Raw genomic sequence first — 72089 nt, 5'->3', positions numbered from 1 at the left:
TGGCTTCGACAATCGCAGGTATCCTGCCGGACCAGCAGCGCCTCATCTTCGCCGGGAAGCAGCTTGGCGACGGCCGCACCCTGGCCGACTACAACGTCCAGAAGGAGTCCACGCTTCACCTCGTGCTGGGCCTCGCCGGCGGGGACAAGGGCTCGTGCTACCCGCCCAAGATGGAGCCTAACCTGCTCGAGCTCGCGCTCAAGTACAGGCAGCACAGGCTTGTGTGCCGCAAGTATGTGCTATTCCCTGGGCTATTTCTTTCACTATACATCGATTTGCCTTTGTCTGGGATGCCTATGAATGATTGAAGCTTGTGAATTGAGATGTTTCTATTGTGGTCTGGATGCTGCCTATGAACGATAGAAGCTTGTGAATTGCAATGTTTCTATTGTTGTCTGTTCATTGGGGATCGATGCATATGTAGATCATATCTCTGTGGTTTGGAACTAGCTAGGCTAGCTTATTGGCATGCTTTTTATCAAGGGATACTACAATAGGTGTAGAGTACATAGACTATTTCTTACACGATTCATCGATATATGCTGCTGTTAGAGGTATCTTTGTATCTGGGTGTCTTATGCATGACAGAAGCTTGTGAATTTAAATGTTTCTTTTGTGGTCTGTCCGATGGGGGATCGATGCATATGTAGATCATATCCCTGTGTGGTTTGCATCCAAGAACTAGCTTATTAGCATACTTTTTATCAAGTACTAGTTGAGGTGTATAGATGGACTATTTCTTTCATGATTCATCAATACATGCAGATATTCTGCTGTTACATGCATGCTTGTATATGGATGTCTATGTGTGATACAAGTTTGGGAATTGTGATGCTTCTGTTGTCTGTCCGATGGGGAACAATGCATATGCAGATCATATCTCTGTGTGGTTAATTTGGAACGAGGGAACTACACTAGCTTATTAGCATACTTTTCATCAAGTACTAGTTGAGGTGTAGATCGTATCTAGATTTACTATTTCTTTTAAGATTCATCAATATGCAGTTGTTTACATGTTTCTATCTTGATGTCTATGCATGACAAAAGTTTGTGAAATGCAATGTTTCTTTTGTGATCTGTTTGATGGGTATCGATGCATATTTATATTGTATCTCTGTGTGGTTGGAACTAGCTTATTAGCACACTTTTGATCAAGTACTAGTTGAGGTGTAGATGGACTGTTTCTTTCATGATTCATCCGTTTATGGTGCTTTCACATGCATGTTTGTTTATATATGGATCAATGGAATGGATGCATGTGTACATCATGTCTTTGTGTTAATTTGGATCCAGGGAATTAGCTTATTAGCATCCTTTTCATCAAGTACTAGTTGAGGTGTAGATGGACTAGTTCTTTCATGATTCATCAATATGCAGTGCTTTACATATGTTTGTATCTAGATGTCTACGCATGGCACAAGCTTGTGAATTTAAATATTTCTTTGTGGTCCGTCTGTTTGATGGAGATTGATGCCTATGTAGATCATATCTCTGTGCTTTTGATCCACAGAAAACTAGGTAGTTTTTATCAAGTAGTAGAAGAGTATATCCTAACTTGCCCGTGATTTTGCGTTTCAGGTGCTATGCACGCCTGCCCCTCAGGTCTGCCAACTGCCGCAAGAAGAAGTGCGGCCACAGCAATGAGATCAGGCCCAAGGAGAAGCTGCGCTACCACTGAAGCATTGGAAACTTGACCCTGGGAGACATGCCATAGCTGGATTAACTGGGAGTTGAAAGTTTGGTTCGAGTAATCTTAGTTTCTTGGATATGAAGTTTCATCCTAGTTAAATGTTGCTTCTGGAATCTAGAACGCCATAAAGATGCTACCTAGTAGTTGCTCTTGTATTCTTCCTGTCGTAGTAATGTGCAATTTGTCTTGCGTGAATGGTGAAATCAAGTATTAATTTGAGGTCTACTAGCTTGAATGGATGATGAAGTCAAGTAGTGCTCTTGCTTCCTTTATTTCTGTCATGTAGTACTATGGTTGAATCAAGTTTCTCGGGGCATCATTTGCTGCTCCATTTGCTTGGAAACACAAGCTTTTGTCGTTCAAATCAAAATATCTGGCTCTGCATTTGCTGCTCCATCTGAAAACAGTAGAATCATAGATGAAATTTTCTTAGGAAACCGAATGCCATCTGCAGAATCTGAAATCACATTGCCTTTGTCACCTTCACTGAATCCATGCTTGTTGCCCCATGCTGCCAACCTGTGTTGATCATACAGGAGTTTCATGTTCATGGCTGAAATTCCCACGTTTCATCCCACCAAGGAACATATTCCCAGAGCTGTCCATGGTTGCAGCCGACCGACAGTAGGGGAGTTCGCTCTAGTTAGAGTGTGTGGCTTGAGTTGTACTAGTTCCTAAGACCTGATGGTTTCAGTAATTAAAATCCAAGTGGATGGCCTCTCTTTCGCTCATAAAATAAACTACTTAGCATATTTTTAAATGAGGAATTTGTTATTAAATCTGATAAATTGTGACAAAAATACTTAAATCTTACGTAGTGTTTCAAACACATTTTCATATGATAAATAGCACCATTAACATACTTATATTGTGTCGGAGGTTCAGATTGACACTTCCCAAGGTTTGGCTGTTCATATTAATTACCAATTTATTTATTTTTGAGTTGGAGTTACCGGATATTAATCGGCCAAGAAATGCTCAAACGAATACTGTGAATGTAGGAGCCGTGTTTGGAATGCATAAATGCTAAATAATTTCCACAAGAGCTGGACGTTTTTTGCTTTTAGGACATTGTGAGATCATTCTTTTTTTGTTTCAGATTTTTTTAGCAATTTTTTTTATTTTTTGAGAAGGCTCAGATCATTGAGCGCGTCTAGCGGGCGGCCGGCCGCCCTGGGATCGCTAGCCAGCGCCCACCCAAAAAGGCAACCGCCTGGTCCCCCCGAAGCAAAAAAGGAAACCCACCCGCCCGCCCGCACGAAAACCGCCTTAGACCCAAACCGCGCGCACGAAAACCGCCAGGACCCGCCGCACGAACAGGTAAGCTCGAGAAAAACACCCCCCGCGAGGACAGCTGGCCGCAGGATCACGTGCACCTGCCTCCGAACCCCACCCTCCTCACAAAACCGCGCGAGACTAACTGCCCCCATGCCATCTTCTTCTTCCCCACGAAAGAAGGATCTGCCCAAGGAGCAAAATCCTCCTTCATCGCCAAGAGAGAAGAACGACCATGGCGGCTCCCAGGGACAAATAAGAGAAAAGAAAGAGAAGATGGCTTAGAAATCAGAAAAGAAGATCAAGAGAAAAGCATATCAAAAGGAGGAGGGCGAAAAAAGAACCTACCTGGAGATCCACAGGTGAGAAAACTTGCCCATCTTCTTCCTGATTCTCTCTTGTCTACTTGCCCTTGTAATGATTTCCTTGCACGCATCTTTTACTTGTGTATTGCGGAAAAACTGTGCACTCAGTAGTTTCTTTTTCGTGCAACCAAGTCAAGTGAAGTAGCCAACAGAAGGAGTAATGTGTGCCAACCCAGCAGATTATGCAGCTCTAAACATTATTTTGTGCAACTAGCCCAGTTGTGGCATCCAACTATAAGCACAAACTGTGCAACTGGAAAATTGTGCAAAAAAATAGGTCTTAGGAAAAAACTGTGCAACCAGTAGGTCACTTTCCTACAACTAAGCCAAATAAAGTAGGCAACTGAAGGAGTGATGTGTGCCAACTCAGTAGCCAACTGAAATAGGCAACTATAAAACTATTTTGTGCAACTAACCCAGTTATAGCATCCAACTATGCTCCACAAAGTGTGCAACTGAGAAAATATAAAAAAGGCACAAAACTGTCCAACCTTGGCAGGAACTTGAAAATATATGGAAGAAAACAACCAATATGCGATGACGAGCAAATATACGATATGTTCTGATAAAAAAACAGTCTGCAAATATAGGTCTTAGGAAATAGCTTTCACACGCTGCCATCACAAAATCTAAAAAACAAACCCATCAAACCGTTGTTCCATCTGTGCGAATCTAACTAAAATAGCTATAGACAAATATAGTTCAAATCTGATTTTGCTTTTATCTTTGAAGTTCTTGTAGCAGACCTTGCTTGATATGTTCAATTGCATTGATCTGCAGTAAATCATGCCCCCCCCCCTTTCATGTCAGACCTGCATGTTGTAGATACAAAAAAAATGGTCAATAAAAATGTAGCTACTACCTGAAACATGTTCTTATATTGTCCAACTACTATGATGCTTGTTCCACCTTTGATACTTGTGTGCAACTGGTATGCTACATTTTTATCCAGTTTGTATCATTAAAAAATGTCAAAAAAATGTGTTTGTGTGACTGGAACTGCACATCAATTTGACCAACTGGTATGAAAAAATTGTGCAATTCTATGATACTTTTGTGCAAATGTTGTGCTGCCTTTGTGCAACTACTATAAAAAAACTGTATCTGGAGAAAAACTTACTAAGTTCTTTTACTAAATCACTTGCATTCATCTGAAGAAAATCATGCCCTCCCTTTCTTCTTAGAACTGCACATTGTAGATACAAAAAAAAAACAGAAAAAGATGGTCAATAAATATGTAACTACTGCCTGAATATTCTTATATTGTCCAACTAGAAATGATGATTTTTCCAACTTTTAAAGTACTTGTGTGCAACTGGTATGCTACATTTTTATCCAGCTTGTATCATAAAACAATGTCAAAAAAATTGTGTTTGTGTGGCTGGAAAATGCTCACAGTTTGTGCCAACTAGTATGAAAAAATTGTGCAATTCTATGACACCTTTGTGCAACTACTATGAAAAAAGTTGTATCTGGATAAAAAAAAGCTATGTAAAAACTGACTACTTGCAGTTTTTGAAACAATGAAAATGATTGTAACGATGTTAAATTCATGCTTTCAAATTGCTAGCGACTATGCCCCAATACAGCTTGTTAATGACTATTTTGTTGAAACAAAATGCAGGTTGCAGTAGCTTTCAAGGATGATAGACCTCAATGTGTTGCCTCCCGATCTCAATGAGTTGCTAAATGATGATGTCGAGTTTGTACATTCAGGGGTTTTCGCGCAGCCTCATCAAGATCATGGCTTCATGAATGATGTTGATGTCAACATGCAATCAGAAAGCCATACACTCGAGGAAACAAACACCATAGTTACATGACCTACTGTAACAGAACTAAGGGCAGGGCCAGCTGGTGTTGATCGAAATGATATGGATGAAGATGAGGCTGGTTCTCAGCCAATGGAGCCATTTGTTGGGATGAGATTTGACACTCTTCAGGGTGCTAAGGATCACTACAATGATTATGCCCTAAAAATTGGTTTCTCTATTAAGATGAACACTTCAAAGAGGAATTCTTATACCAACATATTGGAGAAACAGCAATTTGCATGTAACAAGTTTAGGAAGCCAAAAGAGGATGATGCAGGAGCTGAATTGCCACCTGTGCTAGATCCTATACCAGACCCCAAACCTTTGGATGAAGAAGAAGAAATGAAAGAAGTGCCAATATTCGATGGAGAGGATAGTGGAAAAAAGAAGAATAAGAAGAAGCACAAGAGAGAAAGGATAAAGCAAACACAATGTAAGGCAAAAATGATGGTTAAATTGAAGGATGGGCGGTGGAAAGTAACCCACTTTGTCTGTGATCATAATCATCCTTTGGTCCCCAAGCCTTCGCTCTCCAAATACTTGTGATCTCACATGGGTATACCGCCGGAGGAAAAGAAGTTCCTAGAGATACTCCACAACTGCAACCTGACTTCAAGTGTGTTCTCATTCACCTCCCAAAAAACTCCAAACTTCACACTACATTGTTGTTTAATTCTGATATGTAAAGGGTGCAACTAGCAGCAGGGGGTTGTGCAATTACATACATTGTGTTGTGCAACCAGGATTGAGTATTTATGAAAAAAGCACTACCACAAAGAAAACAAACAAGTTGGAACTACTTGCTGATTGAATAATGGATAGATTTACAAAATGGTCATAGTTTTGATGGCAATTCCATATGTATTTGTTCTGCAAACTAGTGTTCCTTATCGATGCAATTGAACCTTGTTTCCTGCGACTAGTGTTCATATCTCTGGAACTGATGCTAGGCAAAAATTTCTAAATTGTTTTGCATCATGCAAATAAAAAAGGGGAGAAACAATGAAAAAATAAGTTCTATGGCAACCACATGTCAACAGTTGTGCAACTATTGTTCTTTAGTATGCAACTGTTGTTTGTAAAGTGTGCAACTATCTAACATCAACTTTCTTCTCCTGCAGGCTGTATGATGACTATCATGTTAGAGTTTTATGGCTCGGAGCTAAATGTACCATATGGACCTATAACAATAACAAACTTATGTGTTGGCTTCTCCAAAGACTCAACGAAAGAGGGGGACATTATTGAGACAATTGAACATTTTAACCATTTGCAAAAAGATGATCCAGACTTTTTCTATAAGATAAAATATGATCTCGAAGGAAGGGCAGAATATATTTTCTGGGTGGATGGCTTGGCACGGAAAGCTTATACAGAGGCATATCATGATTGTGTCTCCTTTGACACAACCTACATGACCAATATGTACAACATGCCTTTTGTTTCGTTCATTGGAATCAACCGTCATGGGCAATCTTTCATGTTGGGATGCGCGTTTGTAAGGCAAGAAATGGAGACTAGCTTTGATTGAGTTTTTGGAGCTTTCCTAGAGGCTATGAATGGAAGGGCACCAGATAACATCATTACCGACCAGGATGTGGAAATGAAAGAGTCCATAAAGAACATATTCCCTACAAGTGTGCTCTGATGTTGTCGGTGGCACATCATGAAAAAAGTTCAAGAGAAAGTTGGATGGTTGCTAGGCTGGAACCCGGGATTGTCTGAAGATTTCAACCTTTGCGTTGATTTCAGTTCCACACCAAATGAGTTTGAACATAATTGGGTTGTGTTGATGATGAAATATGAGGCAATTACACACAGCCATTTTGAGAAGCTATATGAATATAGGAACACTCGGGTGCCATGTTACTTCAAGCATAGATTTTTCCCGTTCTTGCAGTCTACACAACGAAGTGAGGGGTTCAATGCAGTCTTGAAGCGGTATGTCAACCCTCACAAATCAATTCTGAACTTTGTCAAACAGTACCACAAAATACAGACGCACATCCTCGTCAAGGAAGGGTGCAATGACTACAAGACAGAACATCTGGATCTTGACATGTGGTCACAATTCCCAATAGAGAAGCAGGCATACAAGACATATACTATAGATCTTTACTGCAAGTTCCATGATGAGTTTTCGATGATTGGACGGTACAATGCATTCCAAATTGGTGTGGAAACATTTGAGCTGAGACAAAATACAGAATGGGTTGTGAAGTATGGTTCCAGAAACTACTTGGTGATGGCAAAAATACCCGAGGGAAAATTTTCGTGTGAGTGTACCAAAACGGAGAGGGATGGCATCCTTTGTTGTCACATACTAAAACTGTTCACACATATTGGGCTTGATGTCATCCCGGAGCAGTACATGTTGACGCGTTGGACGCCAATTGCTGTGCCAAGTGTGCCAAGTGCCACTAGCCAGCAACATGATGTAATGCCTCCTACCTCTCTAAAGGAAATTAGGCATGCTAACATGACCTCAGACTTCCAAAAACTAGCAAAGTTTGCTTGTGGTTCTGATGCAGCAAAAGGAATTGTTGATAAACACATGCGTGCAGCACGGACAGAGATTGTGCAGCTGAACAAGTCTTGTCATGGTGGGCGCACGGCAGATGCCATGGGATGGCTAAAGAGAGGAGGAGGCTCGAGGGAACTGGTGGGCTCCAGAGGCGGGGTTGACATGAGCGAGCGCGGGACCCAAGGCATACCCAGGTTCGGGGCTCTTCAGAGAGATAACACCCCTAGTCTTGCCGAGTGTAGTTTGATGTGCGACAGTACAAGGTTGCTCCTAGAGCTGCATGGAGAGGAAGGAAGGCTGGCCAAGGCTTAGGCTGCTCCTTCTCCCCGGGCGGACGCTACTATTTGGTGGCTAGTTCCTCTATGCTTTCCTGCTTGCTTGCTTCTCTCCCTCCTTTTTGTATGCGTGGGCTCCTGGGGGGTTTTATAGGCCAAACCCCCATGGATACAATAGTAATGTTACAAGTTGGTGGGTCCGGGTCGTCGGCGTCTGGGGACCCGGGCTGGGGCCCGCTGGGGGCCTGTGGTTCGCCGGGTTCCCCTAGGTGCGGGCCTCGCGTGCCTAGTGGACTGTGCGCCGTCTTGTCGATCATCAGGGCGTGGCCGACTCGAGTCGTGTACAGTGGCGCTCCGTTAGGTCGCCGCTTGCTGTCGTTAGCGGTGATGACGGGGGCACTATAGCCACACCGGCCCTAGTTAGCGGGTAGGTGAGGGGCACTATTGCCACGCTCTGGCTGACCAGAGGCATGGGCAGGGCACTGTTGCCTTGGTCGTCAGCGGCTAAAGAGTCGTCCCATCGTACGGCCTGGATGGGACGGGAGCTGACCCGTGCCTGGGTTGCGGAACACGCCACGGGTGGAGCTGGCTTGTTGAGGAAGCCTTGGTTGCGCCGGGTTCGGCTGTCTTGTACTAGTCGTTGAGGCCGAGTCGATGTGCCTGGCCGGGTCGAAGAGTTTGGCTGGGTTGCGGGGTTTGGCCGGGTCGAGCGACCCGGCCAAGTGCGTGCCAGCTTGAGGGGCGACGCCGGCCCCGTTGTTTTTGAAAAGGATCCGGGTTCCTTTGCCTGCCCGGGGTTCATCCCCTCGATAGTAGTCCCCGAAGCTGTGAAGGTCCGCCGTCTTCGGATGAGTGGGCCTTCGTAGTTTCCCCCTTAAGCAAGGCGGATTCTGCGAGCGCCGGGTCCGGCGACACCCATTGTGTGCCGGTTTTTTCGGAAACTGAATCACGGCATCCCGGTGGTGGCGGGAACCGAGGAGTCCATTGAATCTTGGAGCAATCCCTCGGGCTTCGCGCGGGCACCACGTGGTGCCCGGAAGTCGGAGGGGCCTGACGGGCCACAGGCGTGACAGGACTGGGCGACGGGCTGGGGCCCGCTGCCGCACGCCCTTGGGCCATGCGCACGGATTTATTGCGGCGTCCGAGGGCCGGTTGCTCTTCCCCGGGCTGTTATTGCGTGCGTACGTGCGCACTTATTGTGGGGTAGTGGGAAAGGCGAGCGCAGACGATCCCACTCCCCCACGTTCAAACCAAGGGCTATAAATTCGGGGCAAGGGGGAGGGGGGCAACGGACATTATTCTTGCTCGCGCCCTCCTGCCCCTTCACTCTTGCTCTGCTTCTTGCAACCGCCACACTGCGACGTCCGTTGCTTCAAGCAGAACCTTGCCGTCATCCATCTTCTTTCTTCCTCTCTTGCCCTTCATCGATGGCTCTGCCGTCGGGCTCTTGGATGGGCTCGACCATCACCGTCGAGGACATCGCCCATCTTCGCGCGTCCCGGCGCTTGCCGCGGGAGACGGATGTCGCTGTCCATCTGCCGCACAGCGAGCAGAGGCCGCAGCCCCAGGGCACGGAGCGCGTGGTCTTCCTCATGCCCTTCGAGCGCGGATTTGGGCTGCCGGCGAGTTCTTCGGGCTCCAGCCTCACCATCTCGGCGCCGGTGCCGTTGTCCAGCTTTCGGGCTTCGTCACCCTATGCGAGGGGTATCTAGGGGCGAGCCTACGATCGACCTCTGGGCACGCTTCTTCTCCCTGAAGCAGCAGGGACCGACGGCCGGAGAGTTCACCGACTGCGGCGTCGCCGTCATCTTGAAGCGGTCGGGGGCGGACTGCCCCAAGATTCCGCTGGAGGATTCTGCCAAGAAATGGCAGAACTCCTTCTTCTACGTCCGCACTTGGGTGCAGACCGCATCAATCTTCCAGCCTTCGCCATCGCGCCGCCGCGGGCGAAGATGAACTGGGGCTACTCCCCCAGGCGCCCGTCGCAGGAGATTCTCAATCTATGCGAGCGGGTTGCAGTGATGAGGACATGGGAGGGGCTCATCGGCAATGACCTCATCGCCGCGTTCATTATGTGCCGGGTTCTCCTGCTGCAGAGGCGCTCCTGCCTCATCGGCGAGATGGCCGGTCTTCAAGACCCCAATCACATGGGGACGGCACGCCTGACGGTGGAGCAGATCGCGTGTCGAGTGAACGATATCTCCAAGGCCAGCCTTGTGGAGGACTGGCGGTTCAGCAAGGTGCCATACAGCAAGTCGAATCCGGCACCACTTGTGAGTGTTTGGTCTCCTTACTTTGATGTTGCGCATCTCCTTGTTTGCCCTGACGCGACGCGGGAGGTGCTTCTAAACACCATCCGACATCCTTACGCCCGGGCTCCATCACAGGTGGTGCGGGCGGCGTCGGAGGAGGCCGAGGTTGATGCCGGCATTGGGTGTCGCGCGGGTAAGTCTTGTCTCTTCCTTTGTGTTTCTCGAGTTGTCGATCGTGACACGGCACGGGCGACGCTGACGCCAGTTGTTGGTGTGCGCTGGGCGGGGGAGGCAGCGACGCGGGCGGAGCCAGGTCGTCACGTGGGGTGGTGCCGAGCCGCCCGCATGGGAAGGACAGCGTCGCGCCGCGGCCCCAAGCCCCAAAGCGCGCGACGGACCCGGCCGGGAGCGGAAGACCGGCCAAGAGGAAGCGTGGTGCCAGGCATGGGAGACCGGCCCCCGTCCCGGTCTTGACAGGGTAAGTTTCTTCTCCTGTGCTCGTCTGAATGGTCGAGCCGTCTTTGCTTTTGCTCATTCTGTCTTCTTCTTCAGGTCGCCGATCGTGCTGGCGAGGGCGGCGGTTAATGCCACAGCCACCGAGGAAGCCGCATTCCGCAGGAGCCGGTCCGACCCCGTCGACTAGGTCGAGGCGGAGGAGCAGGCCGACCCGGACCTCGGCCTGGACCTAACCGACGCTGAGGGCCTGGCCTGGCGGGATAGGAACAGGGTCGAGGCAGAGTTGGAGGCGGGGTCGGTCTATGCTTGGACCGATGCTGCGGCAGCATGGGCGCGAGCCGGCGAGGAGCCGACATGGCGCGAGATGTCGTAGGGCTCGGTGGTGGCGGCGACGTCTTCGAGCCATCATCGGTGGGGGAGCGCAGCCGTGGAGGCCAGGTTGAGGTGGTGATCCTCGACCAGGAGGTCGTGGAGGTGGAGGATGACACCCCGCCGCGGGTCGACGTTGTCGAGCGGGCGGGGCCGACGGAGGCGGCAATGGCGCCATCTTGGAGGAGGCGCCGTGGGCGGCGGCACAAGGGACGCCACCGGTGTTGGAGGAGGCGCCATGGGTGGAGGTGCCGCAGGCCACCCTGGCTGCAGGGCTGGTGGTGGTGCAGTAGGCTGTCCCGGTGTCCGGGACGTCGACGGTGCTGGAGAGTGCGTCGGAGGAGGTGTTGGACGCGTCGGGAGCGGCCACTTGGGGAGCACGCTCTGGTGCCCCGGCAGGAAGGGCATCGGGCCGGCGCGCCGCAGCCGGCACGGAGCGAGAGCGCCATGGCCTTCGAAACTCAGACCCAGGAGGAGGAGGCGATGGACATCGTTAGCCACCGTGTGCGTGGCCGGAAGGACCGGCTCGAGGTCTTCACCCAGGCCGAGGTGGAGTGGACGCGGCACCTGGAGCGCACCATGCTGGTAAGCTTCTTCTGCAACTTCTTCTTTGTGGGGGCGCGCCAGCGCACCCACTAGGTGTAGCCCCCGAGGTTCGGGCCAACTATGTAGTAGTTGGGTCAAATCTTTAGAATGTCGTCCTTGTTCTGATTGCTTCCTTCTTCAGCAACTCGACGCCTACCGGGTCGGCGCCTTCAACCGCCTCCTGGGCAAATACCGGGAGCTCAAGGAGCAGCTCGCTGCCAAGGAGGAGGAGCTCCGCGTTTCCGCAGGTATCTTCATGCTTTTTTCTAGTAGGGGCGCGCTAGCACACCCACTGGGTGTAAACCCCGAGATTCAGGCCAACTGTGTAACAGTTGGGCCAAATCTGAAGTCTTGCTTTTTCCTTTCCTAAATCTTCCTTTTTGTAGCCGAGGTGTTGTCCCGGTAGACTCGGCTGCTCCGGGCTGGTCATCACTATGACCGGCTTGTTGACAACACCGGCCGCCTTGGTGACGAGGTGGCGCGGGCGAGGGCGGAGGCGGCAGTGGCCCGGCGGTCGCTTGACGAGGCCCACCAGCTGCGGGAGCAGATGGCGTGCCATAAGAGCCGCCTCGAGACCGAGGTGGAGCTTCTTAAGGCGGAGGCCGCCAAGGTGGTGGAGGCGCAGCAGGCCCTGGTCGAGACGGACCAGTAGCGCGGCAGGCTGGCGGACGACAAGGGCCGGCTCTAGGCCGAGGTGGAGCGCCTGAGGGAGCAGGCCGCCACGGCGGAGGGGTCCGTCAGGATGAGGCCCGTCGCTGCAAGGCGGCCGAGAAGGCGACCGATGACAAGGACGCCGAGTTGAAGGCGGCCCTTGCCAAGGCGGCCGACTTGGAGAAGGCGCTCAAGGAGCGCAACCGCACCATTGATCGGGAGCGGCGTGGTACGTTGCTCGAAGCGCAGCACCTGGAAGAGTCCTTCTCCAGTAAGTGCTTTTCTTGTGTTTCGCCGGGTCGGGACCCGCTTTTTGTCCTTGTTGTTCTTTTTCCTGACATGCTTCGTTTTCTGGCAGGGGCCTTCCTGGAGACACAACGGCTGGCGGAGGAGGCTGTCCGCTTCCAGCGCGACCCGACGGGAGTCGTCGGATCCGGGATGAACCCGCAGGTGGCGTGGACCTTCTCGGAAATCATGGCGGCCACTGAGGCCTGCCTGCGGGTTCAGGGGGAGCAGATGGGGCGGCTGTTCTAGGCCGGCACAGCAATGACAACGGCCCTTTGGCCAGGCCCCGTCGAGCCGAACAGCTTCACGCGGCTGGCGCGTTGGCTGAAGATGGGACCGGACTGGCTTCATGAGTGGCGCGTCTCCGCCGCTCGTGTCGGTGCTGAGATGGCGCTCCGGTTCGCGCTATCTTGTCATCCGGACTAGCAGCTGGACGCGTTGATGGGCCAGCGGGCCAGCTCGGAGCAGCTGTTGCAGGAGCAAGCCGGCCGGATTGCCTCCCGGGATAGCTATATCGCCGAGTTTGCCTTCCATGATGAGTTTAGGGTTTAGGGTTAGGGTTCCGCGTTCCACAGTCGGGTCGTTTCTTCACCGGCGGTGTCTCTCTTGCGCTTGTTTGACTTACACACGTCGATGAGGTAGTAGGCATTGCGATCGCGCAAGGCCCAACTCCGATGAATGTGCCCTCCCATGTTGGGGATAACTCGTGCTGGCCGGCTTGCTCTTGGACGAGTCGGAGGGCGAGGTCGCCCTCACAGAACGCGAGGGGCTTGATCTTCTTGCTGTGGTAGTGCCTCAGGCCTTGCTGGTAGATGGCCGAATGGCTGAGCGCCGGGAGGCGGGCTTCTTCGAGTAGGTCAACTCCGTTTTCGTGGGCTTCTTTGGCTTCGGCTTCGGTGTACATCCCGACACGCGGCGAGTCGAACCGACGTCGGTCGGGGTGATGGATTCGGCTCCATAGACGAGGAAGAACGGGGTGAACCCGGTCGACCGATTCGGCGTGGTTTGGAGACTCCAGAGAACGGCTGGTAACTCGTCGAGCCAGCTGCCGGGTGAGCGAATGACTGGCTCGACGAGTCGCGGCTTGATGCCGGATAGGATGAGGCCGTTGGCCCGCTCGGCCTGCCCGTTGGACTGCGGGTGTGCAATGGAGGCCAGATCAAGGCGGATGCCGGAGACGGCGCAGTATTGCTCGATCGCGCCCTTGGCAAAGTTGGTGCCGTTGTCCGTGATCATGCTGTTCGGCATGCTGTAGCGAACCGCGATGTCTTTGATGAGCCGGACGGCTGTTGGCCCGTCCAGTTTCTTGATTGGCCATGCTTCGATCCACTTGGTGAACTTGTCCACCACCACTAGTAGATGTGTCATGCCGCCTCTAGCAGTTTTGAAGGGTCCCACCATGTTGAGTCCCCAGACCACGAAGGGCCAGGCGATCAGAATGGTGCGGAGTGCTGACGCTGGCTGGTGGCTGCATTTGCTGAAGCGCTGGCACCCCTCACACTTGAGAACGAGGGACTCGGCATCTTGGAGGGCCGTGGGCCAGTAGAAACCATGGCGGAAAGCCTTGGCCACCAGGGATCGCGCCGCGGCGTGATGCCCGCATTCGCCCTGGTATATGTCGAGGAGGATGTCGACGCCCTACTCCTGCTCGACGCAGCGTTGGAAGACACCGATGGAGCTTCGCTTGATGAGCTCATTGTTGATGATGTTGTAGGCGGACGCCCGACACTGCACTTGCCGGGCTTCAGTCTCATCCATGGGGAGAACCCCGTTCTCCAAGAATTCTGATATTGGCAGGGCCCAAGATGGAGCCGTTACCACGGCGAAGACGGCCACCGGGGCGGTTTCCGAGTTGGTGGCCCCCAAGCCGGGTTGAGTAGCCCCCGGGGAGGATGGCGACGGCCGGGTCTGGTGCGACGATGGACAGGTTGGGCTGAGCAGCCCCCGGGCCGGGTTCAGCAGCCCTCGGACCGGGTTCGGTAGTCCCCGGGCCGGGCTTTGCAGCCCTCAGGCTGGGTTGAGATGCGGCCTAGTCGTTTGGAACATGGATGGACTTGGAGTCCGGCGACGGCTTGACGGATGGCTTGTGCAAGTGCTCGAGGGAGGCGCCGAACGGGATGGAATACCGAGACGAGGCGATTTTGGCGAGCGTGTCGGCCGCTTCGTTCTCCGCACGCAGAATGTGGAGGAACTTGCAGCCCTCGATGGACCCGGACAGATTTTGGACGAGGAAGCGGTAGCTTGCCATGTTGGAGTCGCGGGCGTGCCACTCGCCAGAGCACTGCTGCACCACCAGGTCCGAGTTCCTTGGCTAGTTCCTTGGCAAGCCGGAGGCCATGCACAAGGGCTTCGTACTCGGCGACGTTGTTGGAGGTGGCGAAGTGGATCTAGAGTGCATAGCGGAGTTGGTCGCCCTTTGGGGACGATAGCATAATGTCGGCCCCTAGGCCGAGTCGCATCTTGGACCCGTCGAAGTGCATGCACCAATGCGTCGAGTCGGGGGCGGAAGTACGTACTGGGTCTCGGTCCAGTCGACGAGGAAGTCGGCCAGGGCCTGAGACTTGATCGTGGTGCGTGGCTCGTAGAGGATGGTGTGGCGGCAAGCTGGAGCGCCCACTTGGCGACCCGGCTAGAGGCATCCCGGCACCCGATGATTCCTCCGATGGGAGCCGTGCTAACCACGGTGATGACATGCTCTTGGAAGTACTACTTTAGCTTCTTGGCGGTAAAGTACACGCCATAACACATCTTCTCGTTGTGCGGGTAGTTCTGCTTGGAGTTGCAGAGCACCTCGCTCAGATAGTAGACCGGGCGCTGGACGGCTTGGATCTTGCTCTTCTCTGGCCGCTCGACCACTAGCACCGTGCTAACCGCCCGTGAGGTCGTGGCTATGTAGAGCAACAACGACTCCTTGTCGGTCAGCACGACCAAGACTGGTGCGGTGGAGAGCATGCGTTTGAGGTCTCGGAAGGCCTCGTCCGCCTGGTCGTTCCATTCGAATGACTTCGTCTTCTTCATCAGCTGGTACAGGGGTAGCGCCCTCTCGCCCAGCCGGCTTAGAAACCGGCTAACCGAGGGCAAGCAGCCGGTGAACTTCTGGACATTGCGCAGCCGAGCCGGCTTGCGCATGCGCTCGATGGCCTTGATCTTCTACGGGTTCGCCTGAATGCCGCGTTCCGAGACGAGGAAGCCGAGTAGCTTTCCGGCTAGGACGCCGAAAACGCATTTTTCCAGGTTAAGCTTGACCTTGTATTCGCGGAGGTTGGCGAATGTTTTCTTCAAGTCGTCGAGGAGCGTGAGGTGCTGCTTGGTCTTCACCATGATGTCGTCCACATAAACGTGGATATTGCAGCTGAGTTGCCGCAGCAGGCATTTCTGCATGCAGCGCTGGAAGGTGGCGCCGACATTCTTCAAGCCGAACGACATGGTGATGTAGCAATACGCCCCAAAGGGCGTGATGAAGGACGTCTTCAGGGTGTCGGCCAGGTCCAGCTTGATCTAGTGGTAGCCGGAGTAAGCGTCCAGGAAGGACAGGAGTTCGCACCCGGCGGTCGAGTCGATTACTTGGTCGATCCACGGGAGGGCGAATGGATCCTTGGGACAGGCCTTGTTGAGGCTGGTGTAGTCGATACACATGTGCCAGGTCTTGTTCTTCTTCAGGACGAGGACTGGGTTGGCCAGCCATACGGGGTGAAACACTTCCATGATGAAGCCGGCCGCCAAAACCTTGGTGACCTCTTCACCGATGGTTCTTCTCTTCTCTTCGGAAAAATGTCGCAGGGGTTGACGGACAAGCTTGGCGTCCTTGCAGACGTGGAGTTTGTGCTCGGCATACTTCCTCGAGATACCCGGCATGTCCTTGGGGGTCTATGCGAAGATATCCCGATTCTCTTGGAGGAAGTTGACGAGCTCGCCTTCCTATTTGCTGTCGAGGCGGGCCCCTACGGCAACGTACTTGCTGCAGCTGGGATCTTTCGGGTTCAGCTTCACTTTCTTGGTCTCCTTGGAGGGCTTGAAGGCGGCCTAGTCGGCCGGGTCCTTGGTTGGGATCGACGCGGCCGAGGCTTCGCCCGCCATGGCGACGATCCGGTCGAGCTGGCGCCGCTCCTCGGCAATGACCAGTGACTCGGCCAGCTTGGCGCCATCTCGGGCACACTCCAGGAACTTGCGGTAGTCGCCAGTAATGGTGATGAGGCCCGTCGGACCCGGCATCTTCATCTTCAGATACACGTAGTGGGGGACCGCCATGAATTTGGCGAGCGCGGGTCGGCCCAGCAACACGTGGTATGCCCTGGACAAGTCCACCACCTCGAACCATATTGGTTCACGCTGAAAATGCTTGTTGTCGCCGAACAGGATGTCGAACCGGACCCGACCAATGGGAGAGCAGGAGAGGCCGGGTACGATACCGTGGAAGATCGTCCGGGTCGGTTCCAGGTCCTCGGCCTTGAGGCCGAGTTTGGTCATCGTGTCGCGGTAGAGGATGTTGATGCTGCTACCGCCGCCGATGAGGACTCGGGAAAACTTGCACGTGCGTCGTGCGATGATGGTGGGGTTGAGGACGAGGGCATAGCCACATGGATTCGGCATGATTGCTGGGTGGTCCTTCTGGGTCCCAGTAACCGGGCGGTCCGACCAGTGCATGAACTCTGGTTTGGCCGGGATGACGGTGCTCACCTCCTGCCGAAGGAGGTGCTCGCTGCGCTTGTCGTCGCCGAGGCTGGTGAAGATGACGTAGGCCGCGTTCTGGTCTGGGTAGGCGTCATCACGCATTGCGCCGCCGGCTGGAGGTGGGTGCCCTAGAGCCGGAGCCGGAGGAGGCGGGACGTCGCCCCTCATGATGCGCTTGATGATGCTGCACTGCCGAAGCATGTCGTGGACGGCCTTGCACCCCTGTGATGCTTGCAGGGGCGTCGAGCATCTCTTCGAAGCTCATTGCGGGCTACCACGCCGTCTTGCCGGTCTGCCGGCGCTTGGCTGCCGGGTCCGTCGCGGGCTCGGTGGCCGCGACGAGCCGGTTGTTGTAGCGCTGCGCCGGCTGGTCGGCTTGCGCTTGTTGTTCTGGTGATGCTGCTGCCGGCCACTTTCGCTGGCCGGCTTTGGAGGGGGAACCGGCTTTGCCTTGCCGACTTCATCCAGTGCCACTTGGATCTTCATGGCGGAGTCGGCGTTGGCGTATTTGTCCGTCGTCACCATGAGCGCGGCCATGGTGGACGGCTCGGAGTGTAAGAGCTTGTGCTTGAGGAGGGTGCCGTCTCGGCATCCGTTGACGAAGTACTGGATTGCTCGGACTTCATGGACGCCCTCGCAGCTATTCCGGAGCTCGGTCCAGCGTGCGAGGTACTCGCAACCGGTCTCCGTAGGCCCTTGTACACACATGGAGAGCTGGCTAGGGTGGCCGGGTCACTTGTAGGTCCCCGTGAAGTTGCGGATGATGGCTTGCTCAAAATCGACTGATACGTCTTCGTCGTATCTATAATTTTTTATTGTTCCATGCCAATATTATTCAACTTTCATATACTTTTGGCAACTTTTTATATTATTTTTGGGACTAACATATTGATCCAGTGCCCAGTGTTAGTTCCTGTTTGTTGCATGTTTTATGTTTCGCAGAAACCCCATATCAAACGGAGTCCAAACGGGGTAAAAATGGACAGAGCTTATTACTTATGATTTTTGGGAAGTAAAATCAACACGAGACGGTGCCCGAGGGGGCCACGAGGCAGGGGGCGCGCCCCAGGGTGGTAGGCGCACCCTGGACCCTCGTGGGCACCCTGTAAGGCAGTTGATGCTCTTCTTTTGCCGCAAGAAAGCTAATTTTATGAGAAAAATCTGGGCGAAAGATTCACCCCAATCGGAGTTACAGATCTCGGGATATAAAAGAAACGGTGGAAGGGCAGAATCTGGGAGCGCAGAAATAGAGAGAGACAGAGAGATAGATCCAATATCGGAAGGGGCTCTCGCCCCTCCCACGCCATGGGAGCCAAGGACCGGAGGGGAAACCCTTCTCCCATCTAGGGAGGAGGTCAAGGAAGAAGAAGAAGAAGGGGGCTCTCTCCCCCTTGCTTCTGGTGGCGCCGGAACGCCGCCGGGGGCCATCATCATCACCGTGATCTACACCAACACCTCCATCATCTTCACCAACATCTCCATCACCACTACAAAAAAATACACTTCCATGAAGATACGTGTTTGTCACAGTAGGTCACGTTTTCTGTCATACCTGTGCTGTCGTAGAAGTGTTCCATGACGTTACCAAAATTATCATCATGGAAGTGTCCACTTCCATGATGATAAATCGCGCGTCATAGAAGTGCTTTCGTCAAGGGTGACTGACACGTGGCATCCACCGTAACGGAACACCGTTAAGCTATCGGGTCAGGTTCTGGATCCGATAACCCGTTAACAGCCCGGACCAATGGGGATTTTCCACGTGTAAAATCATCATTGGCTGGAGGAAACACGTGTCGGCTCATCGTTGGGACAGATGTCATCCACTCATTGGACAGAAGGTGCCTATGATACGTCAACACATGGCACGGCCCAACAGAGGCCCATTCCTGTGAAAAGGCCGACCCGTTTGACTTGGTCAAAAGGTGGTGGGCCGGCCCATGGAAAGCCTGTTAACGGTCTGTTCGCATATAGCCCATTTACAGCCTGCTAACCCAAGGCCCATTACGCCCTATCCGAATTAGGCCCAGTAGCATCATCTGGGCCATCCAATATGATTCCAGCTCGTTTTCACTTCTAGCCCATGTATGGCCTATGACGTCTTTTGACCCATATTAGGACCTTTGTAACTGTTGGCCCATTAATGGCCCGTGGTGAAACTGGCCCGCAATGTATAGTGTATCACTTTATACCCATTAATGTTCCGTGGTGAAACTGGCCCGTAATGAACAGTGTATCACTTTATACCCATTAACGGCCCATTATTCCATTGGGCCATTTCCAGCCCATGTTATCTTTTGGCCTTCTCAAGGCCCATTTATTCTTGGACTCATTTCTAGCATTCGGTTACTTACGGCCCGTTGCTGTCATTTTCTGCTTGTGGGCCATATTCAGCCCGTTGTTATAGTCGACCCGTTTGTGGCCCGTTAATACCTTGGGCCATCTTCATAGCGTCATCAAATACGGCCTATTAACAACGGCCCATTACGGTCAGCCCATGAACGGACGATTCCAACTCTAGCCCGTTTACGGCCATAATGCGGTCTGTTATTGGCCCTTGTTTGGTCGATTGATCGTCCGGCCCATATAAGGCCCATTGATGATACGGCCCGTAGAAGGCCCATTGTGTCTACGGCCCGTAGAAGGCCCATTGTTTCTACGGCCCGTAGAAGGCCCATTGTTTCTACAGCTGGTAGGAGGCCCAGTGCCACTATAGTAAATATGTAGCCCATGGTTATTGTGGCCTTGTTTTAAAAAATAAATTATTGCGGCCACTAGCAAACCGCGAAAAAAGAACTGCACTGACTACAAGCAAACAAATAAACACGACAACAAGGAAAGAAATAAGCAAGCAACTTATGCTAGGCTATCACGGCTATTACACATATCACATCCACTAGGCATGAAAGTTCACCACTAGTGCAAATATAGGGAACAAAGCAGCATATAAACGCCGCAGCAAAACAAGTCCAGAATTGAAACCACTTCAGAAGAGCTCAAGATACAATATCCTGGGTACCCATAATGCTGGCAAGATGCTTGGCAAGCTTATTAACTTTATCTTGTTTGGCGTTTAAATCCTCCAGCGCTTGCTGTTGCACATGAAAGTGCGCATCTGAATTCTGCACGGACTTCCTCAATCCTTCGGCTTCTTGCCGCAGCACAGCTTACTGATGCCTTTCAGCTTGTAGTTGAGACTGAAGAAGCCGAAGTGATTCAGACAGCGAGTTCGAAGAGCTTGTGCCAGCGGTACTGGCCAGTAACTCGAACATTACATCAACGCAGGACTGTGGGGTTTTCTCACTGTCTAGAAGATCGTTTTTATCACCTTTCTTGGAGACCAACAGGGTTGTCTCACTATCTCGAACCTTATCTGCAGTACTTTCTCTACCATTGCATAGTGGGGTGCTCTTCTCCAATACTCTGTTTGCATACTACAAGAGAAACAAGCAAACACATCATAGGTTTAGCTTGTAGTATACGAAACTCATTTTGGTAAACCGGTTCAGTAGTAAGGTGGACAGGATAACAACATGAAAGAAATATATATCTATGTACTATGGTCAGTGTATTGTCCATATCATTCTAGTTTATGTTACCTAATCAAGATAGAGACACAGTTCAACTCATATATTTTTAAAACATAGCATCATAGATAGAATATAAGTGTGAGAAACTACACATCATTGGCAGCACTTGTAATGTGCATCACATGAGAACATAACTGTTTATACAACTTAAACTGAAATCAACATAGAGCAAGAAGTTAGAACAGCAATCGAGTTAAAGAAATAGGTTTAAAACATGCCTGTTGCGCCATTGGAGTTTTAATTGGATCCTTCAAATTCAAAAGTAGTTGGTATGAGTAAATACAGTGATGCAATAGCAAAGGAGTATGGACCATAGCTACGGAATCAGACCTAAGAACAGTTGCTCTTCTGCTTTAAACGTGGAGTTTGGGTTAGCTGTGGTGGTCTTCGTGCTTTGGGCACTGCAGTAGCTTTACAAACTGCTCGTGTGGGGGTACTCTGTGGTGGACATGGTGCTTTGTCAACTAGAAGTGGGTTACTATCCCCTGGGGTTGCGGTTAGATGGGTTGTAGCTGGTTCTCTGCCCAACGGTGTAAATGTGCAATCTGGAAGAGTCTCGATTGTGTGTGGTGGGGCTAGTTTGTGGGCCAGTACAACCATGGTTCTATCTGCATCAACAGGTAGCATTGTCTTTTGTGAAGAACTGGTTTTTGCTCCCTCTGATACTGCCATCACCCCCTCCAATTCAAATGGCTGATAAACAAGAAAAGAAATTGAACGTACAGACATTGTATGATAGACAGATGTGGTGATTCACAAATATATTGTCTAACCAAACAGGACAACATGACACAATTTCACATATATGATGCCTAACTAAACATGATAGCATGACACAGTTTCAGATATATGATGGATAACTTAACAGGATATAATGGCATAATTCAACATATGATGTGTACCTAAACAGGATGACATGACAACACAATATGATGTCTTTCTAAAATAGGTTGGGATGAAATAATTCACATACATGTTGTCTAAGTATACAGGATGGCATGATATAATTGACATAATAGATTCATATACTAAGCAGCTGGCACTCACATGTATGATATCTAAAGTAAGCAGATGGAATTCAATATTGTGCATATGATGTCTAAACTAAGCAATGCAAGACACCATATGAATCATATGAGAAATATAAAACATTGCAACTTAGAGCATACACCTCAGGTAGGATATAGGACTGGTCATCTATCTCTGAATCCTCCTCTGAGGAGCTCCCTGTAACCATCAAAATACATGCTTCAACAGGTACCATTGCCTGCTCTGAAGACCTTGTTCTCACTCCAGATTTTTCCATAACCGGCTCAAATGGCTGATACACATGAAGAGTAGTTCAATATACACAGATTGTCGACAAATGGAATACGTAATGAAAAAAGATGGCATGAGAAAATTCACATATATGATGCCTGGCTACATGGTGGTGCATAATTCACATATATGATAACTGGCTGAAAAACATGTCATGGCATAATACACATATCTGATATAGAAAGCAAACAGGAGGCATTCACACAAAGCATGTCTAATCTAAGAAAATGGCATGGCAATGCAAGACACCATATGCATGATATGAGCAATATAACCCAGCCAAGTTAGAGCATGCACCTCGAGGGGGAGGGGGAATACAACTGGTCATCTGTCTCTGAATCCTCCTCTGAGGAGCTATCTGTAACCAGTAAGAAATCTGCATCGACAGGTAGCACTGACTGCTCAGAAGACCTTGTTTTCACTCCAGATTTTCCCATGACCGACTCAAATGGCTGATGCACAGGAAGAGTAGATGAATGTATAAACATTGTTGACAAATGGAATACATTATGGAAAAAAATGTGGCACGATACAATTCACATATACGATGACTCGCTAAACAGGATGGCATTGCATGATTCACGTATATGATGCCTGGCTAAAGAAGATGGCATTGCATAATTCCCATATACTACCTCCGTTCCTAAATAGTTGTCTTTTTAGAGATTTAAAATGTACTAGCACATACGGATGTATATAGACATATTTTAGAGTGTAGATTCACTCATTTTGTTCCGTATGTAGTCACTTGTTGAAATCTCTAAAAAGACAAATATTTAGGAATGGTGGGAGTATGATATAGAAACCAAACAGGTGGCATTCACACAAAGCAAATCTAAACTAAGCTGATGACATATAAGATGTAAATGTAAGCAATGCAAGGCGCCATATGCATGATATGACCAACATTAGCATGACAGGTTAGAGCAAACACCTCAGGTGGTAAACAGGTGTGGTCGGCTCCTTCTGAATCCCCATCTGAACAGTTATCTTCCTATGGAATACAATCTGGAAATGCAGGAGTGGGGGGGGGCACTTAGCCCACCATGGACCGGCGTCTGCGTGACATTATATACCCACGCAACGGTCTTCTCTTTTTCTCTACATGTTCAGTACGATTGTGTACAATATCTGACATGCATAATTAAAAAAATAGTTAGATTTTGTAAGGCCTAAGGGGTGCATGCAAAAATCAAGATTGATGGTAGCAAACGAGTGGATGGATCCAAAACTAATGATAGAAGGTAGATTATAGCTTCAGTTTAAAAAGATAGACAATGGATCATCTATTGTTTGTTGACCACCCAACATGAACCACATAGAAGACCCCAGATGAACCAAATAGTAGACAGATACTATTCATTGCTGGCTCGATATGAGATCCATGGGAATTTCAAAACTCAAGTTTGAACGATAAAGTAGCAGGTAATAATAACCGATGTATAACATAAGCAAACACGAAAGACTGTGACCTCTCTTCCGGAACTGTGTAGTCCTCAGGTTCATCTGCTTAGTCGATGATGGTAATGTAGTTGGCGTGGCTGCCGGCAATGGGGAAGATGATCTGAGGCAGCGAAAGAAAGTCTCCAGGGGGGATCTCTGCTGCTGTGAACGATTCTGTCGATGGTGCACCTCAGGTGGGGTGGATGACGGCACGGCAGGAGCAGGACATAACACACAGAGTTTTCTTTGAAGCCTATCTGAAAATGAAGTAAATCTGTAAGGGCTCCTTAGAATTGGAGGATTCTATAAACGCAGGGACAGGAAAAACACAGGAATAGGATAGGAATGCACGTGCAAAACAGAGCATTTGGAAACATAGGATTTCAGTCAACCTGGGTGTTTGGTTCACATGAATTGGAAGAACACAGGAATGGAGAAACGTGGTCAAATTAAAGTCAAAACACGTGAAGATGAAAAAATAAGAATCTTATTATGCCAGTAATGCAATTAGTTCTGTTCTTCATGCACATTAATTTGAAAAGGACGTCCAAGTGAATAAAATTCCTATGTTTTTTCCTCGAAAGAGACACCAAAGGAAAAAAAATCCTCCAGTTTTTCTTTGCTCCACTCCTTCTAACAGATTTGCACGAATAGTAGTTCCATAGCAAAGAATCCCTGAGGGATCGACATGAATGCAGAGTAACAAAATGATGCGACGAGTGTACAACCTCTTTGGCATAGCCTTGTGGACCTTAGCATCATTGGGTTGGACATGGAGGATGGTGATGCTGGTGTGACTGTCGGAGGCGGGGAAGAAGATCTGAGGCCTCTGGAAACGGCGCTGAGTATACTGCTTCGCTGTGATGGACGGTTCCGTCATTGGAGCTGCTGCGGTGAGGTGTACAGCGACAAGGCTGAAGCAGGACTAGACTAACAATGTTAATCTGAAGTGGGACCCTAATATCATCTGCAATAGATGATGTAAAATACATCACCAAAAAGTGCTAGATGTAAAACGCATCAGCCGCGCCACGGCCGCTCTGACAGATGCTATAAGTACTGTTCACTCTGAACTTAACTGAAGAAAATTAACTCTATAGTCAAAACTGAATTTTACTGTCGAAACTGATTGAACTAGTAGCAGAGCATTGCAATAGATGTTTAGGACGTTCGAGCACTAGTAGCAGAGAATCAGTGATCTAAATCAGCAGACGCTCGAGCAGGGAACACACTAGCAGAGAGCAAGTCGTGCAGTAGCACCGCGAGCGAGTGCTAAAGTAGCAACTCCTATAGCTACCGGAGGTCGTGCAACAGCAGCAGCAGCGCAAGCCAGAGAAAGAGCAGAGCAACAGCACGAACGAAAGCAAGAGCAATGCAGCATCGTGACCGACAGCAAGAACAGAGCTGCATCGCGAGTGAGAGCCGGAGCAGCTGCAGCTAGTGCCGTTGTGGAAGTCGCCACCGAGGAAGCAACGACATGGGGGAGAGACGCTGAGGATGATGTGGCCGGCGATGGTGCCGTCGATGGAGACCCGCCATGTCTGCTCGGTATTGAGCACCGGAAACCCCGTGAGATTGAATAAAAGATAAAATGCAGCGGTGAGTGCAAAACCTCCTTGGTGGCGCCGAGTAGCCTCGGCTTTATCGGAGGAATTGGTGAGGGTATTGTGGTTCCGGTGGGGCAGGTCAGGACGGCGCAATGGGGATTGAGGTGGCGTGATAGACGAGGCGAACATCGGGGCATCTCCTTGGAGGTGGAGAACGGGGCGGCTGATCCGACGGGACGACGAGATCGATGACGGATCCTCATCCGGTGGCGGTGGATGAGGGACGGCGAGCTGTTGCGGTGGACGACATAGTCGGGGAAGAGTCTCCGGCTGGGCGGAGGTCGGGAGGCCGACGGAGGAGCGTGGGTTTTGGCGGCCTCGATGTACGAATGGGGGGCGAAGGGGGAGGGGGATCCAAGCTTACGACGTGCTTGTCCGAAATGTAGGGTAAGTTACCAGCGTACCCCCACCGGTTTTGACACCGCGACGTGGAGCTTCATTTCCGGCTGAGGGGTGGAAGGGGGATTTCACGTGTCTGGGCTGCGGGACCGATTTGGGATGAGGAGGGAGTTTTTGCGCGCGTCAAAATTTCGGGATAACAAGGCTCGGCGCGGGTTGAAGAGGCGGGAGTTTCAAAGCAGGTGAGACAAAAGATACTCGAGCTTGAAAATTTCGGGATAACAAGGTGCGGATTCCTTGTTCGGCAGAACAAACTTAACGTGTAAAAAAACAATTCATACAAGACACAAGAGAGTCGTGTCCCCTTTTACTATATTGCTATAGATGCCATGGAAAAAACTACAAGAAAAATGTAATAAAAAAACGGGAGAACAAGATTACCCTGCACAGTACCAAATCGATTCGCACTTCCCTCAACAACAACAAAAAATAAATCAATTCCCACCAAAAGAAAGAGCAATGTCCCTTTTTATATGATTACAAATGCCAGGATCTCGAATTTCAATTTTTTAATCCACGTTATGTTGAATTCAAATATATCGTTAGGTGACCTTGCGGTTTATAATTGATGTAGTCGTACATTTTGATCTTCCATCATATATGAACATTTTACTCCACCATGTGAACATATATATTGTCGTCTACCATATGGACTAAATTTGAATCAATTTTCCTTATTTAAATACGATTGTTGTCAAGTTATACAATAATTTAACTATTATCTTGATAACAAAAAGCATGCATATAGCAGTAATCATATTTCACTATGAACTACATGTACCATACAATCTCCAATTAAAATATTTGTATCCATTTTATGTTGAATTCAAATCATAGTACATTATTGGCCTAGGTAGCGAGATGTTCGGGATAATCTAAACCCTGTTTTCATATGTATAATTTTTGGATGAATTGGGACAAGTTTTGGTATAAGCTTCTTGCAAAACTAGAGATTCGGTCAACAAGCCTCGTGGTTCTGAGAGGGAACGTGTCACCTTTGTGTGCGAAATGATATACGCTGCCTCCCCCCTAATTTTCTTTACAGAGGCAACATAGAACTATATGAGCGCCCAGTTAAATTTTGGAATTATTTCGGGTTCGTTTGGCCTTTTTATACATTAATTGACTTTCTGGACTTTTAAAGTGCATAATCTAAATATGAACTGCATGCACATGCTCCGGTGCACCAAAGTTGGTTGAAAATCACATGTGTGTCCTTGTTTGAATTTCTAGGTCCCATTGAAGAAATGAGAATGAAATTCAAACATCTGGGCGTCGTGACTCGGCCGAGAACATCGAGAAACTAAGATTTTAAATTCATGTAAATCTAAAACTCGTCTCAAAATCATGAAACTTGGCATGGTGTCATGTCATGGCACTAACATGTTGTGGTAAAAAATTGGGCCAATTTGGAAGCTCGTGGTTCTAAGAGGGAACGTGCCACCTTTGAGTATGAAACGATATACGCTGCCCCCCCCCCACCCCACCCTTGAGTTTCTTAACAAAGGCAACATAGAAATACATGACTGCCCTGTTAAATTTTGGAATTTTTCCGGGTTCGTTTGTCGTTTTTTATACATTAATTGAGTTTCTGGTCATTTAATGTGCATAAGTCAAATTTTAACTACAAGCACATGCTCTCGTGCACCAAATAAGTTGGTTCAAAAATCACATTTGTGTCCTCGGGTGAATTTCTAGGTCCCATGCAAGAAATGAGAATAAAATTCAAACATCTGGGCATCGTGGCTTGGCCGAGAACATTGAGAAACCTGGTTTTAAAATTCTTGTAAATCCAAAACATGTCTGAAAATCATGAAACTTGGCATGGGTGTCATGTCATGGTACTACCATGCTGTGGTAAAAAAATAGGCCGAATAGGAACAAATTTTGGTATAAGCTTCTTGCAAACCGAAGCTTCTCTCAAGAAGGCTCGTGGTTCTCAGAGGGAACGTGCCACCTTTGAGTGCGAAACGATATACGCTGTCTCCCTTGAGTTTATTTACAAAGGCAACATAGAACTACATGAGTGCCCTGTTAAATTTTGGAATTATTCCAGCTTTGTTTGGCCTTTTTTACACATTAATTGAGTTTTTGGTCATTTAATGTGCATAATTCAAATTTGAACTACAAGCACATGCTCCCGTGTACCAAAGTTGGTTGAAAATTCACATTTGTGTCCTCGGGTGAATTTCTAGGTCCCATGCAAAAAATGAGAATAAAATTCAAACATCTGGACATTGTGGCTCGGTCGAGAACATTGAGAAACTTGGTTTTAAAATCATGTTACTTGGCATGGTGTCATGTCATGGTAGTACCATGCCGTGGTAAAAAAATTGGATGAATAGGAACAAATTTGGGTATAAGCTTCTTGCAAATCGGAGCTTCTCTCAAGAAGGCTCGTGGTTCTGAGAGGGAACGTGTCACCTTTGTGTCCATAATTCAAATTTGAAATACAAGAACATGTTCTAGTGCACCAAAGTTGGTTGAAAAATCACATGTGTGTCCTCGGGTAAATTTCTAGGTTCCATGCAAGAAATGGGAATGACATTCAAAATTTTGGGCATCGTGGCTAGGCTGGAAACATTGAGAAACTTAGTTTTTTAATTCCTGTAAATCCAAAACACGCGTGAAACTAATGAAACTTGGCTTGGTGCCATGTCCGAATTGCGAAGGCGCACACATTAACAATCAACAAAGTCATTTTGGAACAAGTGATGTCACGTTACTATCAAAAACACAAGTATTATTGAAACCGTGGGCGTTCTATTTACTACCATTTACGTGCCGCCACGCGGCCCCATTTTTTATTAGCTAGGAGGCGCCGTGCAGGGTAGCTATTTGAGTACGAGAGGCGTGCGATCAGACCCCTGCGCGTGCTTATCGGGAGGAGAGCCCTTTGACCTCCATCTGCCATCCACCTCTCTCCCAAGGTCTCCATTAATGGCGCTCGAGCCTCTGTTTAATGGCGTGGCTATGTCTCACTCGACTGAGGTTTAAGAGAGAAAAACAGAAAATCTGAAAGCACGGATCTTGATGTAAGATCCGACGGACCTATATAGCATCTAGTGCGACTTATTGCGAGACTGATGAATATATAAGGATGATTAATTGCCTTACATAATTAGAAAGATAATTAAAAAGCCACATGCGGCTATGCACGAAATACACAAGGGCAAAAGAAGAAGGAAGACAAGGATCTGGCTCGCTGATCTCTACTTTCTTCATGCGTTGCTGTAGGCCACGGGAACTAGTCTCCGCGGGAAGCGGCGATGAGCTCTTTCATGTCCTCAAGACGCTTCTTGAGAACATCCATGGATTCCTCCACCAGCCTTTGGCGCTCGATGCGAAGCATGTCATTCTCGTCCATAAGTTTCTTGATGATGACGCCGGTCCTCTTTAACAAGGCACTAGTCTCCTCCTCTTGGTCTGCACTTCGAACGATCTTCGCCCTCAGCAGGTCGCGCTCGGCCCGGAGCCTCTCATTGCCCTCCCTTAGTTGCCGAATGACACCGGTAGCCTGTTCAAACGAGGCTTTCATGTTGTCCTGCAACCTCGCCCAGCCGGAGATCTGATCCATCTGGCTATGGACGATCGCATGAATGCGCCTGTAACAGTCGTCGCCTGCCCGCGAGAAATTTTCCCAGGCCGCCGCGGTGCGACGGGACATCTCTGCTGCATTCGCAGCATGGCGGGACATCTTTGCTGCTTCCACGGAGTGGCCGCACCAGTCTGCTACATCGACGGTGTGGCGGGACCTCCGTGCTGCTTCAGCGGCGCGGCAGGACCTCTGTGTTGCTACTTCCGTGTGGCGGGACATGTTGGCTGCTTTTGCAGCGAGGCGGGACATCTCTCGTGCTTCCGCATCCATACTCGCCTCTCCCTGGTGGCAATCTCTCGACCCAGAACTCATGCTGGCCATGGCAGACGCAAGGGAAGGATGTTGAATGACTTGTTTGTTTTTGTGGATGAGGAGTTGAGGAGGAATGTGAAGTCATCTTGGCATACTAGTATTTATAACCGAGTACTAGTACGCTCCTAAGTGGGAAACCGTTTAGGTTGTGACCGATGTGAACAGGTTTGCAATTCAATATAGCATGGAGTAATTTGGAATGTGACGAGACGCAAGCTCAAAATTTATTGATGGTTCTAGTTTCGAAGTGCGGCACTATTCCCGGATGGCGTTACATGGGCACGTGTTCTCGGCCGTGGTGTAGTAGTTCTTTTTCTACTGCTGTGTACGTGCAATAACTGGCACCGCCGTATACATATCTTACGGTTAATGGGGTGTTCGACAGTAATAGCCGCGTGGCGAGCTATAGGCTAGTCTTTTTTAGACGCATTAAACCTATCTCTCGGGACTTCTTGCACGCACCATCGTGCCACCCAGAAAAACTTGTACTCTGAGTTTAGTATGTTATACAGGAAGAGAAGAGGTGCACGCATGCACTCGTCCTCTCAGACATGTGTCTCTTTTTCTCGAAAAGGAGGATGATGACCCCCGGCCTCTGCATCTGGGAGTCACACACGCAACTGTAGCTACGAATTGTAGTGTTCTCAACCATCCGACTGGATCTATCATGGATGTACCTATATACTAAAACATGTCTAGATATATCTATATTTTGACAAATGGAAGGCATGTATTGTGGAACGGAGGGAGTGCTTGTCATCAAAATGGATAAAAAGGGACATATCTAGAACTAAAATACGTCTACATACATCTCCTTTTATCTAGTACTTCTTACCCAAAGGAACTTTATATCCAACAAACACAAAATATCCGTTCGACTGTTGGAAATTACTAATCTGATGTCAAAGTAATTGCTGCATGGCCACCAAAACCCACCATTTCTTAAGCTAAAGTAGACCGAGGTAATCCCTATATTAGCATATTACTAAGATAAACAGAAGGCACTGTAGAAACATTTAGGACGTGAGCTTGTCAATCTGAATGTGGAGGGACACCAGCTTAGCCCCGGCTAGCAGCTTGGGCCGAACTATGAAGAAGGTCAGCTCTTGCACGTCAATGTCGCCGGGATCCTTGATGCTTGTCACCTCCATTTCCACCTTGATGGCGTTGGTCGTGCCTTTGGGCTCTCCCGGCGGGCCGTTCGCCCACAGCTTGGCCACGTAGTGCGGCAGTGGGGACGCCCCCGCTCTGATGCAGACGACCGACACGGCGATAGGCGTGCTGATGTCGAGCACGCCACAGACCAAGAAAAACGCACGGCCGTCCTCCTTCACGAACAACAAGAGTCGTGGCTCCGACAGTGGCACTTGCAGCTGGAGCACCTTGCCGTACTGGATCCTGTGCACGGGCATGGGATGCGCGGTGCTGATGTGGTGGTAGAGCGCCGGCGACGGGCCTTCATAGCCGCAGACGGGCACAGGGCATTTGTAGGGTGCGAGCGGACACACGCTCTGGTGATTGGCGAGCTTGTGGTAAGTGACGTAGAGCCCACATCCTTCGTGCGGGCACACCACCCTCAGCGATGAAACGATGGTGTCCACCGCCGTGTTCCGCACGTCGAAGCCACCACCGCGCTCGCACTTCTGGCACTACCGCTGGTTCCCAGGGCGCTCGACGTGGCAGTCCGCGTAGGCCAGGTGCCCTCCCTTGCACTGCAGAAATCAATCAAACATCACATCAATCAAGAAACCTGCACCTTGCTCAATCAGCCGAACGGACGAGGTGTATTCGAACCTCATACAGTGGAGGCGTCAAGGGGCGGAGGTACAAGGGGCAGTGGAGCACGGTGAGGTCCATTGAGAGCTTAGCGAGCTCCATCGTCGGGTCCTGTTCTGTTTGCATGATCTCGCCCTCCTTGTGCACAACCATCTCTTGCTTGGGCCGGGGCATTACAAAGCTTTACCGTCACATATTTTATACTCTGCGCATAACTCTCCTCCCGCATACCAAGGAAGGCAGTAGTTTGAGTTTTCTGGATAAATTTGCCCCTACGCGTGAGTAAGCTGCATAAATATCGACAGTAAATGCGCATGCAATGGTTGGCTGGTCCTCCTTCCTTTTCGCTTGAGTTGGCTTCCCCAGGCGGTCAAGCCGCATCCGGCGCTGCATGTGTTTGCCTGTAGCCATTTTCTGCTTTGGAAACTGGCATGATTAATGGGGGCAGAACTAATCGAGCGGGGGCACAGATGGAAACCAACGCGGACGCGAAGACTAATCTGAGAAAAACAAGAAAAAAGTTATACGCAAAGTAAAAGGAATTGGAGGGAGTACTACTTCAAGGTGCATTAAATCAACACATGCAAGTATGAAAAGGAGAGTCATGGCATGCATGCATGCATTGTAATTAATGCATCGGTAACCGCAAATTATTGAAATATATCGAGTGTAGTGCTTTGATGTGTCACGTCAACTCTTACATCAATGAGAAGTTTGATTATAATCTCCCTCGCGGACTTAACAGCACCTGCCTTTGGCTGTATGACAGGTTGGCCACCCACCTGTCGGGCCCACATGTCATACACGCAAAGGCAGGAGCGTCCCTCCCTCGCCCATGAGCGTGGTGGCTGGCAAGACTAGGAGAAGCTTTCTCTACACGCTCTCCCTCCCGCACGCAGTGGACATGCAGCAGTTGAATCGGTGTCAGATGGCCAGAAGCCTACTGTAGTACTCCTCTAGTGGAGTAGTACTCCATCATTGTTCGACTTCCCAAAGAGGCGAAGAGCCAAGCGCAGCCCGGACGCTCATGTGGCAGTTTCATGTGTAGAGTAGTCTAGGATAGCGTGTACCGTGCCTGTAAGCTTAAAATCGTTGGGGTCGGCTCCATGCTATGTGGCCATCTCCAAGTTTAAAAAAAAATTAAAATAGTCTTCTGGCCCTACCTGTCACCCTGGTGATTGTGGTGGGTAAATGTTAGAGGTTGCAGCAAATATATTGTACACTATGGGTCTTTCAGCCAAGTTTAGAGGCAAGCATGTGGGGCCAGTGCTATGATGTGTCGCGTCAACTTGTACAACAAGGAGAAGCTTGATTTTACTTCTACATGCCTTCTCCCTCGCCCATGCGCCCTGAGTCGAGGAGGTTGACATCGTCGATGGATGCATCTCTTCTTCTTGCCTCCTATAACCAGCACTACATCGCCTCGTGGCCTTAATGTTTTATTAGTATAGTACTCCCTCCGTTCCCGAATATAAGTCTTTCTAAAGATTCCAGCAAGTGTCTACTACCTCCGTCCTGGTTTGTAGGTCTCTTTTGTAGATTTAACTAACAAAATATTAATGTATGTCAAGAAAAATTATTTCATTGGATTCGTATTTGAACATAGTTTTCAAAAATATAATGTTTGGTGACTTGCGTGAACATTTTGTTAGTTTAATATATGGTCAAAATTTGGCAAGAAATACAATGGGGACCAATAAATCCGGACGGAGGTAGTACTACATACGAAGCAAAATGAGTGAATCTACACTCTAAACTATGTCTACATACATTTGTATATTGTATTCCATTTGAAATAGTATCTAAAAAGGCTTATATTTAGGACCACAGGGAGTATATGGCATTTTTATTCCAATCTTAACGTTTTCACTGTGAGGTGGGTAAATGTTAGAGGTTGCAGCAAATATATTGTACACTACGGGTCTTTCAGCCAAGTTTCGAGGCAAGCATGTGGGGCCAGTGCTATGATGTGTCGCGTCAACTCGTACAACGAGGAGAAGCTTGATTTTACTACTACACACCTTCTCCTCGCCCATGCGCGCGGTTGCTCGCAAACAAGGACAGGCTTTTGCTTATAGTACTTCTACAACAAGCTATCCCTCCCGCTCGCGGTGGACGGACATGCAACAGTGGATTCGACACTGTAGAAGCAGTAGTAGTAACATCATTGTTCATCTTCTCGAAGAGGCGAAGAGCCAAGCGCAACCGAACATGGCAGTTGCGAACATTGGAGCACGCATATAGCCAGGCTCTTGCATGAGACAAAATTGCTATGTGAGCGCACTATTGTACTAGTACGTACAACTACTTGCTAGTATAGCCCTGTAAACCAGAAAGGAGTATTTGCCCTTCCAGAGATTTCAACAAGTGACTAGACTACACCGGGACGGAGTACATATGGAGCAAAATGAGTGAATCTGCACCGTAAATAAATACGTAGTTCTATCGTTTTCCTCTCCAAGGTGCACAATATTGAGTGTACTGACTAGTCTCTTTTTGACATGCATTTACATTATACTATTTTTTTACACAGTACAAACACAAGCGCTCATATACACGCGCATACACTCACCCCTATGAACGCACACACGCACGGCACTATCATCTTGAAATTTACGAAGTCACTACAGGCACCTTGTCATCGACGGGAACGTCTCCTAACACGCGATAGACGCGAGTGGCAGTCGCCTCCATAGGTGCTTGAATGCCAAGGAGGGAGAGCGTAGCGGTTCCCGAGACGTTGAACGGTCAATGATGCATCCTCAATTACATGCAGAGGGAATTAATTGGGGGATAATTGATTTTATGCCCCTAGTTGGGTCACACTCGGCAGGTTTACCCCTAGTTTCCGAAAACACTTGTTCCTGCCCAAACCACTTTGCTCCTCTTATGCTTTTGCCCTTTAACCGTTTGACCATCACTTTCAAAACTTCATAAAAAATTCATACTAACTCAGAAAAATTCAAATAAGATATCAAAATGTTCACAAAAGCATCACCTATATGTGCAAGTCATTTGCATTCATGAAAAAAGTGTTGGCCAATCCCCATCTCATTTTTAGCTCAGATGATCTTAGCATGAACTTTAAAATCTAAAAAAATTCTAAAAATTCTATAAAAAATTGGTGGCAAACTTTGATCAATGTTTTGAGTGCTTGCCAAGTTTCATAAGGAAATGACATTCGTGGAAGTCGTGGAAAAAAATGACATTTTGGAGCATTAATTTTTGTTTTTTTGCCACGACTTCCACGAATGTCATTTCCTTATGAAACTTGGCAAGCACTCAAAACATTGGTCAAAGTTTGCCACCAATTTTTTTTAGAATTTTTAGAATTTTTTTAGATTTTAAAGTTCATGCTAAGATCATATGAGCTAAAGCTGAGATGGGGACTGGCCAACACTTTTTTCATGAATGAAAATGACATGCACATCTAGGTGATGCTTTTCTGAACAATTTGATATCTTATTTGATTTTTTTCTGAGTTAGTACGAATTTTTTATGAAGTTTTCAAAGTGATGGTCAAACGGTCAAAGGGCAAAAGCATAAGAGGAGCAAAGTGGTTTGGGCAGGAACAAGTGTTTTCGGAAACTAGGGGTAAACCTGCCGAGTGGGACACAACTAAGGGCACCAAATTAATTATCCCATTAATTGGAGAAGCAGAATAAAACCAGCACGATGTGAATGCAACAGAGTTTGGACTCTCATATAAAGGGGCCCCACCACTCCAATCCATCTACTCCCAAGTCTCTGCCCAACACTTCCAATCCAAGACCAAGTGACCAGAAGCCACAAGCACCTATGGAGGCGATGAACGCGAGCGGCAGTCGGCTGGGCCAAATCATCCAAGGCGCCGGCCTACGGCTCCAGATGGTGCTGGCAACCGCCGGCATCATAGCCCTCGCCAACACCGGCTTCGCCTCTCGCATGGACGACATGATGGTCAACTCCATCCGCAAGTTCACTGCCATCAAGAAGCGCACGGACGACCTTGCCATAGTGCTCCAGCCCGCGCGCCCAGGCTCCTCATTGCCTGCCACCCTCATCGGCCTCCATGGTGATGAACTCTTTCAAGCCCTGGTGGCCCTGCAGGTGCCGGAGGTCGCAACGAAGAATGTGCACCTCGAGGCCGCGCTCGCCGCACAGCGCCTCGCCGTGCAAGAAACCGTCGACATGCACATCCACGTCTACGAGGAAATAGTCTACATAGGCCACTACAAGGCAAGCGAGGACAGAAAGACGTTGGCCTTCTTCCAGCGGCTAGAATCTTTGGACACCATTGTTCAGAAGCACATCGACCTGGCCACAAAAGCCGCTGCTACTTAGGCGCCATTTGGTGGGCCGGCACCCTGAGTCGAGGAGGTGGACGTTGTTGATGGATGCATCTCTTCTTCTTGCCTCCTGTAACCAGCACTGCATCACCTCGTGGTCTTAATGTTTTATTAGTATAGTACTCCCTCGGTTCCCAAATATAAGTCTTTCTGAAGATTCCAGCAAGTGACTACTACATATGGAGCAAAATGAGTGAATCTACACTCTAAACTATGTCTACATACATCTGTATGATGTATTCCATTTGAAATAGTATCTAAAAAGGCTTATATTTAGGAACGCAGAGAGTATATGGCATTTTTATTCCAGTCGTAACGTTTTCACTGTGAGGTGGGGCCGCAGTTGAGCAAACCCAACCCTCCCACCAGGTGTCGGCCGAGTTTAGAATTAGAAGAAAGAAACGAGGGAGGAGAGCTAGCTGTAGCACGGACGCTGTTGTCAGATGGGACTCGTGTTGATAGAATAGGAGTACTGAGCACTCGTGCCTCTTTTTTTAGGGAAATATTAGTCGTATGTCTAGTAGTACCACTAGTTGGGTTCGTGCGACCTATAGCTCTCATCACTTTAGGTCTCCTTTTCAAACCGCAGCTACTCTTCACAGTACATATTTTTTCACGCATTTATCCTCCTATATGTACTACTAGGCTATTTCCACGTGCTCCCATTCGCCGACATGTGGGACATAGAGCATCTAGGTCGTAGTGCATGCAAAACTCGGAGCATATGCCGGTGTACTTTACATTTCAGACCTCATGAATTACATGCAAACCCCCACAGAAGAATAAATAAATAAATGAATTACTACATGAAATCAGATTATTTTCGTAGAAACCGGAGCACGTTCATTGAATTTTGGACATAACACGTTTATAAAAAATGACCGGACCTAAACCAGTCTAAGGGCCTCTTTGATTTTTCCGGAAAAAAAAGGGCCTCTTTGATTCGTAGGATACTGAAAACACAGGAATGGGGAAGATATGATGGCGATGAACTGAGACGAGGAGAACTCTAACTTAGTTAGAGGTTAGAGTTAGATTCTAACCCTGAACTAACTCTAAACCAAAGAGGTGTAGGGATGGCAGGGTTAGATTGACAATAAATGCTCTTTCTCAATCATTTGACTACTTTGGACCCTATTTCCTGCCAGATTTGGCGTGGCCGGCTCTTCTGTGGCCTCCTCCCGCTCACAATTAACATAAACGAACCATCTTTACAAATCAAGCATGCAAAACATGATAATTTTTACTTTGTCCATACAAATGAGATATCCCACTTAAACATACAAGTCGGCAGTCAAGCTTCACAAAAAAACACTCCATGAAACAAAGCATGAGCTAACTCATCACGGAAGTCATTCATGATAGGGAGGGAGCCCGGAGCCCCTCACGCCCCGACGGAGGAGCTCGCCATCGTCCGTCTGGAGGAAGGCTCTGTAGAGCCCAAGCCCCGGGAACCCCTCCGACGCCGGCCCTTGCGGGTTGAGGTCGACACCGGCATGGGTAGCAGGGCTGCTTGCCGCCGACTGGGAACTGAATCTTTGGGCCTCTAGAAATAATGCAAGCTTGAAACTAAAATACCTAGAAAGGTGAACTGAATCTTTGGGCCTCTAGAAATAATGCAAGCCTGAAACTGAAATACCTAGAAAGGTGAACTGAATCTTTGGGCCTCTTGAAATAATGCAAGCCTGAAACTGAAATACCTAGAAAGGTGAACTGAATCTTTGGGCCTCTAGAAAGATTTATTACCTCCTCAAGCAGCATCAAACAATTCCATGCGTGCACCACAAATCTATACCAAGTTTGATCAGGATCTACTTTTCCAAATCAGAATTAGCGCTAGAGCGAACAAGATCAATGATATGGCTGTGAGACGGAGAAGGAACAAACAAACTCACCCCTCTCGCGACCTCCCTGGTAGATGCTCCGCCGCCACGCACGACAGAGGGAGAAAAATGACCGGTGAAGGGGGAGCGGGGAGACCATCTAAGGCCGGAGGGAGAGGGCGGCCGGAGTAGGGCGGTGGAGGCCGAAAGGAGAGGGCGGTCGGAGGAGAGATAGGGCGAGCGGCGCTTGGGCGGGCGGCCCTATGTGGAACAGAGAGGAGTCGTGCGAGAGGGGGGAGTGATCTGGTGTGGGCAGGGGAGATTTTTTTAGTTCTCTTTTAGTGGGCCCGAGGATAACTAACCCAATTAGAACCTCTCCACCGGGCTAGTTTTTTTAGCTGGGTTAGAGAAAACTATCTCAAACTAACCCCTCGTGTTTCCATAATTTGAGGCTATTTCAACCCAAACTAGCTCTAACTCAGGGATCCAAATAAACATGAGTGTTACTGTACATGCTACAGTGTGGACCATAGCACATTGTTTTTTATGGCCATATCACCACATTGTTTTCTACTGCTGGTTCACAAGGCTGTCGTGGTTCGCTCTGCTGGTTCACTAGGCTGCCGTGGTTCGCACTCCTCCGACCTGAGTAGTAGTAGTACTAGTATATACCGCATCATTCGTTGCTCCTTCTTACTACTCCGACATGTGGGAGAGCCAGCATCCGGGTCGCGTGTCATGCACCAGATTAGAGCGCGGAACGGAAGGGGGGCATCACCCCGGTCGGAGTGCCAGTAATTCATGACTATATTGACTGGTCATATCACAAGTCTTTCTAGCAGTAACGCACCGCCAAATTGCACAGCCCGACCTTTCCAGCAGTATCTCTACTCTTATAAAAACAGAGTTGGTGATGATGGTGTTCCTGCCATCCTGCAATATAAGCCGTCCAATTTATATCTCACGGATAGGAAGGAAAAATGGAAATTTTGCAAAAAGATACCCACACCCACTCAACATTTGCAAATAATGCCTTCCCTTATTCATACTTTTCTCCCACAAGATAAACTACTCATACAAATGCATCTTGATGTTCCGTGCAACGCATGGGCATCTTGCTAGTGATTGAGAATCCGCCACTCGCTCACCCTCCTCGCCTCTCTGTCAACTCGCCTACCCGAAAACTGCCGTGCGTACTGCCCGGGAAAAGCCCCGCACTCAACTCTCAACTACGCGAAAATAGTTCGAGCTTGTTCGTTCTATATAAATACTTAGTGTATGTTTATTCACCTGTGGGGTTGTTCAATGAATGGAGGGGCATGGAGCATAAGTGAACAATACTAGTACTACTAGTAGTAGTAAGTAGGAGTCATACAGTAGTCACCTTAAATACTCCCTCCATCTAGGTGTGTAAGTCATCTTATGAAAACCAAATAATCCCAAAACACTTAGGCGTGGTGCATTAACTTCTACCCCATTTCTTGTTTCTTGACATATCAACCAATAAAAGATGAGGGGTGTGCATGCTTTTAATGAGTTGAGACTACAAACACGACATGCAGTGGTTAATTCATTGCATGCAATGCTATTAATTAGCAAATAAACATTAATGTCTCTAGTTTTCCCCTCCTCCTTGGTCACGGTGCACAACCTAAGATGACTTACTCACCTAGATGGAGGGAGTAGAGAGTTTCTTTTCTTTAATGCCACATACACAAATTGAAACGCTTGCTGTGGAGAGAAAAATATAATCACTCCACTATATATGTACGCAGGGGCCTGAGTGCTTGCTTTACTAGGGTTGCTCTCTTCATTCTCTTATCCTCTCCAGATATAAACAAGACAACGGTAGCGACATTTTCTCTCTTCTCACTGCTGGTCACAGATCCGGCCAGATCCCTTTGGCTGGTGTGTGTAGAGGACTAAAAGGTGCATCGTTCACGCGGTCATCGTCGCCGATGGAGGAAACCCACAGCTGCCGGAGGGGCCCGATCCGCTGCCCATGTCGTTCTCTCTAACACAGTGCCGGCTCAGGAGGTCCTCCGACCCTTCTTCCTCCCTGTCGTATTGTCCGTAGATCCGACCTGCCGCCGCCGACATCCCAGGTACCCTCAGGTATAAGTTCTTCAAAAGCGGCCTTGCTCTACTGCCCCAGCTCCCCACGTGTCTGCATGTGCATCTTTTTCTACTCCGATCAGCTCCTCCAAAGCCACCTAAATTTTTAGTATTATTAGAGGTAAAGCTACTTCATGCATTAAAATCTAGGGCTTTGTTCAAACAACGAAGAAAGAGGGGAAATTGTAGCATGAATCTAGGACTTGATTCAAAGACGAAATAATATGGTGAAAGTAATAGAGACCGGATACCCAACCTGTCTCTTGGCTGAAAAGGGAAATAATGGGAAAACACAGTACAAACTGGATAAGGAACAGATCTATTATTGGTTGAAAAAGGGATAGAAAGTGGTGGCTGGTGGACAAGTCAACATAGTATGTACAAGATTAGATTTGTTGCCCTCACATAGTAAAAGGTCTCCAGGATTAGAATTGCTGCCCTTACATAGTAAAAGGTCTCAGGATTAGATTTGCTGCCCTCACATAGTAAAAGGTCTCCATGATTAGATTTGCTGCCCTCACATAGTAAAAGGTCTCCAGGATTAGATTTGTTGCCCTCACATAGTACAAGGTCTCCAGGATTAGGTTTGCTGCCCTCACATAGCATGAACAAACTCGGCATCACCACTTTATGCCTCCTTGTAGGTACATTGTGCTGATGCGTCCACTGTCGCATGTCCTTATGCCAACCTTTTGCTTTTGTTAATGTAAGGGCGCATGTAAAATGAAGCGATCACACTGTTACCTTCGGGACATGTCTAACAAGTGTTATTGTTAATCTAATGCCTCCAGTGATAAGATGCAACTGTGTTACAAATGGCACTCCTGCTGTTTTCCCCAGTATGATAAGTAAGTTGCTCCTTTAGGCTGCTGAGTGTCCTGGTGTCCCCATGGTCCCAAGCCCTTAAACCAACTCTTTAGCTGTTGTTGATTTACTGTGTCTGGTAAACAAGCAATGCCACCATTAAAGTAATCCCATATTTGGGGAATCTCATTGTTGATCGTAATGCTTCTGGTAACATGAAGCATTGCTGACGTTTTAAAATTTCTATTGTCCTTGTGTGATTGCCATGAACATAATTAAGATGCTTCTTTTCATTTTGTATATGTTCCGTATATTCTTCTTGACCAGCAACTGTTTACTTTCTATCTTTTTGTGCAGATAGGGATGTCCATTTCACCTTGTTGCTATTGTGACCTTTTGGTGAACTGCATAAAACACTTTTTTTTGGAATGAGTGTCTTGTGTAGTTCAACTAAAATGTCACGTGGGCAACATCTCTCAATTTTGGTGGAACTGCACAAAATGGTGATTGGAGTTTCCAAAATCTCTGTCAAGTTCTGCTGGTAATCTCGTGCAACATTTTATTAGCCTTTGCAAGATGAGCCGTCACTGTCACCACAATGGCACTTTACTTTAGTGGAACTGCACAAAAGGATAAGAAAATTATAGTTGCACCTTACATGAGCTGGACAACCAACCTTAATGTTCCTCAATTTTAGTGCAACTACTAAAGAAGAACCTGCCAGCTCACGAGAGCAAGTACTTCTTGCTAGCTGAATGATGCAATCTTTGCTTCATTTCAGGTGAACTGCAGAAAAAGGCACATGAATTGAATCATGGAACTCCAGGCAGGCCTCCTACAAGTGGAGTTGTAGGTTGAGTTCAAGGAGGCCACTATTAAAGTGAAATCATGCCCTTCTTGTTTGTGTTGTGCAAACAGGAATACTCAACTACAGATGTTGTGACGGTCAAAAGCATTCGCCAAGTTCTTCGATTGTATGACATGGCTAGCCAAGATGGATTTAATCCCGATATTCACTTTATCAAAAGCCTCTAATGGGTTGGTTCTGAATCTTGCAAGCTGGGAATCAATGAGATGTGTAGGCATCTTTGTTGTACTTACTATTTGAATCTTATTTGTTGGTTCTGAATCTTGCAAGCTGGGAATCAATGAGATGTGTAGGCATCTTTGTTGTACTTATTATTTGGATCTTATTTGTTGGTTCTGAATCTTGCAAGCTGGGAATCAATGAGATGTGTAGGCATCTTTGTTGTACTTATTATTTGGATCTTATTTGTTGGTTCTGAATCTTGCAAGATGGGAAACACGGCATGATGATGCAGAGGACAACAACCATAACAAACAGTTCAATCTTGGTAGTATTATCTTTGTGAAAGTGCGACAAATGTGTTGATCGTGTGCGTCCTAAGAATAATAATTCTAATTGTCGTGCATGTTGATCCTGTGGCACTGATAGAACGAGCCAATGCATTGGTTTTTTTAAGTATAAATTTCTATTAAAGCTAATTAAATTTAAGTAAAGTGACCACTAACTCATGTTATTACAGTACCAATACAGACGTGCTCGTGAACCGACGTGTGGCAGGAGTACGTTTCTTAATGGAGGCATTTGAATGCACCGAGGGTGCATCTTCTGTCGGGCATGCAGCAGACAAGGGAGGGGTAGTAACTGTTGTCGCCTGTACACACTCAGTTTACTGTTGAATCCAGTTCCCCAAGAGCTGAAAAACAAATTGCTGCCGCAGCCTACACACTCATTCACTTGAATAGACTCCAATGGCGATCCGAGGGGTGAGCCTGCTGGATATGGACTTCAACAAGGAGTTCCCCTTTGAGTTCGTCGTTCAGTCATATGGCTGCACCAAGTTGAATGTGATGTACACCAATGACCCAGACTCGGTGAAGCTCTGCCTCGCCGAGTTCAAGCAGTACCTACAGGACGAGAAAGCACAAGGTTGCAGGACTAGGCCTTGTGCCCATCCATTCGTCTCCTGACAGGCACCAGCGGATCGCCGTTGCCCAGGTATGTGTGCGGGACGAGGTTCTCATCTACCACTTCTGTAGGGCCATCAGAGGTTCTGGAGCATTCGCCTGTTTCATCGGCAGCGTCGATTGCACCTTCGCTACGGTGGAGAGAAGGAAGAACGCGACGATTCAGCCATCTGGTGCAACAAGCTTGTCGACATCCAGAAGCAATACAAGATCATCAGCAACGGGCAGGAGAAGGACTTCATGGTTGACCTCGCTGAGACCATCATCGACCCCTGAAATGCCAACATGAAAGAAGACAATAATACCAAGGACCTGAACACGTGGGAGGTACCTCTGAATCTAGCCTACATAACCTACACGCCCAAGGACGCATACGCATGCTACGACATGTATAGGCAGATCTTGGACATGAGGGCGTGTCTGCTTCCCGTAACCGACGAGTACACGGACAGCCGCAGCGTCATGATGAAGCATGCCAAGAAGGTCTGGATGTTGTACTTTATCTGTTTAAAAGCACCTTTATCATCTAAGTGTTTCATGCATTAGCATGTGTGTCGTAATTATCTGTTTTGTTCGAAATATTTCTTTAAGAACCCATTAACCTGACTGCTTTTTTTAGTGGCTATTTGCTTATGTATGTAACTAGTTCACTTGTCCGTTGAAAAAACTAGTTCACTCGGCTGCCATGCTTTGAATCTCCTTCCTCCCAACATATTCCCCTCCTCAGGTGGACCCAGCAGGTCCCTGAATTTTCTTCCACTTTCTTTTTCGATGTAAACTGAGTTTTCTCCTAGTACTTTTCCCTAGAACCAACTCAACTGTCCCACGTCTAGCCTAAATAATAATAATACCCCACGTACTATTAACTCATCAAATTTAAATGATATTTTGTTTCGTAAGTTGAAAGTTCTTACAAAATAATAATAATAATTGTTTATATATAACTTGGCAAGTTAACTCCTAGTGATTGCGTACATAAGCTTGCAAAGATTTTACTGATCAATGCAGTAATAGACGTGCAATCATGTGTTTATGTTTTTATAACATTTCTCTGTCTAGCCCAACATGATATTTTCACCCAGCCCAGCAAGTCCGCAGATTTCGAGAAAAATGCAAATGGGATTTAAATTCTACCATATGTAAATGGGCTACATAGATGCTACATCATTGTTTCACCCAGCCCACCAAATGGACTAAAAAAACAAATGGACTGGCTGACATGTGGGCCAGTAGGTCGTAGCCTAAGAAGGTGTTGGATTTACATCCAACGCCCGACATTCTTCTTCAATCTCTCATCTTCTTCCCCTAGCGCTGCCGGGACCGCCTGCTCCAGCCTTCGGCGTCCAGCGGCGTTGTATTGCGCTTGTCGTGGAATTATCACATTAGATGTCCTAGTGAAAGGACTTAGTCATGGAGCCATCGTGACGGGTTAGCTTAAAGGGGTTAAACCGGGCAAAGGACACATGGAGTTTATACTGGTTCGGCCCCTTGCGGTGAAGGTAAAAGCCTACGATCCAGTTGGGGTGTTTTTGATGTGGTCTCGATTACCAGGGAGCAAACACGCTATGCCTGGCTCTCGAGTTGTTGTTTCTTGTCCCTGAACCGCCGCCGGGTTGTCCCTATATATACATAGGTTGGTGCCCGGGCCGGTTTACAGAATCCCGAGGCTGGCTCATAGAAGTGTCCGGCTCGGTTTCTCCTTTCCCTGACTTACGACACAAGTTACACATCTATGGCGGTTTACCACTATGGGCCCTAATCCGCCATCGGGCTCTGGGCCTCTAAGTCTTCATGGTTGAAGCGCCATAGCCTTCATCTTCATGGGCTCTTGCATGGGACGCCTTGTGAGTTAACCCAGCCCCTCCTGGGCGGTTTAACTCAGTAGTCATATCCCCAACATTAGGCCCCAGATTGATTTGAACCTGTTCATGTCAATCTTCAACTTATAAAGATTCTGACTTGAATGTCCTTGTGTTGTCCTTGTAAACCGCCGTGACGTCATCTTCTCGAGTCGTCTTAAACCGCCATGATGTCATCTATGTAAAAAAACTCATAAATATTTCCTTTTTTATTAATTGATCTCCAAAGATCGAGGCGACAGTTGTGTCCCATTCTCTGTTTCAGGCTCCTCGATTCTCGCGCTTGCCTTACTTATCCATTCGCCTTATAAATAGGCCCAGGGGTCGTTTCTCTTTTCCCCGTTGCCTCTTCTTCTTCCTCGCGACTCCGAAGAGCTCAAGCATCACCGCCGCCATCGACCTTTGCATCTGCACCAACTAGGCGGCTACATCAACCTGTTCTTGACCAGAAACACTGCGACGCTCTTCCGCTGCCCCGGAGCCCCAATAAGTTCTCCTCTTCCCAACTTATCAGATCTGCATTAGGGTTTCGGTGTTCATCCGTGTTCATCAGTGTTTATCCTCGTTCGTTGCTTCTCCATTACTATCTTATTAAGTCTAGAAGAGTTTGTCATCTTCCTTTTGCGGCCGAAACTGTAGCTTTAGTTACCTCACCATAGTATCTCTTTGTCCCTGGATAGATCCCATCTGGACTTTTGGTGTTCTGCCATCGCCATTTTAGGGCTCAGAAAATTTTCTTTATTGAACCGCGGTAGATCCAAAACTATAACACCATCTTGTGAAACCTGTTTCTTCAGTACTAAGTAAATTTCAGATCTGCTTCTTCCAGTGTAGGCGGTTTAACTCTTAGAAACTGATAATCCGCCAGGTACCATTAGCCCTCACTTAAACCGCCAACTTTTACCTGAACATTAGTATCCGATTTAACATGTGTATATGCTTTGATTAAATCCCCCGGTTTGACACCGGTTTATGCATATCAATCTTGAACCGTGAACCATTACTTGAACTTCCTTTACAACTTGTTATCAAAAATGGACAAACAGTTCTCTTTTTGTAATTGGGTTCCCTCCCGGATTAAAGAAGAGCAACTTACTGGATATGTTGTGACTGGCGCCTTAGCCAAGAAGGAGGTCATTCATTGGAGAGTTCCTGGTGCTGAAAATCCTCCTGAACTCAAGATGGAGAAGTGGCTGTGTTTATGCAGCATCTGGATCAAGGTTTTAGCCCTCCCGGATCAAAAAAATTCCATGATGTACTTGCCAGTTTCCAACTCCAGCCTCAAGATATTGGACCAAACTCTGTGTCCAATATTTTCAACTTACAAGTATTTTGTGAAGTTTATCTGCAAGAAGAACCAACTGTTGAACTGTTCAGAGACTTCTTCCACTTGAACCGCCAAGCTGAATTCACCGACGGCCCCAACACTGAACTTGGCAGGGTGTCAATTCAGAAAAGGAAAGAAGTCAATTTTCCTCATGCCAAACATCACAGCCACCCCAAAGATTGGAATCAGACGTGGTTCTACTGCCGGGACACTGCTCCTGCTGATGAAAATCCTCTCTCGGGTTACCGTGCTCACCGGCTTAGTAATGAACATCCACTGCCTCAACGCCTGACTGCCAAGGAGCGAATGAAATATGCCACACAAATCTCTAAGGTTCGAGCTTTTATGGCAAATGGTTTGACCGGTATCGATCTTGTCCGTTGCTGGGTCTCATGGAGTATATTGCCTTTAAGCCGTCATTCCGGTTTAATGTGCGAGTATACCGGACATGTGAAAGATCCTCAATGTTATATTGACATTCAATTTACTGATGATGAGATTACTGAATCCGTCAAGAAGATACTAGATGAACCGGTAGCTGAATGCAGCAAAACTGGGCTGCGTCCGTTCTGCGCTCTCCATAAACCGCCAGCTGTAAGAATTGCATTTTTTTCTGTTTTAATACGCCTTGTTTTGACACTTTCTGATAGCCTTTTTGCATACCTTTGCAGAGCAATGATCCATTTTGGAAGAGGAAAACGCAGGACAAACCGGCCAAAGCTAAAGACAAACCGGTGAGAGCGCCTCGGTCAAGTCCAAGGTTACCAAGAAGTCTGCCAAGAAGAGAACCGTCGAGTCCCCTGATCCGGCCGAAGATGTTGACGACTCAGATGAAGAGGTAGAACTTGATTCACTTGGTTCACTTTTCATGCACCTTATTCACAATGACCATTATTAGGATGATGCGGAGGCAAGCCGTGCCGACCATGTAGAGGTAATTTCCCTTTCCTCCGATTCAGATCATGTGCCGGTACAAAAACTCCGTCGCGCAGTCTGGAAAGTAATATAGTCACATCCTCTTGCTCATTTGGATCCACACTTTTCTGTGAAGACACAGCAACATGAGGCTCATCGCACAACCCGGCACAATGGTCAACACGTTACATCCTCCAGTTTACCGGATACTCCGATTCGCAAACACCGACCAGAGGTCTCTTGTACTTCCAATACATCTTATCCCAAGGCGTGTTGCTTTTGATATCCTCTTAATCCGTCTGATTCAAATTATCAGGGAACTTCCCTTTCCTCCTCCGGTGATTCATCGACCACACAGATGCCTGCACTCAAGATCATCCCTGGGTAAGTGCAATATACTTACTTTATATGCTGCTCTGGTTTACTATACTAATGATTGTACTTTACTATTTTCAGTGCCAAAGGCAGACTTAGCAAGAAAGCCAAATTCACTATTCCAATTGATGATAATCAGACCCTTGAATCGGAGAAGACCCTGAACCTCATGACCTGGATACCGATGTTGTTCAGGAAGATCCAGTACCTCCAGTTCAAGATGCTTTTGTTGAACCGGATGAGAGTAATGTTATGAACCAGCCTACTGATCCGCCAAGTCCAGCCAATGATGAAGACCATCCGCCAAGTCCAACCAGGAATACTAATATTCCAACAAGCTCAACCAAAGGTGGTGATGACGATGTTGTGATTACTGGTACTGGTCATACCATTCCTGGTAACCCGGTTGCCTTAGCGAAGCATACTGCCAAGGAAGAAGTTGCTGCTATGGGCAAAGGCAAGTGGAAGACTGATTTAGCCAGATGTGCTAACCTCAGTGCTCAGGAACTCCATTCTGGATTTCTAAACCGCCTGTACTCAAGTCGTGACTATGAAGCCGGTTTAGTCAACTTGATGAAGGAGCGCTATGAGGTAATTCTTGCTCGAACCATTTCATAAAACTATTCTTTTGCTTCATGTCTATTCCAGTGTAGCCCCCAAGGGCCGGTTTTATCTTCTTGACGATGAACCGGTACTTGAATATGAAAAACTTCAACTGTGTAGCCCCCAAGGGCCGGTTTATCTTCTTGAAGATGAAACGGTACTTTATGTTGCAAAGTTTATCCTTGTTGAGTTCCTTCATATCCAGTTTATATCATCAAATAAGCATTAGCCCCCAAGTGCCAAGATGAATACTTGTATTGAGCCTTGGGACTTTAAAATACCAGCTTGAGAAAAACAATCCGCATTAGCCCCCAAGTGCCAAGTGTATAACTTGTTATGTGCTTGGGACTTTGAAAAAAGTACTATCATCTTAATATCCGCCTTTTGCAGGCTGACTTAACAAGCAAAGATGCCCAAATCACCGATCTCCAGGAAAACATTAAGTCCCAGCAAGCTGCAACCTCAAAAGCCACAGATGATTTGAAGGCCGCTTTGACGTCCATGGAACAATTGAAGGATGGCTTCAAGAACGAGCGGGCAAGCTGGGAGACTAAAAAGGCCGCTTTGCTGAAACGCGCTGAAGATGCTAAAGCGGCACTTAAACCGGTAGCAGAAGAGCTGAGTGGCTTAAAGCAGCAAATTGATGCGATGACTTCTGCTATCTTTGGTAAGTACTCTTTTTCAGCTTTTTAGGAAACATCTTTGATCATGCCGGTTTAACAGTAATTTCTTAAACCATTGCAGGTAGTCGTATTGCTCATCTTGGCTCAGATATGCGGAAAAAGTTGAAGGCTGCCTACACATTGATAGAGCAGTTGTATACCGGCGCTCAACGGGTTATCCGCGCAGCCTCATACAATAAACCGCCGCCAACCTTGATCAAGGATACATTGCCAGACTATCCATGACTCCTGCTCAGCTAGAACAATTAAAGAGGTCTGTTGCAAGGGCTGGCGCTTTATGTGCACTCACTCGGGCCAAAGCTTGGATAGCTGATCTTGATCCGGAGGACATTGGAAATGGCTATCCTAGCCAAACAACAGACGGGTCAGACTTTGACAATGATGCCCTTAAAGCTTTGACGAAGGAGATGCGCCCTCTTGCGAGCAGATTAGCCGAAGAAATTGACTTGTCTGTCCATCGGTCCAACTATGATGCAAATAACAAACGGATTGATGCATCTGTGAATGAAGTGCAGAATCTTATCCCACCAATCCGTAAGCATACTTATGCCCCTGACATTGAACCGTCAGATCTTATAAGTGATGAAGCTGTCTTCCGAGCTTTGTTTGGAATTGACTGGGCAAACATTGACTTCCAGCCAGTGGATGGGGAGGAGGAGGGTGAACCGGTGCAAGATGATCCGTCAACTTCACGTCAACCTAGTGACGAATCGTAGACCGTCGGTCGGTTTAATTTCCACAGTCTGTGTTTTGTGCAACAAACAATCATTATTTTGGGCATCAAAGCGCCTTATAATAGGATAGTTGAAATACTTTGATCTGCTGCCATCGTGCACTGCTTCATGACATTGTTTAATCCGCCATCATTATTGCTACGCTTGCTTATATACCTTGCTAATTTCATGCAATCCTTGTGTCTGCATAAAAAGAAGTTGTCCTAACGGTTTACCGCCGGACAGGTCATAATGCCCAATACAAAGCCTGGTTTATAACCAAGGATATCAAAATATGAAATAGATCATACCTGTGATATTACATCATACTGTTGGCTTACCAACTTGATTATAGTAAGGGTGAGAACCCAAATCTTGAGCATTGATAACTCCCACCATGCAGTGCTGGTGTATAATAAGTCATACCGGGTTACAATGAACACCGGATGATCATCCTGGCGACATGTAGTCAAAGACAGATCGGGTTAAGAAACACTGGTTTAAAATTGAATGTGGTCTGTCAACTTGTAGTTGATAGCCAAGCCGGGTTAACAAACATCGGGTTAATTTGATGACTTATAGTCATGCCAGGTCAATAGACTTCAGTTCAACATAAAATTTTATGAAAGAAAAAATCTTGACAAAGGCAAATAAAACCGTGTAGTGGGGGCTTTTCAAGGGCTGCCAGGCCCAAATTTGAGGCTTTTCATGGGCTGCCAGGCCGCTGAGTTAAACCATTTTGCAAAGCCTTTCAAGATGGGCCTCCAACTAACCAATCGTCGTTTTAACTTTGACAAGTTCAGGGTCTGTATAAGATTGACTTGTCAAACGTTTGGCGGGTCATGCCAGGATTACCTGGATAGGAGTGGCTTACTTTATGAAGGCGGGTTAACCCGGGGGTTTTAGGTGAATACACCAGGCTTTCCAAGCCGTGCTTGATAGCATATTACAAGGGTTCTTTCAAACTCTTTGTTGCATTGCACAAAGAGCCCCCAAGTAACTTTGTGAGCTGTGCTCAATGGGTACCTATGTTTGAGCTGTGCATAGCAACCAGACTCTCTTTGGCCCCTTGGGTGTGAAGCTCCCAAGCTATAGTGTGGTGTGATAGCCGGATTGATGGATAGAACTCCGCTTTGTCAGCTGAAGCCCCCATGTCACCAAAAGCTATTGGAAAAAACAGCAGAGGCCCTGCTTATAGCAAGGATGCCGGTTTATTATATTGATCATAATATATACATTGTCAAAATATGTACATAAGAGGAGCCTATGGCTCAAGTGTAGTAAGGCTGAAGGAGAGCTATGTTCCACGGCCGCCGGGTCTCCTCCTCAGATTTGCGTGAGTCTGCGTGCTCTCGAACATCGATGAGGTAGTATGATCCGTTGTGCAGATTCTTGCTGACCACAAAGGGCCCTTCCCAAGGTGGGGATAACTTGTGCATATCAGTCTGATCCTGGATGAGCCGGAGCACTAAGTCGCCTTCCTGGAAGGTTCTTGTTTTAACCCGACAATTGTGATAACACCGCAGGTCTTGCTGATAAACCACCGAACGAGCCAATGCCATGTCCCATTTTCATCTAACAGGTTCAGTGCTTCTTGACGCGCCTGCTTGTTGTCCACTTCAACATAATTGGCAACCCGGGGTGAGTCATGACGAATATCACTTGGGAGGACCGCCTCTGACCCGTAAACCATGAAGAAATGTGTATAACCCGTAGACCGATTGGGGGTGGTGTTTATGCTCCATAACACAGAAGCTAATTCCTCCACCCAACAACCCGGCGTCCTTTTCAAAGGAACCATAAGCCGGGGCTTGATACCCTTTAAGATTTCCTGATTAGCTCTCTCAGCTTGACCATTAGACTAGGGGTGGGCCATTGATGACACATCAAGCCGGATGTGCTCTCTTTGAGAGAAGTCCTCCATCTCACCTTTGGAGAGGTTTGTGCCATTATCTGTGATGATGTTGTGTGGAAAGCCGAACCGAAAGATCACCTTCTTGATGAATTGAACCGCCGTGGCTGCATCACACTTACTTACTGGCTCCGCTTCAACCCATTTAGTGAACTTGTCAACTGCCACCAATAGGTGTGTCTTCTTATCTTTGGACCGCTTAAAAGGTCTTACCATATCAAGCCCCCAAGTAGCAAACAGCCAAGTGATTGGAATCATCCGCAGCTCTTGAGCCGGAACATGAGCTCGGCGTGAAAACTTCTGAGAAGCATCGCATCGCTTTACCAGGTCCTCAGCATCAGCATGAGCCGTCAACCAATAGAAACCATGACGAAAGGCTTTAGCAACCAAGGATTTTGAACCGATGTGGTGACCACAATCTCCTTCATGGATTTCACGCAAAATCTCTTGGCCCTCCTCGGGAGAATCACAATGCTGGAATACGCCTGAGACACTGCAATGATGTAACTCAAACGGCTGATAAACCGGCTCAAGGCTGCAATCCGACCCGCCAGACGCTGAACATCATTGATACACGCCGGTTTAGCCAGAGACATAATATCCTTGATTTTTTCCGGATTGGCCTCAATGCCCCTGTTAGACACGAGGAAACCTAAGAGCTTGCCTGCCGGAACACCGAAGACGCACTTGGCCGGATTGAGCATCATTTTATACACTCGAAGATTGTCAAAGGTCTCCTTCAAGTCTTCAATCAATGTCTCCTTCTTCCTGGACATGACCACAATATCGTCCACATAAGCATGAACATTGCGCCCAATTTGAGTATGAAGACAATTCTGCACACAGCGCTGATAAGTCGTCTGGGCACTCTTGAGCCCGAAGGGCATAGAAACATAGCAGAAGGCTCCAAAGGGAGTGATGAAAGTTGTTTAATCCTTTTCCTTAACCGCCATCTTGATCTGATGATAACCAGAATAAGCATCCAAAAAACTCAAATGCTCACAACCCGTCGTAGCATCAATTATTGGATCAATACGAGGGAGAGCAAAGGGATCTGCCGGACAAGCTTCGTTTAAGTCCGTGTAATCCACACACATGCGCCAAGTGCCATTCTTCTTAAGCACTAGCACTGGATTGGCCAGCCACTCTGGATGAAAAACTTTAACGATAAACCCAGCAGCCAATAGCCGGGCTACCTCTTCACCAATGGCCTTGCGCCTTTCTTCGTTGAAGCGAAGAAGAAACTGCTTAATCGGTTTAAACTTGGGATCAATATTGAGATTGTGCTCAGCGAGTTCACTCGGTACACCTAGCATGTCAGAAGGCTTCCACGCAAAGATGTCCCGGTTCTCACGGATGAACTCGATGAGCGGGCTTTCCTATTTCGGATCCAAATTAGTGATGATACTAAACTGTTTAGACGAATCACCAGGAACAAAGTCAACAAGTTTAGTCTCATCAGCCAGTTTAAACTTCAGGGTTGGGTCATGCTCTGTGGTGGGCTTCTTCATAGAAGTCATATCTGCCGGATCAACATTGTCCTTGTAGAACTTTAACTCTTCTGCCGCACAAACCGACTCAGCATAAGCCGCATCACCCTCTTCACAATCCAAAGCGATCTTATGGCTCCCATGTACTGTGATGGTCCCCTTATGACCCGGCATCTTGAGCTGCAGATAAACATATGCCATGAACCTTGCATAAGCCGACCGTACAAATAGGGCATGATATGGGCTCTGGATCTTTAATACCTCAAAGGTTATGGTGTTTGATCTGGAATCATGATCATCTCCAAATACCACCTCCAGATTTATCTTACCAACTGGGTATGCCGATTTACCTGGTACCACTTCATGGAAAACAGTGTTCGACGGTTTAAGATTTTTATCCATCAATCCCATGCGCCGAAAGGTTTCATAATATAAAATATTGATACTGCTCCCTCCATCCATCAGCACCTTGGTGAACTTATAACCTCCAACCTGAGGCGCCACCACCAAAGCCAGATGACCCGGATTGTCAACCCGTGGTGGATGATCCTCTTTGCTCCATACAATGGGCTATTCGGATCAACGTAAGTAATGTGGTACTGCCATTTCAACAGCGTTTACTCCCTCTTGTGAAGCTTCTGATCACGCTTGCACAAACTAGTGGTGAAAACATGATACTACCCACTATTCAATTGCTTCGGGTGACTCTGATAACCCGACTGCTACTGATTTCCCTAATTACTCTGTTGATTATAACCACCCTGGTTATTCTGATTGCCCTGGTTGCCTTGATTGCCTTGATTGCCTTGATTGCCCTGGAATCCGGAATTTGAACCGCCACCACCATAACCCGGGCCATGAGATCCTGAACCGCCGGATGGGCCCTGATCATACCAGAAAAGATCAGAGTTTTTGAACTCCCGCATAATGAAACAGTCCTACCAAAGGTGTGTGGCTGGAACCTCCTTCGTCCCGTGCTTCGGGCAAGGCTGATTCAACATACGCTATAGATTCATACCACCACCGCGCTGAGGTGGTTTACCTTTACGACGTTGATTATTTCCCTGCACATTGGTGTTAGGCACAAAATCTGAATTGTCCGCTTTACGTTTATCGTTGTTACCGTTGCTCGCCGGGTTAGGCTGCTATCCCTTGGTGTTGCCGCTCTTATTTCCCTTCCACGGCTTCTCCTCGTCAGACTCGGGATCCTTGGTATTATCAGAGTCAGCACACTTAACCAGATCCCCCATGAGTGTTCCCATATCATTGCAGTGACGCTTCATCCGCCCCAACTTGAGCTTCAAAGGTTTGAACTTGCAATTGTCTTCCAATGTTATGATTGCTGAGTCTGCATTAATGCGGTCAGATGAATGCAAAATCTCAGAAACCCGGCGTACCCAATGGGTAGTCGATTCACCCTCTGCTTGAACACAAGCGGTCAGATCAACAATTGACATCGGTTGCTTGCAAGTATCTTTGAAGTTATTGATAAACCGGCTCTTCAACGCCTCCCATGACCTAATTGAATTGGGTGGTAATTTCTTTAGCCAAGTGCGATTTGTTCCTTCTAGCATCATAGTGAAGTACTTAGCACACACCGCTCCATCCACATCCAGCATCTCCATGGCCATCTCATAGCTTTCTACCCATGACTCGAGATGTAAATCAGCAGTGTAATTGGGTACTTTCCGACGGCCCTTAAAATCCTTGGGTAACCGCAAATTGTGCAGGGCTGGTGTGAGACACGACACTCCCAAAGTGGTAAAGGCAACCCCTGGCTCTATTGTAGTGGTCGGACGAATTGGCATAAGCTGGCGCTCCATGTCTTGTGCAGTCAATCCGGCGCCGCGACGCGCTCGTCCTTGGTCCACTAAATCCTGTGCTTTGTTCCTTCCCCCTGCCGGGTTAGGCCTCCGTGGCGGATGATGATTCCGTCCACTTCTTGATACAGCTGGCTCTTCAACACGCATGTTGTAACTCCGGCTTGGACGAGGGGTAGAGTGTATCATGTCCCGACTGTACGAATAAGCCTGTTGCTGAACCATTGCTGTCTGGAGTAAATCCCTAGCCCGTCGTGTCTCAATCGCCGTGGGGGAGTCACCTTCCATCGGAATAGCAGTCAACCATGACGCTGCAGCAATCATGTTGTCCAATGGGGTGGGAAAATGACCCGATGGCGTCGGTGCGTATTGAAGCGGATCACGATTCTGCTGAGGCGGACCCATCATGCCCGGTTGATCCGGCGCTCCTGTCCTGGGTGCTTCAATCCGATTCAGCACGGGCGGGTTGCTAGTGCCCACTCCTGGCGTGTTAAAAAGATTCCTTCCTTTGTAAACCGACGGCAGACGAGATTGGTGCCTTCTTCTCATCACCTCGTTTGAAGCGTTCTGATCCAACATAAGCCGATAAGCCTCCGCATGAACTGGTTGTGCCTCAGCATTTAAAGCGGTTCGTTCCTCGACCATCCTGGTCTCCTCAGCAGCCATGTCCTCCTTAGCCTGAGCTGTCTGATCTCGCAACTTTCTGACTTCCGTATTATACTCATCCCGATTTTCGGGACTAACTTCAGCAGCCATCAATATTGCTAAAGCATCCAATAATCCGGGCAAGACTTGAACCGGCGAGCGCACAGGGCCACCTGCCCCAGCTGCTGATTCGGAGATTATCGCTGCTGCTGTTGAAGATTGTGGTGCGGGTTGCGTGCCAGCCATGAAGATTGCAACCCGGTTTGGCGGTTCAAAGGGGTCCGGAATACTGCTGCCATCGGAATACCCCCCAAACAGGCCATCCTGAACTTGATACAAAGACTCGGTCTCACCGGTAGATGACTCGCCATCGGAGTAGGCAGCCGTCTCACCGTCGGGCACTGGTTCAGATTCAATCCCATGGATACATCCTACGAACACATGCTTCATGGCGGGCTGAATCCGGGCAGGACTCGCACGCTGAGCCGTCTCGATGAGGTCGGTGCAGATGTCCGGCTCAGGGCCCGGTTCGCCGATCTTGCCGATGAAGAAGTGAATTCCTCCGAAGGGGACCTAGTACCCGTACTCAATTGATCCGGCATCGGGGCCCCACCCTGCATCGTCGATGTAGAGCTTGCTGCGACAACTCTTAGTCATCCGGCCCACTGCGTATCCCTTAAGCCCTTCGAACTTGCCCTCTAAGAACTTGAAACCATCGTGCCCCACGGTGGGCGCCAACTGTCGTGGAATTATCATGTTAGATGTCCTAGTGAAAGGACTTAGTCGTGGAGCCATCGCGATGGGTTAGCTTAAAGGGGTTAAACCTGGCAAAGAACACAGGGAGTTTATACTGGTTCGGCCCCTTGCGGTGAAGGTAAAATCCTACGATCCAGTTGGGGTGTTTTTGATGTGGTCTCGATTACTAGGGAGCAAACACGCTATGCCTGGCTCTCGAGTTGTTGTTTCTTGTCCCTGAACCGCCGCTGGGTCATCCCGATGCCCGGGCCGGTTTACAGAATCCCGAGGCCGGCTCATACAAGTGTCCGGCTCGGTTTCTCCTTTCCCTGACTTACAACACAAGTTACACAACTATGGCGGTTTACCACTATGGGCCCTAATCCGCCATTAGGCTCTGGGCCTCTAAGTCTTCATGGTTGAAGCGCCATAGCCTTCATCTTCATGGGCTCTTGCACGGGACGCCTTGTGAGTTAACCCGGCCCCTCCTGGGCGGTTTAACTCAGTAGTCATATCCCCAACAGTGCTCCTCAGCAAAATGCTACCCCACCAATGGCCAGGCCATCCTTCCACTCCGCACCTCCTGTTATTCTCTGTCGAATGTAGGCCCACCCCGCACCCGAACCAGTCAAGTTTCCCACTCCTCTCCGTCTGCGACTCCATTGCCGCATCTTCCCCATCTCCGGGTCATTCCAGTCTGGGGCCTCGTCGTCGTTCACCGCCTCGGTGCGCTCGGCGTGGCGTGGTCAACATACGAGAGTCGTTGGAAGAGGACTGTACATGGAGAGCCTGACAGCTGGGACCCACGAGGTCAATGGTGGCAGGAAAGGAAAGTTCCTCCTTATTACACACTATTACGTGGACTGTATGTGGGAAGGGCTTCTGTATTTTGCAAAAAAAACGTTCCCCCCGCTGACAGGTCGGACCCACCAGCTATCTTCGCTCGCAAGGAAGTGCCTCCTTATTACGCACAAAAAAATGAATACCCCCCTGCTAGATGGGACCCACCATAGTGGGTGGCTGACTTGTGGGCCTACTAAGTTGACGGGGACGGAGGGCTTTGTCAACTTAGTCAATATGAACGATTCTAGCTCCAGTGACTGTACGATGTCCATCCAACGGCCATAGTGCTTCTTCAACCTCTGGTCTTCTTGCTCCAGCCGCCCAAAGCAACGCCGGTCGTGCCGCATGCTCCTGCCTCTCGTGGCTGGCTGTGATGTCGCGGAGGCCTCACCGCCCCTACTACTCCCACCGTTGGCCCAGGGCATCCCTCTACTCACCCACACCCCCTGTTATTCTGCGGCGACGGCAGCCTCACTCCGCAACCGAACCAGTGAACCCTCGTACTCCTCTCCGCGTGGGCATACACTGCCGCGTCTTCCCCGGCTCCGTGTCTTCCCCTTCCTAGGCCTCGCCGTCGTCCACCGCCTTGGTGCTCTCGGTGCGGCGTGGTCAATGTGGTCAACGACCAACTTCCATCGGAAGAGTACTGTACATGGAGAGGCTGACAGCTGGGTCCACGGTCACAGCCTAGTTTTTTTTTGTGATTTGCCAAGTAAGTCGCTTTGTCAGGCCTGTTGGGCTGCAAATCTTTCAGGACGAGGAGAGCTTCATTCGGCTGGCCGACAAAATGGCCTATCAATAATGAGAAATGGGTTGTACATTTTAAAAAACATCAAACTGGCAATTAGTTTCAAATTTCTTTTTTTCATTTCGAGATTTTAAATTGCATTGATTTTTATGTGTGGACAATTTGTTGGATTTTATATTGATATACATTTACTTTTAAAATCAGTTTGAATGTGACTCGAAATTTCGGGATTAAAAACAGTTCGGACCGCACCGAAATATGCAAAATTTCGTATAATTTTTTAACCGTGGCCAGAATATGGGCTGTAATGCTAACAAAAAGAATATGGGCTCCAAAAAAACCTTAAGAATTAGCAAACGGGCTGTAAATTATTAGAAATAATGGCAGATGGATTGTATGCTATTTTCCACAGATTTGAGGCTTTCCTAAAAAAAAAGGTTGCCGCACAAGTTGTGACAGTTGGATTTCCATCCAACGGCTGTCGTGCTTCTTCAATCTCTGCTCTTCCTGGTCAGCTGCTCAAACAAGCGCCGGCGGGGCTGCCTGCTCCCTCCGCCCCGCGGTCGGCTGCGCTGCCGCGCAGGCCTCACCGCCCCACCGTACTCCCATTGCTGGCCTAGCCATCCCTCTACTCACCCACACCTGCTGTTATTCTCCGGCGACGGCAGACGAACCAGTAAACCCTCATATAGTCGTACTCCCCTCTGTGTGGGAAACAACTGCTGAGTCTTCCCTGCCTCCGACTCGTTCCCTTCCTAGGCCTCGCCGTCGTCCACCGCCCTGGTGCTCTCGGTGCGGCCTGGTCAACATGGTCAACGACCGACATTCATCTGAAGTGGACTGTACATGGAGAGCCTGACAGCTGGGTCCATGGCCGCAGCAAGGAAGTGCCTCCTTATTACGCGCAAAATAATTATTCCTCCACCTGACAGCAGGGACCCACCGGACGGGCCACCGTATTTTGCGAAAAAAACGTTTCCCCTGACTGCTGCGACCCACCAGCTACATCTTCTTACGCAAGGAAGTGCGTCTGGGCAAGAAAAAACGATTCGCCCCCCTGACTGTTGGGACCCACCAGCTACATCTTCGCACGCAAGTGCCTGACAGTCGGGACCCACCTGGTCGAGGCGTACGTAGCGTTGTCCTTCTAGTCGCGAACATGTATGTACATATATACTGGTCGATGTAGAGGTGCGCACATGTCGAAGTAGAGGCGCGCACGTAGCATGTACACGTACGTACAGCGGCCAGTGTGCAAGAAAGAAAATACGGCCACGTACATACATACGGGCGGGGTCTCGAATGCCTACTCGTGCATATATACGTACGGCCAGGGCTCGTGTACATGGCTGGGTCGGAACGGAGAAACATCGTCGTTGTCGTGTTCATGGGGAGGCAACAGAATGTGTCGTGTTCATGGGCAGGCAACGAAATGCGTCGTGTTCACCGGGAGGCATCAGAACGCATGGGAGCCAAACGACTTGGATGGAACAGGCGATGGAAACGACGCCTGGCGTACCGCAGAACGGAGGAAATGACCTTGTGTTCGATCGGCCACGTTCGAAACGGGATCATGTTCATCGGGAGGGGTCTGGCATACCGCAAACCGAGGAAACGGACCTCCTACGGTTGAAACGGGGGTCCTGTTGATTGGGAGGGGTGTGGCGTACCGCAAAACGGGACTCCATGGGATACTGTTCATCTCCACCGTCGACATCCTCCAGCCTCCACGGGATAATGTTAATCCACCGTCGACCTCCTCCAGCCTCCACCTGCGACTGTTCATCCACGGGCTCCTGTTCATCCGGCCTCCACCGCGTGCTACTCCACCGGCTACTGTTCAACCACCCCTCTCCACGGGCTCTTATTCAACCACCCCTCCACGGGCTACTGTTCATCCACCCCTCCACCGTCTACTGTTCATCCAGCCCTCCACGGGGTCGTCCTGTTCATCCAGCCCTCCACGGTGGTCCTATTCATCCAGCCCCAACCGGCTGAATCGATCGGGGTCCTGTTCATCCACCCCCACCGCTCAATGTTCATCGAACCCCCCCTGCAATGCTCACTATCCATCCAAACCCCCCTGCAACACTCACTCTTCATCCAGAGGCAACATCGATCAGCTTCAGTTAGCAGCAGTAGTGAAGGAATCGCTTGATCGCTCGGGTTCAGTAAGGTGTAGCCTGCAGTGCAACCGCTCACGTTCAGTTAGAGCCCAACGCCTCGCTCGGGGTCAGTTAGAGCCAACGCCTCGCACACATGCGCGTACGTGTACGAGAGAAACGCGCATCGCTCGGCCCCCGACCACCACCGTAACCGGGAACTCGCTGAAATTTTCCTCGCCCTCGCTTCTACCACGGTTTTTTCCATCATGGACGGCCCAAAGAATGTCATGCAACTGCGTCTCCGGCCCGCCCAGGACGAAAAGTCCATTTTCTGTCATGATTTTTTGTCATAGAAGTAGGATCCCACCACATCTATGATGATACCGGGTTTTGTCACAACTATCATCATAGAAGTGTCATAAGTATGACAGAAAAAAATCGTTCGGCCCAAAATGTCACGGATGTGTCTTTTTTTGTAGTGCACCTTCCCCTTCTATATTCAGCGGTCCACTCTTCCACAATCCACTGTACCCTCTACTTGAACATGGTGCTTTATGCTTCATATTATTATCCAATGATGTGTTGCCATCCTATGATGTCTGAGTAGATTTTCGTTGTCCTATCGGTGATTGATGAATTGCTATGATTGGTTTAATTTTCTTGTGGTTATGTTGCTATCCTTTGGTGCCCATCACATGAGCGCACGCATGGATCACACCATAGGGTTAGTTGTATGTCGATAGGACTATGTATTGGAGGGCAAGAGTGACAGAAGCTACATCCTAGCATAGAAATTGATGCATACGGGATTGAAGGGGGACCAATATATCTTAATGCTATGGTTGGGTTTTACCTTAATGAATGTTAGTAGTTCCAGATGCTTGCTAATAGTTCCAATCATAAGTGCATAGAACTCCAAATCAGGGATGACATGCTAGAAGTGGCCTCTCCCACATAAAACTTGCTATCGGTCTAGTAAAGTAGTCAATTGCTTAAGGACAATTCTGCAACTCCTACCACCACTTTTCCACACTCGCTATATTTACTTTATTGCTTCTTTATCTAAACTGCCCCTACTTTTTATTTACGTACTCTTTATTATCTTGCAAACATATCCAACAACTCCTACAAAGTACTTCTAGTTTCATACTTGTTCTAGGTAAAGCGAACACTAAGCATGCGTAGAGTCGTATCAGTGGTAGATAGGACTTGAGAGAATATTTGTTCTACCTTTAGCTCCTCGTTGGGTTCAACACTCTTACTTATCAAAAGAGGCTACAACTATCCCCTATACTTGTGGGTTATCAAGACCTTTTTCTAGCGCCGTTGCCGGGGAGTCATAGCATGGGGTGAATATTCTCGTGTGTGCTTGTTTGCTTTATCACTAAGTAATTTTTATTTGCTGTTCTTAGTTGTTTTCTATCTTTAGTTATGGGTAGGAAACGCAAAATACCAAAAAAATTAGTTGTACCTACTACACCAATGGTTGAAGAACCACTCAAAATCTATCACACTCCTGAAGCTTTTTACTTCGATCATCTTCGATCCCTTTGTGCTCGTGCTGAAACCCCAACTAGCTTAGTTGAGGGCAAATCTTTAGATGAGCATGCTTGTTATGTGCGACACTGTATATCTGAGAAAGGGAAACTATTATGGGATCAAATTCAGCGTTTGCAATGCTAAGCTTGGAATTTATGTGAAATATATGAGTTTACTTGTTGTTCTGAAGACCCTAAGAAACACCTACCCTATCAATGCTTGTTTAGTGATATTAGAATCGTATCTTCGTATGCTAAGGGTGTTTATACTTACTATGATGTTCAACAAATTGAAGAATTTGTTGCTTTTAAGGGTGCTTATAAGATTGCTTCTTTGATTGAAAAGTATGATGCTACTCTTTACAAATCTGAAAATGTTGCCATATTTCAATATTGTTATGATAATTATGCTTCTAATGCCTATGTTAAACCATATATTGAGGACTTCTCCACTGTCCAAGAAGAGACTAATATTTTGCAGGAGTCTATGGAAGAAGAAATTGATGAAATTGTGAGCTCATTGGATGAAAACGATGATGAGGAGAGCGAACAACAAAAGGAGGAAGAGCAGATTGATCACCCATGCCCACCTTCTAATGAGAGTAACTCTTCAACTCATACATTGTTTAATTTCCCTTCGTGCTTACCGAAGGATGATTGCTATGATGATTGTTATGACCCCGTTGATTCTCTTGAATTACCCCTTTTTGATGATGCTTGCTATGCTTGTGGCCAAGATGCCAATATGAATTATGTTTATGGAGATGAACTTGCTATAGTTCCTTATGTTAAACATGAAATTGTTGCTATTGCACCCACGCATGATAGTTCTATTATCTTTTTGAATTTTCCCAACTACAATATATCGGAGAAGTTTGTGCTTACTAAGGATTATATTAATGGGTCGCCTTTTACTGTTGCACATGATGATTTTGATGAATATAATATGCATGTGCTTGCTGATCCTACTTGCAATTATTATGAGAGAGGAACTACATCTCCGCCTCTTTATGTTTCCAATATGATAGAATTGCAAGAAACTGCTTATACTATGCATTGGCCTTTACTTGGTGTGCATGAATTATTCTTTTATGACATGCTGATGCATAGGAAGAGAGTTAGAATTCATTGTTGCATGATATATGTTACTTTGTGCTCACTACTAAATTACATATCATTGTTAATTAAAATTGGCTTTGATATACCTTGGGATCCGGGTGGATCCATTACTTGAGCACTATATGCCTAGCTTAATGGCTTTAAAGAAAGCGCTGCCAGGGAGACAACCCGGAAGTTTTAGAGAGTCATTTATTTCTGTTGAGTGCTTTTATATAGTCTAAAAACAAAGAAATAAAGAGGGGAACCTAAAAACTTTTCAAAAAGGAAAGTGAAAGTGAGAAAGACAAGCATTGTTGAAGTGGGAGCTAGCCTTGAACTTTGTTCATGCTCACGGAAACTTTCTGAATCTTGATTACAAAAACTTTTCATCAAAAATAATTATCCCCTTCTATAATTCCATTGTATTATAAAAATAATGTGCCAAGGTTTGCCTTTAGGATGTTTACAATGCTTGTTGGTTTGTATGGTGCAGGACAGAAACTTTGGCTATAGTGCTTGATTTTACATTTTTTACTGGAACGTCAAATGGTTCTAATTCCTTTTGCACTGTATTTCTGTACAAATTTTTATTTTTCCTAATTTTGGTAGAATTGTTGGGGTACCATAAGTATGGTGAATGTTCAGATTCCTACAGATTGTTCTGTTTTTGACAGATTCTGTTTTTGATGCATAGTTTACTTGTTTTGATGAAACTATCAATTTATATCAGTGGATTAAGCCATGGAAAAGCTATATTACAGTACACAATGCAACAACAAAATATGAGTTGGTTTGCAACAGTACTTAGAGTAGTGATTTGCTTTATTATACTAACGGATCTTACTGAGTTTTTTGTTGAAGTTTTGTGTGGATGAAGTGTTTGATCGAGGAGGTCTCAATATGAGGAAAAGGAAGAGAGGCAAGAGCTCAAGCTTGGGGATGCACAAGGTAGACCAAGTAAATATTCAAGGATACTCAAGCGTCTAAGCTTGAGCATGCCCCGGAAGGCATCCCCTCTTTCTTCAACAAGTATCGGTATGTTTTCGGATTCGTTTCGTTCATGCGACATGTGCAAGTCTTGGAGCGTCTTTTGCATTTAGTTTTCACTTTTCTTTTATGCACCATGCTGGTATGAGATAGTCCTTGGTTGATTTATAGAATGCTCTTTGCACCTCACTTAATTCTTTTGAGTATGGCTTTATAGAATGCTTCATGTGCTTCATTTATATCATTTGAAGTTTGCATTGCCTGTTTCTCCTCACATAGAAGACCGCCATTTGTAGAATGCTCTTTTGCTTCACTTATATTTGTTAGAGCGTGGGCATATCTTTTGTAGAAAGAATTAAACTCTCTTGCTTCACGTATATCTATTTAGAGAGATGATAGGAATTGGCCATTCACATGGTTAGTCATAAAATCCTACATAAAACTTCTGGATCATTGAATATGATATGTTTGATTCCTTGCAACAGTTTTGTGATATAGAGGTGATAATATGTGGGAGGTACTAGTAGATGGTTGTGTTTAGTAAGGATGTTGGTGTTAAGGTTTGTGATTCCCGAAGCATGCACGTATGGTCTACTAACTATGTAACCAAATTGGCGTGCATTGTATTTTGATTGTTTATCTTTGCGTGAAGGTCGGGCGCGCGCGATGGTTAACTCCTACCAACCTCCCCCCTAGGAGCATGCGCGTAGTACTTTGTTTCAAGGGCCAATAAATTTTTGCAATAAGTATGTGAGTTCTTTATGACTAATGTTGAGTCCATGGATTATACGCACTCTCAGCCTTCCATCATTGCTAGCCTCTTCGGTACCGTGCATTGCCCTTTCTCACCTCGAGAGTTGGTGCAAACTTCACCGGTGCATCCAAACCCCGTGATACGATACACTCTATCACACATAAGCCTCCTTATATCTTCCTCAAAACAGCCACGATACCTACCTATCATGGCATTTCCATAGCCATTCCGAGATATATTGCCATGCAACTTCCATCATCATCACATACATGACTTGAGCATTTATTGTCATATCGCTTTGCATGATCGTAAGATAGCTAGCATGATGTTTTCATGGCTTGTCCGTTTTTTATGTCATTGCTATGCTAGATCATTGCACATTCCGGTACACCGTCGGAAGCATTCATATAGAGTCATATCTTTGTTCTAGTATCGAGTTGTAATATTGAGTTCTAAGTAAATAAAAGTGTGATGATCATCACTATAGAGCATTGCCCCATGAAAAAAAGAAAAAAGAAAAAAAGGGAAAAAAGGGAAAGGCCAAAGAAGCCTAAATAAAAAAGGGGTCCAAAGAAGCCCACCCAAAAAAAGAAAAAGAAAAAGAAAGAAAAAAAGAAAAGAAAAGAAAAGGGGAATGTTACTATCCTTTTACCACACTTGTGCTTCAGAGTAGCACCATGTTCTTCATATAGAGAGTCTCCTATGTTATCACTTTCATATACTAGTGAGGATTTTCATTATAGAACTTGGCTTGTATATTCCAACGATGGGCTTCCTCAAATGCCCTAGGTCTTCATGAGCAAGCAAGTTGGATGCACACCCACTTAGTTTAGCCTGTTGATTAGCCGCGTTGATGTGAGACTTTCTCCCTTTTTGTCTTCTCCACATAACCTCCACCGTCATATTCTATTCCACCCATAGTGATATATCCATGGCTGATGCTCATGTATTGCGTGAGAGTTGAAAAAGTTTGAGAATACTAAAGTATGAAACAATTGCTTGGGTGACACCAGGATAGGCATGACGGGTACCTTGTGTTAAGAAAAGGGAGCATACATGACTATATGATTTTGTAGGTATAATCTTCGGAAGCATTGATATTTTGAAAGACATGATTGTTTGTTGGGATGCCCTAAGTATTATTGTTTTTATGTCAAATGATAGACTATTGCTTTGAATCACTCGTGTCTTAATATTCATGCCATGATTAGATATATGATCAAGATTATGCTAGGTAGCATTCCACGTCAAAAATTATCTTTTTTATCATTTACCTACTCGAGGACGAGCAGGAATTAAGCTTGGGGATGTTGTTTCGTCTCCGTCTTATCTATAATTTTTTATTGTTCCATGCCAATATTATTCAACTTTCATATACTTTTGGCAACTTTTTATATTATTTTTGGGACTAACATATTGATCCAGTGCCTAGTGCTAGTTCCTGTTTGTTGCATGTTTTATGTTTCGAAGAAACCCCATATCAAATGGAGTGCAAACGGGATAAAAATGGACGGAGCTTATTTTTGGAATATTTATGATTTTTGGGAAGTAAAATCAATGTGAGACGGTGCCCGAGGGGGGCACGAGGTAGGGGGCACGCCCTGGACCCTCGTGGGCACCCGTAAGGCGGTTGACGCTCTTCTTTTTCTGCAAAAAAGCTAATTTTATGAGAAAAATATGGGTGAAATATTCACCCCAATCTGAGTTACGGATCTCCGAATATAAAAGAAACGGTGGAAGGGCAGAATCTGGGAGTGCAGAAACAGAGAGAGACAGAGAGATACATCCAATCTCGGAGGGGCTTTCGCCCCTCCCACGCCATGGGAGCCAAGGACCGTAGGGGAAACCCTTCTCCCATCTAGGGAGGAGGTTAATGAAGAAGAAGAAGAAGGGGGGCTCTCTCCCCCTTGCTTCCGGTGGCGCCGAAACGCCGCCGGGGACCATCATCATCACCGCGATCTACACCAACACCTCCATCATCTTCACCAACATCTCCATCACCTTCCCCCTTCTATATTCAGCGGTCCACTCTTCCGCAACCCGCTGAACCCTCTACTTGAACATGGTGCTTTATACTTCATATTATTATCCAATGATGTGTTGCCATCCTATGATGTCTGAGTAGATTTTCGTTGTCCTATCGGTGATTGATGAATTGCTATGATTGGTTTAATTTTCTTGTGGTTATGTTTCTGTCCTTTGGTGCCCATCGTATGAGCGTGCGCGTGGATCACACCATAGGGTTAGTTGTATGTCGATAGGACTATGTATTGGAGCGTAAGAGTGACAGAAGCTTCATCCTAGCATAGAAATTGATGCATACATGATTGAAGGGGGACCAATATATCTTAATGCTATGGTTGGATTTTACCTTAATGAACGTTAGTAGTTGTGGATGCTTGCTAATAGTTCCAATCATAAGTGCATAGAATTCCAAGTCAGGGATGACATGCTAGCAGTGACCTCTCCCACATAAAACTTGCTATCGGTCTAGTAAAGTAGTCAATTTATTACGGACAATTTCGCAACTCCTACCACCACTTTTCCACACTCTCTATATTTACTTTATTGCTTCTTTATCTAAACAGCCCCTACTTTTTATTTACGTACTCTTTATTATCTTGCAAACCTATCCAACAACTCCTACAAAGTACTTCTAGTTTCATACTTGTTCTAGGTAAAGCGAACACTAAGCATGCGTAGAGTCATATCAGTGGCAGATAGGACTTGAGAGAATATTTGTTCTACCTTTAGCTCCTCGTTGGGTTCGGCACTCTTACTTATCGAAAGAGGCTACAACTATCCCCTATACTTGTGGGTTATCATCGACCCACGTGTTGACGCTGCCCATCGGTAGAGTGTTCAACCAGGTGCGGGCCGGCCCCTAGAGCATGAGCGGTGCATAGCGCACGGCGAGTCAGCGATTGGCACCGGTGATGCCAATGGCGGTGGTGTAGTCGGTGAGCCAATCTTCCGGCTTCATGGTCCCGTTGTACTTGGGGGTGTCGCAGGGAAGCATGAACCTTTTGGGAAAGTGCTCTTCCCGGATTCATGGACTGAAGCACGCCGGCTCGATAGCGCCGCTTTCCTCCACCTCCTGGGAGTGATCGAGCTGGTCGAGGCGGGGGCAAGCATCGGCGTCATCGATGGCGTGTGGGCTGAGTCGACTAGCGACCAGGCCACGGGGGGCTGGGTCGGTTGGAGCCGGACGCCGGCCATGCTGGCCGGGTCCGCGCTGGATCTCTGGGATGGGCTCGTCGCCCAAGCCGCCGCCGGCCGTGTCGGCCGGGTAGCGCTGAGTCCGGGCTCGGCCGGAGTGTGCCTCGCCGGGTGGCGAGGATGCTGTGTGCTGAAGTTCACCGGGTACGGCAACACGGGCGGAGCCGGATCCGGCTGGCTTGGCGAGATGGTTGAGGCGGTCCTGCTGGGCTTTGGCTGCGTTGAGGAGGTCGCGCATCTGCCTGATGCGCTCCTTCAGTTCTACGCCCATGAGCTGATCCAGGTCGACTGCGGCTGCGTGGGCATCGCGCATGTTCTTCGCTGGGGTCTCGTAGACGGTCGGGACGGCGCTGAGGGCCCGGCCGATTGCTCCTCCCCGGGCACGCACGTTGGTGACCCGGCTCGGCTCAGACGCGGCGGGCATGCATCCGTAGGCGGCATTGCGCTCCAGCTAAGCGGAATCCAGCGGATGCTGGGTGGCGGCGAGCATCTCGGACAGGTCCAGCATCTGCTGGCGCCTTTCCTCGAGTTGGGCTCGGGCCTCAGCAACGTTGGTGGCGTCGATGTCGGAGCCGATGGGGATGCCGAACGGATTGGATGGCGTCGATGGAGCCGATGGGGCCTCTGCATCGTGGCACGCAACGGATTGGATGGCTCGGTCCATTCCGCTGCGGCCCTGGCTTCGGCAGCCTTCCTCGTCTTGCTCGATGTGGAGGAGGCGTCATCGCTGGTGACGAACACCTCCACGTGGACGTCCATTGCCCCAGCAGAAATGCCACCGCCGAGGGAGAGGGGGAGTCGGAGTAGCTAAGTATCTTGCTGGGTTACTTGTTAGCCATGGGCGCATCAGAGATGCGCAGCGCGGTGAAGGAGGCGGCGAGTGCGTCGACGACGTCGTCCGCCAGCACGACGGACTCGTCGGAGTAGGAGAAGGGGCCCGTCTAAAGCATGCTCCCGGCCAGCTCCTTGAGCTGCCCCACGGTGGGCGCCAACTGTCGTGGTGGGTGCACGGCAGATGCCATGGGATGGCTAAAGAGAGGATGAGGCTCGAGGGCACTGGTGGGCTCTAGAGGCGGGGTTGGCATGAGCGAGCGCGGGACGCAAGACATACCCAGGTTCGGGACTCTCCGGAGAGATAACACCCCTAGTCCTGCCGAGTGTAGTTTGATGTGCGACAGTACAAGGTTGCTCCTAGAGCTGCATGGAGGAGGAAGGAAGGCTGGCCAAGGCTTAGGCTGCTCCTTCTCCCCGGGTGGCCGCTACTGTTTGGTGGCTAGTTCATCTATGCTTTCCTGCATGCTTACTTCTCTCCCTCCTTTTTGTATGTGTGGGCTCCTTGGGGGTTTTATAGGCCAACCCCCCAGGGATACAATGGTAATGCTACAAGTTGGTGGGTCCGGGTCGTCGACATCTGGGGACCTGGGCTGGAGCCCACTAGGGGCATGTGGTTCGTCGGGTTCCCCTAGGTGCGGGCCCCGCGTGCCTAGGGGGACTGTGCGCCGTCTTGTCGATTGTCAGGGCATGGCCGAGTCGAGTCGTGTACAGTGGCACTCCGTCAGGTCGCCGCTTGCTGTCATCAGCGGTGATGATGGGGGCACTATAGCCACACCGGCCCTGGTCAGCGGGTAGGTGAGGGGCACTGTTGCCATGCTCCGGCTGACCAGAGGCATGGGCGGGGCACTGTTGCCTTGGTCGTCAGCGGCTGAAGAGTCGTCCCATCGTACGACCTGGATGGAACGGGAGCTGACCCGTGGTTGGGTTGTGGAACACGCCATGGGCAGAGTTGGCTTGTTGAGGAAGCCTTGGTTGCGCCGGGTTCGGCTGTCTTGTACTAGTTGTTGAGGCCGAGTCGATGTGCCTGGACGGGTCGGAGAGTTTGGCCGGGTTGCGGGGTTTGGCCGGGTCGAGCGACCCAGCCAAGCGCGTGCCGGTTTGAGGGGAAACACTGGCCCCGTTGTTTTTGAAAAGGATCCGGGTTCCGTTGCCTGCCCGGGGTTCATCCCCCCGACAAGTCTAGAAGGAAAAAAAGGCTGCAAGAGAGGCAGGTTCGTCCGCTGGTGATAACAACCAGGATCCTCCCGTGCCGCCTACTTCTACAGGGCCTACTCCAGCAACTACCCCTACTGGACGTGCTCCACAGCCTACTCCCATGGGCCGTGGTGGACCACCTCCTCCCATGGAACACTACAAAAAAATACACTTCCGTGATGATACGTGTTTGTCACAGTAGGTCGCGTTTTTTGTCATGCATGTACATCCATGACAAATTTATGACAGAATCAAGATAGTCATACCTGTGCTGTCGTAGAAGTGTTCCATGACATTACCAAAATTATCATCACGGAAGTGTCCACTTCCATGACGATAAATCGTGCGTCACAGAAGTGCTTTCGTCAAGGGTGACGGACACGTGGCATCCACCATAACGGAACGTCGTTAAGCTATCGGGTCAGGTTTTGAATCCGATAACCTGTTAACAGCCCCGACCAATGGGGATTTTCCACGTGTAAAATCATCATTGGCTGGAGGAAACACGTGTCGCCTCATTGTTGGGACAGATGTCATCCACTCATTGGACGGAAGGCGCCTATGATACATCGACACTTGTCACGGCCCAACAGAGGCCCATTCCTGTGAAAAGGTTGGCCCAATAAAAATTAGCATGCCAGCCCATATAAGGCCTACTTGTGTCAGGTCCATTTAAGCCCACGGCCCATACGAGATGTGCCAATTCGGCCCGTCAACGGCCCGTTAAAGATTTGACACCATTGCATCCCATCGTCAGTTCGAGCCCGTTAACAGCCCGCTATATATTTGGGCTCAATATCGGCCCAATGAGATTTCGGCCTATTAACGGCCCATTTAATGGATGGGCCAATTTTCAGGATGCACATCTTTAGGCCTTTTAGCGACCCATTTAAATGTTGGGCTAATTTCCGGCCCGGTGTGTCTTTCACCCTATTGACGGCCCATAAATCTGATGGGCCATTTGTTGTCAGACCTGAGTTTCAGCCTTTTAGCGGCCCATTTAAGTGTTGGGCCAATTTATGGCCCGGTGTCACTTTCAGCCTGTTGACGGCCCATAAATCAGTTGGGCCATTTGTAGTCGGACCTGAGTTTTGGCCTTTTAGTAACCCATTTAAGTGTTGGGCCAATTCCCGGCCCTGTGTGCCTTTCGGCCTATTAACGGACCATAAATGAGTTGGGCCATTTGCATTCGGACCTTAGTTTTGGCCTTTTAACGGCCCATGCCCTTCATGGTCCATCCAATACCAGCCCGGTTTCTCTTTCGCCATGCTAAAGGCCCACAACACAGTTGGGCCATTTACAATACGACCTGACTTTCGGCCTCTTAGTGGCCCATGGTCTTCATGGTCCAGTACAAGCCCGTTGTCTCTTTTGGCCTGCTAAAGGCCTACAGTATAGTTGGGCCATATGTAGCCCAAACTTAGTAATGGCCTGTTAACGGCTCGTGAAATAAATTGGGGCCACCTGTTGCCCGCTTCGATGTCGGCCTGTTAACGACCCGGGAGGTAAGAGGGCCGACCATTAACTTTCGGCCTAGTAACGGCCCATTAACTTAACGGGCCCACTAAAGTTCGTACATGTCTTTAGGCCAAATTAGATAATTTGAGCCCATTACGACGAGCAATTATGCACAGGACCAAAACCGATCAAGCAAAGGTACAACATACAGGGAATAACGTTGCACATCCAGCATATATTATAGGAAATTACATCCACTAGGCAATCAAAGATTGATGCCAGTGCAAATAAATGAGCAGAACCTAACCATCTACAACGTCACAATCTGCAACCTCAGCATAGATGATGCCCATAAGCATGTGGGCAAGTTCTTTCTGCTTTGCTACACTGTCTCTGAAAACATTGATCAGTTGTTGTGTCGCATGACTCTGCACCTCTAATTCATCCACCATTTCCATCATTGCTTCAGCCATTAATTGGTTCACAAACATACATTTATTCCATTGCATTCGAGATAGAGGACACTGAACAGATTCAGATGGCGATTTTGGCAGGCTTGTATTATTGATAGTGGAGAGTGTCTCGACCACTGTATCATAACATAAATTAGGACGGGAGCCAAACAGATTAATCATGAGTTATTGCCATATTACCTGGCCTAGATTTACTAGAAAGAAACAATGGGGTTGCCTTGCTGTTTTCAGAGTTTGTCTTCTTATCTTCAGCAGCCTGCACAAAATTAACACACTAGCATTGCTATCATTGGCCAAGTCAGATAATAGGAAAGCAACATTGACACAACGAATGTTTGGGCAACTAGCCTACACCAAATTAACACAATATGGCACAGCTATCATCAGCCGGGTAAGGTAGCACGAAAGCAACATTGACACAATGAATGAATGGGCAACCAGAGAAGCACTACAATTCAGTAATGTGCGTGATATGAGATAGTACATTCATGCAGCTCAGTATGCAAAACTACTAGGCAGTTTTCCTTACGAAAATCAACATTGGCGCCTTTAACACTTTGCTACAACTAATTTTAGATCAGATAAAGGTTAGATTCACGCCGATTAACAAAACATATGTTGATGTAAAAATATAGTGATATACAACAGGTACTTACATCAGCATTGGAGCACAGAGAATTCCCGCAAGATATTTTCCTCGAATACGATCCCAATGGAGGGAGTCTTCTATCGCTTAACCTTATTTTCAAAAAGAGAGATGGGTAAGAAACATGTAGAAAATACGATCAGAATGCTATAAAATTTCATGATGCGAGGATACGCACACGCTTCTTAGCATGGAGTTGACATTCTTTTGTTGGACTGGAGCGGACTAGTTCTTTGGCCACTGGAATCTGCTTATTATCAGTGGGAGTTGGGTTTCTCTGTGCTGGAGCAGTATCTATGAAAAATGGAGTTGGTTTATTATCTCCTGACGTTTGGATCTTTTGCAAAGACCTGGTTTGTAACCCTTCAGATTCTAACATAGCCGTCTTCCCCTTGCATGCCTTTTATAGGAGAATGGTGATTCAGTTATAAAACATGCTACAGTAGAGATGGAATAGGTACTGAAGAATAGAAAGGCATGACATATTGACATGTGTTCCCTCCATCCGGAAATAAATGGACGGGTCTAGGCGTATTTCAGTTCTAGATACATCCAGTTTTATCCATTTCTGCGACATTCAATCCGGACGGAGGGAGTATGATGTAAGAGCTAGGGATACGATAGGACAACACAGTGAAAAAAACACTGAAAACCCCACTGCAGAACCAAAGTATTCAAACCCACTGATATGAGATAGTACACTCATGCAGCTCAGGATGCAAAACTACCAGGCAGTTTTCCTTACAAAAATCAACATTGTGGCCTTTAATCATACATTTTGCTACAACTAAATTTA

The 72089-nt window shown here is 47.8% G+C and overlaps 1 protein-coding gene across 1 annotated transcript in view; it reads left to right on the top strand.

Annotated features, from left to right (window-relative positions):
- Positions 1–1936, top strand: part of LOC119368347 (ubiquitin-like) — a 2359-nt gene extending 423 nt beyond the window's left edge. The window contains exons 2-3 of the mRNA XM_037633634.1: positions 19–232; positions 1579–1936. Coding sequence (XP_037489531.1) covers positions 19–232; positions 1579–1678 — 314 coding nt within the window. The 3' untranslated portion in view covers positions 1679–1936. The remainder of the gene's footprint in view (positions 1–18; positions 233–1578) is intronic.
- The last annotated feature ends 70153 nt before the right edge of the window (positions 1937–72089 follow it).

Source organism: Triticum dicoccoides, chromosome 2B (assembly GCF_002162155.2).
Source record: "Triticum dicoccoides isolate Atlit2015 ecotype Zavitan chromosome 2B, WEW_v2.0, whole genome shotgun sequence".
In the NCBI taxonomy this organism is placed as follows: domain Eukaryota; kingdom Viridiplantae; phylum Streptophyta; class Magnoliopsida; order Poales; family Poaceae; genus Triticum; species Triticum dicoccoides.
This window is presented reverse-complemented; position numbering and strand designations above follow the sequence as displayed.